The sequence below is a fragment of the Centruroides vittatus genome, unplaced genomic scaffold (assembly GCF_030686945.1).
Source record: "Centruroides vittatus isolate TY-2023 unplaced genomic scaffold, ASM3068694v2 contig_389, whole genome shotgun sequence".
Lineage (NCBI taxonomy): Eukaryota > Metazoa > Arthropoda > Arachnida > Scorpiones > Buthidae > Centruroides > Centruroides vittatus.
In genome coordinates, this window is record NW_027122205.1 from 39,009 (window position 1) to 107,124 (window position 68,116).

At 36.5% G+C, this 68,116-nt stretch overlaps 5 protein-coding genes across 5 annotated transcripts; all 5 read left to right on the forward strand.

Annotated features, from left to right (window-relative positions):
* The first annotated feature begins 2,633 nt into the window (after positions 1-2,633).
* Positions 2,634-3,527, forward strand: LOC136975835 (E3 ubiquitin-protein ligase Siah1-like). The gene has a single exon (XM_067270978.1). It carries the CDS (start codon positions 2,634-2,636, stop codon positions 3,525-3,527), a length of 894 nt encoding a protein of 297 aa, XP_067127079.1.
* Positions 3,528-7,915: 4,388 nt separating this feature from the next.
* On the forward strand, positions 7,916-8,676 carry LOC136975836 (E3 ubiquitin-protein ligase Siah1-like). Its single transcript, XM_067270979.1, has 2 exons — positions 7,916-7,962; positions 8,013-8,676. Exons 1-2 carry the CDS (start codon positions 7,916-7,918, stop codon positions 8,674-8,676), a joined length of 711 nt encoding a protein of 236 aa, XP_067127080.1.
* Positions 8,677-20,087: 11,411 nt separating this feature from the next.
* Positions 20,088-21,355, forward strand: LOC136975837 (uncharacterized). Its single transcript, XM_067270980.1, has one exon. The coding sequence runs from the start codon at positions 20,088-20,090 to the stop codon at positions 21,282-21,284; it is 1,197 nt and encodes a 398-aa protein (XP_067127081.1). The 3' UTR covers positions 21,285-21,355.
* Positions 21,356-28,654: 7,299 nt separating this feature from the next.
* Positions 28,655-31,293, forward strand: LOC136975834 (general transcription factor II-I repeat domain-containing protein 2-like). The gene is made up of 2 exons (XM_067270976.1): positions 28,655-29,011; positions 29,386-31,293. The coding sequence occupies exon 2, from the start codon at positions 29,578-29,580 to the stop codon at positions 31,168-31,170; it is 1,593 nt and encodes a 530-aa protein (XP_067127077.1). The 5' UTR covers positions 28,655-29,011; positions 29,386-29,577; the 3' UTR covers positions 31,171-31,293.
* A 24,671-nt stretch (positions 31,294-55,964) lies between these two features.
* LOC136975838 (general transcription factor II-I repeat domain-containing protein 2B-like) lies at positions 55,965-57,779 on the forward strand. The gene has a single exon (XM_067270981.1). It carries the CDS (start codon positions 55,965-55,967, stop codon positions 57,777-57,779), a length of 1,815 nt encoding a protein of 604 aa, XP_067127082.1.
* The last annotated feature ends 10,337 nt before the right edge of the window (positions 57,780-68,116 follow it).

A 68,116-nucleotide genomic window follows, 5' to 3' on the forward strand; every position in this document is an offset into this window, starting at 1 on the left:
AAACAAACGCGCAAGACATAAATTTGTCACCCCAAATCGTAGCCCAACCACAGATAGAACCAGTCGACCCCTGGGATGAGATTATCTTCGAATCATTGCAGCAGAGACAGACAAATATCGCGAGCTCCACCGGAGAAGCAGAGGCTGATCAGCCCCCGACCCTGTCGCAACCTGCACACCACTACGCACTCCGAAGTCATGGACCAGTGAGTGATTATCCCTGGGTCCTCCCTAAATCATCGGGAATTGTCCAGCCGAAAGTGACGATGGTGCAAGACGCGAACGTTTCCGAAACGCTACGGCATGAAAGTCTCCCGCGCTTGCCACCTAACACTCCAATCGGATTATTTACCAGTTGTAAATGGTAGCTTCTCTTTCTTATGAAAGAAAGGATATCATCGTCCAGATGGAGAGAGGTCCAATGTCAATACGCGTACGCAATTAGACAAATTGTCGCGAAAACGGAACTTTAGTAATGTGAACCTTTTTTTAATAGATAATGAAAGTGAAACCAGTAAATATTTATCTGTGCTTGTTGATAACATGCATTGTAAACCAGGTTTCGACGATTGTGTCCGCATTGACGAAAGGAATTATATTTCTACCTCAGGGAAATTTTCTCATGACCACGAGTCAATGGACAATGGTCATCGAAATATCGTTCGAAGAATACGACAACTACCTCCACGATCTACACCGTCATCTAACGTCTTTAACCCCTGTTGTTAGAAGAGGGAAACAGAGACAGGATGACCCCATGCAACCACTGTGGACTTTAGCCGATGCAGAATTAACAAGTTTACGACAATCTCTCGCCGAATTCGAGGCGGAATATAAAGAACTTAAGGCCACGGTGACTATAAGTAAACCACCCCGAAGGAAAAGAGGATTGATTGATGTCGGCGGAAAAATCTTGAAATTTCTCTTTGGAACGGCCACTTCGCAAGAAGTAGAAGCCATGAATGGTCAGATAAGTAAAATATCATGAAACCAACAAAAAATAGTGCACGTCTTGGAATCCCAGATAACCGTTATGAACCAAACCCTTCAAGCGGTCAAGGACAACCGGAAGTACATCGACATGATGATTCGTCGACAGAATTATTTGGATAAGGAACTCCAAATGTTCAGTTACACGTTCGTCGTTAGTACGGCCCTTCGCTACGCAGAAAATGCGGTAATGGAATTTCGAATCGGCGTTACCAATTTACGACAAGCTGTTGAGATGCTGGAGAACGATCGACTCAGCTCTTATTTCTTACCGAGGTCACAGTTGCTAACAACCCTCGAAGACATAAACAAGCACTTACCCGCAGGGATTTCGCTAATTGAAACGTTGAATGAGGATAATGTCTTCAAGTATTACCAGTGGATCACCACCACGGCGATAGCACTTCCGTCAATGCTGAGAATTTTCGCGAAATTTCCGTTGATTACACCGGAAGGATACTTTGATCTATATGAAGTCGTAAAATTCCCCGCGTATTTTCCCGTTCCAAGGGCTTTTGCCCATTATCAAGTCGATTACCCTTACATAGCCTTGTCAAGAGATCGGCAACTCTATATGCTGTTAGAAGCTCACGACCTCCAAAAATGCAAGTTCGGATTAACACCTATCTGCGCTCCGGAAGTCGCAGTTTGGAAACTCCCATATCAAGCTTGTGAATATGCATTGTTCATGGCGGACGAGCCGACGGTGAACAGACTCTGTAAGAGAAAAGTTTCTATTTATCCTAAACCGATGTTTCGTCGCATCGACGACGAGGGAACTTGGATATATTCTACCCCCTCACCTTTAAATTTGGTTATCGAATGTAGTCAGATGGGCAACATCCAACAACCACCAGTCAAAATGATTAAACTGAACAACACGGGAATCTTTCAATTGCCGATGACTTGCGTCGGTCACGTGCCGGGTGTGCGTCTGACGTCACATTTCCAGTCCCGGACGTCATTTAAGATAGCGCTTAAAGACCATTATGTAATTCCAGCAATAACGGATGTTCTCAATCTTACAGAGACGAAGATTTTGCGAGGTTACATCCAGGAAAACGCTACACCGAGCATCCTCCGAACCAATGAACACGATTGGTCATTGGAAATTTCAGGACGGATGTTACGAGATATAAGCCAAGAAATAAACTCCGTTAAAACAGAGATCCTATCACCAACTCCGGAGGTACCCGACTATACATTCTCAGTGTGGAACCTGACTTTCATCATCCCCATCGTTGTTTTAGTTATAGTATTTTCGATGGTGTGGAAATGCCGTAGGCGGTCGGGTTGTCAGAAAAACCAGAGACCAATGATTACGTATCCATCTTTTCCACGAGAAGAGAAAATGGAAACAAGACCCGCGGAAATGATCGAATTGATTCCGTTGGCGATGAAAGCAGAGCCATCCTTAAACACTCCAAAAGCAATAGAGTCCGAACGAAAGGACGAAACCGTACCTGATCGGGTAGCATCTGTGACATTTCCTATCGGGTTCGAAACGATTCCCCCTCAAATGAGACGGTTATAAAACCGCGAGGAGAAGTCGTACCTCCTAAGACGGTAGCGACTTTTAATATTATGGTTAGAGAATCTAGACTCAACCAGAATTTTTTTCCTTTTTATATAGACTTATAATTATGGAAGAGAATCAACTTGCGGCGACGTCCCTAGGAGTTCTCCGGCAAGGGCAAGACTCATCCAGAAATCCAGGTCCAGACCCAGCCTTATTAGCCTTATTGGAGTGCCCCGTTTGTTACAGCTACATGTCTCCACCTACCTTCCAATGCCCAGCCGGGCATACCGTATGCTCTCGCTGCAAGGCGCGAGTGAGACAATGCCCTGTCTGCAGAGGGGAAATGAAAAACTACCGTAATTTAACCTTAGAAAAACTCTCAGAGATAATAGCTCTGCCCTGCGCTTATCGAGATAACGGATGTCCAGAAATTCGTCTCTCAAAGGATAGAAAAAGCCACGAACACTTTTGCCCGTTCCGAACGTGTGCTTGTCCCTCTTTAGACGACTCTTGCCAGTGGGAAGGTGTTTGTCAACAGGTGGTCCCACACCTAACTGAAAACCATCCCCGGATAAAACATCTAAACCACGACGCTGTCAGGTTGGCCCTCGTGGGGTTGGAAGAGACCCGGCCTCTCACTTGGGTGGCCCGCCTACGTTGTTATCAGAGAGATTTTCTCATTCAGATAATTAAAACGGAAAAGGTTGACGAAAACTCTCCCCTCCATATTATCATCCGGAACGTAGGAAGTCGTCGGGAGTCAGGATATTTCCGAGGAAGAATTGAAATAAAAGGGCGAGGGAAACACATGTCGTGGGAATCCATAACCAGGAGTATCTCTGGAGACCTGAAATTTTTGGTGCGAATGAGAGATTGTATGACTTTGAGCATACAAATGCTAGAACGTATGCTAGAGAACCAAGTCCTAACTGTAATCATAACGATCTTACCCACAAGAAACCGACAGACGGTGGAAACGCCCGAAGCAGTCTCAGAAGAAGCGGTACAGGTCGAATAAAAAGGGGAAAATAAGGAGAATGGCGCCCCCTTTTTGAAAATTCCCGATGAACCCCTAAGACAGGGCGAGGCCGAAGTTGTATCCTTTCCGTTCAAAAAAAAAAGAAAAAAAATTTTTTGTGTAAAGCACAAGTGTTGAAAAGGAACTCGGATATACTGTCAGACGTTAAACCCCTTTCCTTTTGTGTTCACAGACAGCCATGGCAGAGGCATCGGGATGGTGGGAACCCGAGGAAATAGATTTCGACCGCGTTCTTACTCTCTTCCAACGTTCAGAAGAGGAAAGGCGTATGGTAGATCCTACTCCTGTTCGACGTGCCATTCAGAAAATCTTGGAATCCCCCGACCTAAAATATCCAGAACTGCTCGTCCTGCCCCAGGAAATGGACATTCCTACAGACCTGGAGCGAGAGATAGAAGAAGCCATAAACTTCGCTACGGAAAAGGCTCAGAGCCTTCAAGGATCGAGAGATTCGTTACTACCCGTACCGGATGTTCAAGACCATGAGGAATCTAGACCGTCCGATTCGGTGGCCCAGAGGGCTTTCCCACCTCGAACCCGCCGAGGGAGGGGACGAGGTCAAGAATTGTGGGAAAGGTCACAAAGAATTCTGCAGGAGCAGGAACAACGGTATCGTGCGGCGGGAAGAGCGAGAAGCCGACATCCGCCGCGCCAATAGACAGATCAGGGGTCTCCCTGTTAGAAGGGCACCCCCCAAAAAACAAACAAAAAAAAAGGAAAAAGGAAAATTCTTTTTTGTTATATTTGCATAAAGACTTACGTTTGTAAACTCTTTTTATTTCGTATAATATGATATATTTGATATTAAATCTTTTTGACTTAACCCAATTCGTTTTATTTAACAAACAACATGTAAACCAAATAGGCGTGAACGAAAAGCCTGAGACGTGAGACCAGACACACGCGAAAGAACAATAAAACTGTAGACCATTGTTGACGTTATGTCATTTCCGGAAAGACGGAAGCGTGGACTGACAGCTTCTAGAGCCGCCAGGAAAAATGTCGCTAGCCTCGAAGCCACATTTTTAAATGGCGGGGAGCCCTGTGAAGTCCCAAAAACGGGTTAACATTAATTATTTATATTAGAAGATTGTTAAAACGAATGTAGAAAATCATCCATTGTTACAAGGGACAAAAACCGATCCAAGATCGGATTTGACGCGTTAGTCATTTGAAACCGCGACGCATGAAAAAAAAGGAGAAAGATGTCGAAAGACAAAAAGGCCTAATGTAAAATAAAACGCAATAATTGTAATGAGTAATGATTGTAGACGAATGTCCTCCAGTATAGATGGACCTTTGACAAGTCGCTCGTATACGAAATTTAGATCAATTAATATTCGAAAAAGGGAAAAGTTTTCAATAAAAAGGAACTTCATATCAAAGCATTGAATTTCAAAAATCTCTCAGACTAGACGACAATAGGGAAAATATGAGCGCAAGTTTCAAAGTTCCATCAATTCTTTCCATCCTGAGTAAACGGAGGGTGTCAAGTAGATTTGTATAGGCGGTTCTTTCTCGTGACTCGAACAGGGGTCGTTTTTCGCTTGGAAACAAGCGAGGGACCAATCGAGAAGAGAGAAAGGAAGGACGTGGAGCCAATCAACATGAACAATACGAAAAAGAGAGATTGAAGTAATCGCCGAATTGGAAGGACAAGAGACTTTTCCGAGAGGTTTCAAGGGAGACAAGAGGTGTTCCAAGGTGTCCATCGAAAGGTCCGCCGACGCCAACCGACGAGTTGCTGCACCAGCCGCTGCCCCGGGGCCTTCTATCGAGCGACGATAGGAAACACATCGGCACAAAAACGTTCGAACGTTTACCTTTGTAACGATCTGTGCATAGTGTGAGTTGTTTTATATTTAAATAAACGGGTTTCTTTGTGAGACACTTATTGTCTGTGTCATCCTCCCTCACACCCACACGCGAACGACCCTAGACCATCCTGTCGCGGGATTAACGATTCCCCCCCTAAAGGTCGGCGAACTTACAGGAACACCAGATCAGACTCACAATGGTATTTCTATTTTACTCTTTTCGTCCGTTAAAATCTAGAAAGCCATGTTTCAGTATGGCTAAGTTTAGAATGGGGCGGCTGATGGGCAGGAGTTGAACCCGAAGTACTCGGGAAGACTACGCTCTAAACTTTTTCTGTTATTTAATTTTTTTTTTTTTTTTGTAACAGCCACGATTTAAATTCCGCTCACCGAAATGGTAGACTGACACGTCAACTGCCTCGGAAATTTTGCAGACCAACTGCGTTTTAGCCAATAATGTATTAAAACTTGAAAGAGAAAAAGTAAAAAAATAAACTGGTATTTGGACAAATATTTAAAAATATTTTAAGTAACGCTGTATCAGCGTGTAGTCGGAACGAAGCTGCTCGCACCTTTATTTTCTAGATTATGAGGAAAAAGAGAAACAAAGAATCATTCGTTTTCAACAGTATATTTGATTTCTATTGGATTTAAAGGTACAAATATAAGGTCAGAATAAGCCATTAATTAATTGCTATGCCAACGTTTCATGAAATTCTGGCTATGACTATTGGCCTTGGACTTACAGATTGACTCGTAGAAACTTACTTTATTTACATGTTTTTTTTTAGAATGACTTGTTATCGTGGTTACACCAACTTTTACTGTTTATATAAAATACTTTTATATATTAAATATGTTTATGCTACTCTCTGTGTATTTAATTACTAATTTTACCAACATTGATCTTTTAGAGAACCTCGTCGGTATTCTATTAAATAGTCGTTTTGACATTTGGATAGACGAAATAACGACTAATTATGAGTCACATCCCAAGAAATCTAAATGATGTGTCTCTAATGCACGAAATAGTTCTACAAATCAATTAAACACCCCCAGTAATTTTTGTTGTTTCTGTGATTTTTTCAAAACAAAAATACATTGATTATAAAAAGTTAACGAACACCTAAATTTTGTATAATTTTCAATCACTTGTTGTATATAAAATAAAGTTAATTTAATGTTTCGAAATTGTAACATAAGTTTACCTTCACATTTTATTGGTATAATTGTAAGACGACGAGTATTTGAGTCAAGAAAAAGCTGCACATCTGAAATAATAATAATAATAAACATTATAAACTCTGTCGAAAATTTCAGTAAAAGTAAATATAAATATAAAATTCGTTACGTTGCAAAATTGAACAGATTAAAAGTTCAATAAGTTTTCAATATTTGCTTTTAGAATCTTAATATTAAAATATTAAATCTTAATATTAAATGCAGTGGGTGATCGGTTAACGAACATAATTCTTTTCAAAGACTTTGTTCGCTATTCGAATTGTTCGTTAACCGACTATCGATTTACTATAGGTTTTTATAAGAATTTGTTTAATTCTTCCCGAAGACGCCAAATGACTTGGATATACTCCACCCCACCACCTTTAAATTTGGTTATCGAGTGAAATCTGGAGAGAGATCAGCAACGCTCACCAGTCAAGATGATTAAACTGAACAACACGGGAATATTTAGACTGCCGATGACTTGCACCGGCCATGTGCCTGGCATGCGACTCACAGCACACTTCCAATCGAGAACCTCCTTTAGAATTGCACTCCGAATCATTACATGATACCCGCGGAATCGGACGTTCTAAATCATACGGAAATAAAAATTTTGCGGGAATACATCGAAGGAAACATCACCCCAAATGTCCTCCAACCACAAAGACAGGAGTGGTGCCCGGAATTATCAAAACGAAGACTACAAGAAATAGATCAAGAGATCAAATCAGTAAAAACGGATATCCCTTCGTCGACACCAGGTGTGTCAGAACAACCATTCTCAATGTGGAATCTAAGTCTTGTGGTCCCCGCTGTTATTATGGCGATCCTTCTGATGGTTTGAAAATGCCACAAGCGGCCACACTGTGTGGAAAGACAAAGATCAACGAGTCCTTATCCGTCCTTCCAAAGGGAAGAACGAATAGAACCAGTCATCTTGGAAATGACGGAACGGTTACGGAGGACCATGAAAACGAAACCACTTCCTAACATTCCTAAGGAAAGAGAGGACAAGCGAGAGAAATTAACCGAACCGAAACGAGAAGAAGCCGTAACACTTCCAGTCGGCTTGGAAACGATTCCGACACAAATGAGATGGTTATATAAAAAAAAACAGCACGAGAAAAATTAGACCTCGTGTCGCAATAAAATTTTGTATTAAGCCGTTAGATAGAAAACCAAGACTCAATCAGTTTTTCTTTTCCTTTTGTATAGAAACGAAAAAAATGGAGGAAGACCGAGCAGTGGCTATCCCTGAACAGGCATCACCCTGAGACCCCCTTCCGGATCCTGCCCTGGTGGCCTTGTTCGAGTGTCCTGTCTGCTATGAACACATGGCACCCCCTACCTTCCAATGTCTGTCGGGCCACACAGTCAGTGCCCGATGCAAAACACATGTCTGACAATGCCCTGTCTGCCGCAGAGAATTGAGAAATATTAGAAATCTGACCCTGGAAAAGTTAGGCGAAATCATAGCTCTGCCGTGTGCCTATAAAGACAACGGGTGTCCGGAGAGAAGACCTCTCAAGGACAGAAGAGTGCACGAGCAATACTGCCCCTTCCGGACGTGTTCTTGCCCCTCCTTGGATGATGCTTGCACCTGGGAAGAAGTATACCAACAAGTAATACCGCACCTAACCGAGCACCACTCTTACATACATCATCTGAACCATAACTCAGTACCGATGTCCATCGTAGGATTAGATGCGTCCATACCGCTCACCTGGATATCCTGTCTCCATTGTCACCAAAAGGATTTCATTATCCAAATCATTAAGACAGAAACAATCGACGAGAACTCCCCCTTTTACATCATAGCTCAAAATGTAGAAAGCTGCAGAGAATCAGGGCGCTTCCGAGTAAGAATTGAAGTTCGCGGAAGAGGCAAGACATTGCAATGGGAATCTATTCCCAGGACCGTGACCGGAGACTTAAAGTTCGTCATACGAATGACAGATTGCATGACCTTAAGCATAAAAATGTTAGAGCGGATGCTCGAGAGTCGCGTTCTAAATGTGCTGGTGACTATCTTCCCCGTAAGAAATCGAGGGACTGTCGAGGAACCGGAACCGGATAGTGAGGACTGAAAGGGCCCCTGTTTGGCATCAAATGAGGTTCCCCTCCTCGGCTTATAACGATACACATATGCATACATATTCGGGAAAGATCGAGAACGAAAATCGCTCTTCCGTAGAAAAAGAGGGGACCAGCCGGCATATTAAAGCTAAACGCGCTTTCATCATTTAACCATTTTTTCCTTTTATATTTAACAGAAAAGAGAATCATGACGGATACAGCCTGGAATGCAAACAAAGGCAGCGTCGATGGAGCAACGGGCCACTCAGTATGGCCAGAGAACAAATTTACAGTGAACCCCGACACAGTGAGAGGCGCCCTTTGGCGGCGACTCAAAACCCCCCGACCGGAAAATCCAGAAATTATCCTCTTGCCGCAACGGGCCGAAATAGATCCCGATCTGCGGAGGGAAGTTGAAAAGGCGGTGTCTGCTGCCATAAGTAAGGCAAATTGCATCCCAAAGAGAAACGGATCCCCGCAGGCGGGAGGAGCCCGATTGCCGCAGACGGGAATCCACGACACTTTTCCTCCTCGGCCCCGACAGGGGGTGGGAAGAGGCCAAGCGATATTGGAGCAAATGAGAAATATCATCCAGTGTCAAGATCGGGAAAGACAGGCTTTACGAGAAAGAGAAGAAATGTTCCTGGTGGCGGGGAGAGCCAGAAGTTGGCGCTCCCAACAATAAAAACAAAAAAAATCATAAAAGGGAAGAAGGGGAAGAGGAAGAATACGGAAACTCCATCGCAATAACGGACACTCCCTGTTTAGGGCCTTTGTATCTCTATAATACTTATTATACCCCTTCGCTTTATAATTATCAATATTAATCATAATGTACCAAATATAGTAGATATAGCAATTTGAATTTTACATATGTATAACCCATATTAAACCTTTTATATTAATTACTTTGTTTGAGTATAAAAGTGAGTATGTACGTGACGCTTTTATTGCAAGATTGTTATTGCCTCATATACGACAGCGCCTTTTGGAAAGCCATACTTTAAAACTCGTAGATGCCTTATCGCAAGCCCGTGCTTTAGAATCTGCTTGTGTTAAGTCTGAAAGTTTTGTCTCTAATACTAGTACAGTAAGCGCTATCCATATCTCCAATGAAAAGGAGTTGGTGGAAGAGAATTTAAATAATACCGAAGTTAATGCTTTACTCTCACATGTGCTGGCTGCTACTGAACGTAGGTGTCCTCATTGTGGCTACATGAAGAATCTTCACAACAGATGCCCTGCTAGAAACGAAGATTGCAACAAATGCTAAAAAAGGGGACACTTTTCTAGAGTTTGTAAAAGCAAAGGGAGCAAAAGCCAACTACAACTGCTGTAACCTTGGCAACTGTTGCTCACAGCGATTTGTCTAGAGTTACGGTTAATATACAGCTAAACATCTTAGCTCGGGCCCTGGTGGATACTGGCAGTTCCAAAAGTTTCATAGATTATACTTTTGCATTGTGTCATCGCCTCCGAATTATTCCACATTCTGCTCAAGTTTCTATGGCTACGACTGCTTTAAGTTCGACTATGAGGGGTCGATGCATAGTTTTTAACTTAAAGGACTTTACGTATCCAAAGGTTTCGCTATCAGTTTTATCTGGTCTATGTGATGATGTAATATTAGGGCACGATTTCCTAGTTTTGCATACTGTATACTTCAAATTTGGTGGTGCTCATAAATCATTGTTGATCTGTTCTGCAGTGTTCGCAAACGTGCCACCGGCCCATCTCTTCAAACATTTGTCTAAAGAAACAAGGCCTATCGCTCTAAACCAGATGAGGATTTCATTGATGCAGAAATTAAGAGATTTACGGCTGAGGGTATAATTGAAGAAGGCAATTCACCATAGAGGGTTTAGGTGGTGATTATACTCCAGTCCCGACCAAAATTCTTGTCTATCAGTCGATCGATAGCGCAGCTCCGGAAATTGATTACTTGATACGCCATGACGTTCTACCTGTTAGCAAAGGCGTTTCAGGTGGACTGATTCGATTTACGCCGTAACAGGGGTAAGGAAATCGAGCCGGAAAGACTAATCGTGGAGTAAAGCGTGCTGTAGGTTGTCATTACTAATCGATCATCGCTTGCCTAGCACCAGGATCGTGGCCTTGGTCGTTTGTTTTTTTTTAATTGTAAATTTCTGCCACTGATTATCAAAAATAATGATTTTATCTGTTATTTTTATACCTTTCTTTCTTTATAACATTTTATTTACGTTTTATTTCCCTGTAAGTAGAGACGTACAGCTTTAAAATAAACAGATCAGGGTTTCACTTGCCAATAGACTATCTCAACTTTCACCGATTGTCGTCGGTTTCTTTGTAATCGGAGAGGAATAGATCATGTGTCAATGTCCAGTTTTAAGTGTTTATTGCTTTTGCGGTAATCTGAGTAGAGTGGGAGAAGTCAATTCATTTCTATGATAAACCGCCAAGTGTTTTATTACTGTTTAAGCAACTGCTCCCTACTTGTTATTTTAATAATCGGAGAGTGTAGATCGTGTGTCAATGTCAGTAAAAGTTTATCTCATTCACAACAGGGTGGCATGTGAGCTGCCCCCAATCCCCACCCTTAATGACAACAAGGCGCGAAGTGTCATATTACTCTATAAACAAAAACTTCCCTGTTGGAAATGCGTCAGATGTCAAGGTTACTGTTTGATTGTATTGAACAGAATGTTTTCCTTGCTATTTAACAATCATTTTATCAGAACTGTTTACTTTTAATACCTTATAATTTATTTCTGATTCGTTAATAAAATTGTTTTTATCATGTTTTAAATCCGCGCGTTTTATAATACACTTGTATAAAGTTACGAATTAAAATTGCAATGCACATTTCGTTGTTTAATAAAATATTTATTGATTATACAGAGTTCATGTTTGTAAAAATGTTATCATATCTCTTCGTCATTATATATATATATATATATAATATATATATATATATATATATATATAAACACAATATATTGCAATTTTATAAACAGATCTTATTGTTTTCAATTTGTTTTATTACATTGTATTTATATTCATATTAGATTCGAATTGACCTTTTATATTTTGTAAATATGCACGTATCACATTATATGAAGCGTGCAATGCCATAAGGTTGTAAATGCCATTTTTCTTAAAATACGTTTTATTGAAGAAATAAATTTTAAATGCAATGTTTTTTCCTACAAAAAAATATTGTGGCGATAGTGGCACTCTAAGTGGCTATATTTTGAAGATGAATTTATGTGCAAGCCATAACGGCTTGCACATAAATTCATCTTCAAAATATAGCCACTTAAGATCTTCATCTTAATATATTCATCTTAATAAATTCATCTTAATATAGCCACTTAGTTTTAAGTGCCAAAGTGCAAGCCACGTGACTTTTGGCGCGTAAAATGTTACGGTTTACATTTACATCATTTTGTTATTCCAATTTGTAACAAAGTGAGTTTTTTACGCAGAACCAAATAACTGAATCCCAGTTTATTAATAGTTAACCCAGTGGTTTCCAACCTGTGGGACGCGCCCCCCTAGGGAGGCGCGAGACTGTTGCAAGGAGGGCATGCAGCTGTTTCCAAAATACCGTTTTCGAATACAAACCAAAAAAGTCGAATAGGTGTCAAAAAAATGAATCAGCAAAATAGGTATACGTAATCCACAATCCTCGCCGCGAATTTTTCGGGTACAAATGCTAAAACATTCATCCATACTCTTGCTGGAACGAGAACATCTCGCATTCGCGTTTGGAGCCGAGCGCGCTTTGAGTATTTATGAAATTAGATTGTTAGAAAAATTAAGGGGGCGCAACAATTTTTTTAAAGGGGGACGCAGGTACAAAAAGGTTGGAAACCACTGAGTTAACCTGTATCCCCTTATTATTTGATATTTCAAAATGATATTTGGACTTCCATTAATCTTTCAAATTTGAAGTTTTTAAATACATTTTAACTTTTATTACACTAAAGTAATACCTTATTGTTTATATTTTCTTTTATTTATCATAATTATATTACAATTCATAAAGATTACAGCCCACTTTATGTACCAAAACTGTGGGCCTGACATTGTTGAAGCCAGGAAGCAGTCACTAATAGATTATTGCCAGTTTTTAATGTTAAAATTGATATTGAATTTGTAAATTGTGTTTAATAATTTAAATGTAAGTTTTGGTATTCAAAACTGTTTTTCAGCTGTAGAAATATTAATTTTATGATTGCAATTGTTTTTGGCATTTACAACTTTATGCAGTTGCACAATTTTGGCATTTACAACGTTATGGCTCTAACCCTGTTTTTAAACTTTTTTGTTTCCTTACCATCATACTTAGGTGTTTGAAATTAATCCCAATGTTTTATTCCAAAGTGTAAATTGTTAAAATAATTTTTATAGCATTTGATTAAAGTTTGTTCATTAGAAAAAGTGTTTTTCTCTCTCCTGAAAAGTTTGTTTTTTGGCATTTACAACATTATGGCATTGCACCCTTCATATGTCATTTTTTCATTCTGTAATTATGTAAAACTATTTTTATATCATTAAATTTTTTTCCTTTTATGTTTTGTCATGTTTAATGTTTTTAATTATTTTTTAAAGCTAATGTGACATAATCTACGAATGGCAGCTTCCCACGCATCACATAGAATTTCTACAGGAAAGCCATCATTACAGGCGTAAAGTTGCCTCTGTAAAGTTGTTTGTCCGGGAAAGATGCCATTCAGGAACCATTTTCGACATATTAAAACAAAATAAATATACACGTTTTAAAATTTCTAATGAATATTTATTTCAATAATCAAAAGCTATACATTTTTCCACATCTACGTTTCTCTCCTCAACACTTTTGATTTCCCTTCCCCTTTTCGCAAACTCACCACTTTATTATTTACTGATTACGTTTTGCAAGTTCAGAGACAAAACACGAAGTATATTAGTTTGTTATTATCCAATAAAACATTGGGAAATTTCCTTTTCCTTAAACATTATTTGTTAAAACGTGTTAGCCACACCCTGTTCTACTTGCTTAATTGGGCATTCGTGTTGGTCACACCCTGAATACAGCGTATTGGCCGTGAATCGTCTCCGAAATATATCAGAATCGCGAATAAAAAAAACAAATGTTCGGGGGGTTTCGTTTCTTTCTGGGTTAGATTTTATGTTCGAGTTATGAATGATTCTGGAAGATTCAGCTTATTTTTCGAATTTAGTAAACCTGAAGAACCCAGAAGAGTTACGAAAACGTTTATTATTTATCACTTAGTGGTACTACGCACGGTTAGTGGTTGCAGCGAGTCTTGCTTATCGTTATCCCGGTGTGGTAAGCAGATACTTAAAAATTCTCTAATTAGTCTCGGAAAGGGGGTCTATCAATAATTCTTGGACTCGGTGAAAACGGGCAAGATCGGCTATAATCCAATAATCTTAATCTTCGCTATTGTTACTTTTTGTCCGGGCTCATCTGCTAGTTACTATTTATATGTGCTAATGACACATTTCTGCTTTACACACGGATATTCACTTTTATACGTAGTCAAGTTTGCTTCTTTAATATTTACAGATGTTTCGCTTTTGTAATTTTAGCTGATTGTGCGTAACATGTTTTTCATGAATATATTTTAAATTTCTGTTTTCTCGAAGTATTTAATCTTCTGTCTTTTAAAACAGATAGATACATTTAATAAATATAAAAAATATAAATACGACGTTACAAAGTTGAGACTTTGTCTTTTGTCTTTCCTTCCGCCGTTCACAACCATCAGCAGTCCTTAAGGCTTCACAGTCCCTCGGAGACAACCTTTCGTTTGAGGCTACTGCCTCCGTAAAAGAATGCAAAACAGGCAAAGCGTCCTCTGGTGTTATCGCCACCAGAGGACGCTTTGCCTGTTTTGCATTCTTTTACGGAGGCAGTAGCCTCAAAAGAAAGGTCGTCTCCGAGGGACTGTGAAGCCTTAAGGACTGCTGATGGTTGTGAATGGCGGAAGGAAAGACAAAAGACAAAGTCTCAACTTTGTAACGTCGTATTTATATTTTTTATATTTATTAAATGTAATAACGCCGGCAACGTTTCTTGTAATTAAGTTTTACTTCAGATAGATACAGTTTATCTGTTTTAAATAAAGTTTTTAAATTTTATTTAAAACAAATAAACAACTAATCTTTTAATTAAAGTTTAATTGTTTTTCTGTTTTAACAAGAAAATGCAATTTAATTAAAATGCAAAAAGTTAATTAACTTTTATTGATTTTATTAAATTGCATGCATGCTTCTTCAATCACAAATGCTTTTCATGTTTTCGAAAACAATTATTTAAAAAATTTATTTCAATAATGAAAATAGTCTTTTAAATTTTCTTTTCGTTCTGTAATAATCAATGAAATAAATAATTTTGCGTGTTTCACTAACTGAGGGCTTGATGAACAGCGTTTTACATAAACAGCGTTTTACATATTTAATTAGGAACGTTGAAAATTTTTATGGCTATTGTGAGATAAGCAGAAGGTCAGGGGGAAAACCTCGCTGACCACTTACGCTGCACAGGTTGGTAAAACCCGACCTCGTTGTCGTTGGATGGCTAGGAGGGCAAAAAGTGAGTGGGGAGATGCGTCAGTAAGTCGACAGGCGTCCTTACTTTGACAGGAGACAGGTTTGACAAAAACAATAAAGGTTTATTAACTAACAAAAGCGCACATACAATAAAATACACATAAAATAAAGGTATACAGATAATTACTGCTAAAATGCGGATAAAATATCCCTATCGCTAATCGTGCTCTAACCAATAAATTCTAGTGGGAGAGAGTTTACAAAGTCGATATACCTTGATAGGTGGTCCGATGACGGTAGGCGAAGACCTCCTGGACTATGGAAGCTGCAATCAGTCTTATGTCCGGGACTGGAGACACTGGATTCAGACCTTCCTGGATGATCGCCCTCTTTCCCGAGTCGATCAGGTTTTTATACAATCGTTGAGCCAGTCTATTATTAAATGTTCGATGACTAATTGGCTGATTCGTGATGACTGTGACTTTTGTTTTCTCTTTCTTATCTGATCGCGATGCTTTGGATTTTTGGTTTCTCTTTCTGATCGGATCGGATCTTTCTGCGGGCTCACATCACTCTCGGTTTTCTTTAAAATTATACGTCTCTTTGGACAGTATAATTTTAACATTTGGCTTTACACTCTCTCCAGACCGACAGGGGTATTCTATTCTTACGACTAGAATACAAAAGAATTCCCAATGACATTGGTAAAATCTGGATTGACAACATATCACGTGACGATCTCATCAACTCAACGCGTAACATCGAAATCCATACCTTTCCGATAGCACGTCTCAGAGTGTCCTGGAAACGTTCATTGATCTACTGTCACAGTTCTTAGCGACAGAGGTGTCTGTTGTGAGTTGATGGTTGCTATGTCAATCCCTCGGATGTCCAACGTCAATCACCTGGACGTTGACCTTGTCCTAACGTCGGTGATAACTCGCTACGGCTGGTTCCTGCCGAATTGCCCAAGGTTGGATACTGGACTTGCAGTGTTGACTTGCCTTGTGTAGCTTCCCTTCCACATGAGTTTCCAGTCACAGAATAATCACACAATAATAAAGAACTAAGTTACAAAATTGGTTATAATGAATTCTCTCTTACAAATAAAAAGTTGATAATATCCTGAAGCTAAGCCTATGCTAGAGCATGTGCTTTCCTAATTTCGTTGCCCAAATTTTGGATTTGCGGCAAGTCCCAAAGGAATGGTGCTTAGCTTGCGGCATTGGTGTCGCAGGATGGATCGGAAGTGGGATATAACTTTGTCGTCGTTGTGTGTTCCTTTCGGTTATTTTTACTGTTCGTGCTGTGTTGTCTTCCACAGACTGGCTTCGTCCGCTGAGGAGACCAAAGTAAATCATTAAAAGTCGAAGCACTTGCATAAATTTTTCTAAACTTGGTCGAAATTCTGTCTCTGGAGAAGTTTCTGGTTCTGATCTGGTATTGTTGCTCTGTAGATCTTCTGACCCAACTTCTCTGGTCTTGATGTTGATTCGTCGGGTTTCGGATTTAGTTATCTTTCCTTGGTCATACCTTCTATTCACTGGAGGAGGTGTTGCACGTATTATTCGGATCCGATTCGGCTCCTTGACTTTCGCTTCCGTAACTTGAGCGGGATCTAACTGTTGCTGGCCGCTTCGAGGGGCTGATTGCATGAAGCGGAGTACCGATGTTTCGTCTGCTCGGTTGGTCAAATTTGTTCTACCTCTTGTCTTCTTGGAGTTTTTCCACGAACAAAAGTGGACTACCTTTCCGTTGGGCAAAAGAATTCGTTCGTTGTCCCTGTCGATCGTCAAATTTTCCTCCTTGAGGAGGTCCTTTCCGATTACCCCCTCACATAGTAATGCTATTTCGGGTTTTACAATCTTACATGGTATGGAAAACTTGTGTCCCCTTAATTGGAAAGTAGGTACTACCAGACCAATGGTTTGAATTACCTTTCCGTTCAACCCTTTTGTCTTCCCTTTTGATCCGAAGTGGACTGGAGCTTTAGTCATAAGTCTATTGGCTACTTCCTTAGACAACAGCGTCTCGTTTACGTTAGGATTAACGATAAATTTGACTGGTACATTATTGACATACCCTAAAATGAAGGGTTCCCGCTTCGCTTGGGTTTTTGCGGTTCGAATGACGCCTTTCCACCTGATTATTTAAAACAGATAAACTGTATCTGTTTTAAATAAAGTTTTTAAATTTTATTTAAAACAAATAAACAACTAAACTTTTAATTAAAGTTTAGTTGTTTTTCTGTTTTAACAAGAAAATGCAATTTAATTAAAATGCAAAAAGTTAATTAACTTTTATTGATTTTATTAAATTGCATGCATGCTTCTTCAATCACAAATGCTTTTCATGTTTCCGAAAACAATTATTTAAAAAATTTATTTCAATAATGAAAATACTCTTTTAAATTTTCTTTTCGTTCTGTAATAATCAATGAAATAAATAATTTTGCGTGTTTCACTGAGTGAGGGCTTGATAAACAGCGTTTTACATATTTAATTAGGAACGTTGAAAATTTTTATGGCTATTAATGTACAGTACATGCTACATTTCTAAGACTCCGACATAACGAAAATCTCTACACTATTACATATATAACCGTGACGTTTGCGTGTTTAATAAATTAAAATGAATAAAATCTGCAAAATCACCGTTCACCCCAAATCCTCTCAAGTGTGTAGTGATGAAGGATATCAAGATTCCTGGGAACTGTTACTAAACTCAATGAAATACACTGGTTTAAATTGTAAGTCTAGCAAAACAACTTTATTCGATATAATTATGATTACTGCAACTATTGTTTGTCAGATTTATATAACTTATTACGTTTATATACTACTGAGAGAAGCATCGCTTGTAATAATACTGTTAACAATTGTATTTCTGGAATATCAGATAATAAGCTGTTTGATATCGAAAGTGTACTTTCTTGCCAAGAAAAGTAAAGTGGTAGAACTGATCACTACACTAAATTCTGTCGAAAACGTTCATGAAGGTAGTCGAGTAAATCGAAGAAGTCTAAAAATTAAAGTGGCATTCCCTTGGTTATGCTTAATTACTTACTGCATTTTGTCAGTTATAACAGCTACTCGAGAACAAACAACGATTTTATGTTTTGGCTATAAAATTAGAAAACCAGCAGACATTTTCATAACCATTATGGATGCCGGATCTAGATATATTTTGTTTATAATGCCGATGATATTCTCATTTCTGTACTTCGTCACTATTTGTGAGAAATTAGAAAGTGCTTTCGACGCTTTGGTAAAGGATGTAGAAACTGGGAAAAATATTTATTCACGATTATTATCTATAATCAAACGTTATAAATCGATTGTGGAAATTTCAAATAAACTAGACGATATTTATTCACCTATGTTATTTCTATGGAGCTTGTACACCGTTGGATTTTCAATAGTTAACCTCCATTCTTCAGTAATCTTTCCCAAGTTCATGATATTTAGTGTGATAAATAATTTCATTATGCTTTCAGTAATTCCTTTTATCTATTTCGCTGATTTATGTGTATCAACTTCCAGATTATTAAAAGCTGCAAAAGCAGTAAGTAAAGCTGTGTACACAGTTTCTCTGTCTGCTGAAAATAATACAATTCGCTCTTCAGAATATTTTCTTCAAGTCAAATGTCTAAAAGAGTTGCCTCAATTTACGGCTTATGAAATGTTTTCTATCAACAAAAGTTTGATTATGACCATTCTAAGTGTATTTATGACCTACTTTGTTATAATGAATCAGATGTAAATATATTCATTTTGATACAGAAACTGTAAACACGTTTCTGGTTGCTTTTTCAAACATTTGTCTTCATGATGCAATTATTGCCACTACCCATTTAAGCCGATGCGATGAGAAAATAAGTTTAACGTAAACATCGTATCACGTATAATAACCCAAATTCGACACAAGTAAATGGTAATAATAATAACATAATTGCCATTTACTTCCATATATCTGCGATACATAAAACTTAGTGTAATTATTTTTTAATGCAGCATTTTCAAAACTAATCTCGAATATATAAATTTCCAGCAGTTTGTGACATTTTGTTGTTGTGTAGTGCAAATACAACAACAACGTTTATTACAATTGCTGGCTGACTTTTATTTTATGTTTTCTATGGTGGAAAAAAATAACTTATGGATATAAGGATTGAAATCAGCAAGTACCAAGTTGTAAACTGTAAAGTGTTAAACGTTTCTGTTTATGCTGAGAACTTTACACACAAGAAATCATAGGCTAAATTATTGATTTCAGGATAGGTAAGATCAGAGCTACGTCAATTTTCTTGAAAACTATCCATTAATTCTATCACTTTCTTTGCATCGATGATAAAACGGAATAACTTTTCCCTTAGAAATTTTAAAATAAGTGTTAATTTGGAAATGTAGTTATAGATAATCCCCTCGATGTGGGTTCCTGTCCGTGGTGAGGGGACCTCCCAGAGATGGTTTAGTATCTCTTCTTTACCATCCCTGGGATCTGAACGCCCACCCACGTGTTTGCCGTGCGTGGTGTCCCGTATGCCGGAAAGGGGGATCCTGGTAGTTGAGGGGCAACATAACGTCCCCAACACACTGCTTTGGCCCCTGCTTCGGATAAACGGGAGGCTCAAATCAGGCTCCGTTTGAGTCAATCGGCTGGTCGTTGAGTCATTGTTGACCTCGGCTTGGAGTCAACTGATCGATGCAGATTGGGCGGACATGTCAGACAAGATGTGCTCTACTTGACTGCATTGTGAGGGTATAGCTCCTGGGAAACCCTGGTGTGACGGTCTATGGGATCCTCTCATGTGACGGCATCCCCTTGTTGGGCCCCATGGTGGGTGGGGTCACTAGGAGCTGAATATATATTTTTAAATATGGATCATAAAATCACAAAACAAGTGACCAAAGACCAGACCTCCAGCCACCCTGCTTACTTAATAGTGCATGCGACTGGAGAAAAACCTCTATCTAAAGCATCTCCATTCTTGATTCAAAAATTGTTTGAATCAACTATTGGACAATTGAAAAAAATACAAAAATTAAGATCGGGAGATTTACTGGTGGAAACAGCTTCCCCACAACAATCGGCAAAACTTTTGCAAACAAAGACTCTGGGAGAAATGGAAGTCACTGTCACACCACACGGAAGCCTAAACTCATCACGTGGTGTGATATCTGAAATTGATCTGATGTCTGAAGATGAATCAGACATTCAGATCGGTCTTTCAGATCAAGGTGTCGTTGCTGTTCGGCGCATTTCCATTCGTAGAGATGGCAAGTTGATACCAACCAAACACTTGATACTTACTTTCAACAAGCCAACATTGCCATCCTTCATTACAGCAGGATACCTACGTTGCTCAGTTCGTCCATATATCCCAAACCCGCTGCGTTGTTTCAAATGCCAGCGGTTTGGACACTCACAAACATCCTGTCGCGGGAAAAGCGTATGTGCACAGTGTGGGACTGAAGGTCACGAGAGTACCGAATGTAAAACTACCCCATGCTGTGTAAACTGCAAGGATGCGCATCCTGCCTACTCCCGAAAATGCCCTGCATGGCAGAGAGAGAAAGAGATCCAGCGAGTGAAAACAGTTAACAACCTACCATACCCAGAGGCTCGCCGCATGGTCACTTCTAGTGCACCACTGAAGCAGAAGACCTATGCTGCTGTCTTGAAATCCACAAACACTTGTGCGGTTCAAACAGATATCTCTGTCTCTCCAAGTGAATCCTTTACCCGCCATGCGAAATGTTTAATACTGCCATCTACCCAAACACCAGAAAAGGAGAGCAAGAAGACCAAGACACCCCTACCTAAAACAGGGGTAATAACAAGAAATGTGGGTTCAAAAAAGGCCAATAAAAACCCACTTAACAAGCAAAAAGTAAAAGTTGCCCTCTCTAAATCAGCTAAAAAGTCGGAGACTCAGTCTATGAGTGAGTTCTCTGACTTTTCTGATGAAGAGACTAATTCGGAGGTTACAAAACCAAAGTCACCTCCAAAAGAGAGACCCCCTGTTAAATTAAAGAGGGATACCCTCGCAAAGAATGCTACCTCAAACACATAATGGATTATAAAATAATCCAATGGAACTGTCGTGGTTTCCGCAACAACTTCTCTGACGTTAAACACCTGACATACTCTACCTCATCTCTCTGCGTGGCACTCCAGGAAACACATCTAAAACCTGGAGAAAGAATTTCTTTAAAAGGATTCGATCTTTACCGAAAAGATGACGACAGCCACACCCGCGCCAGTGGAGGTGTAACTGTACTGGTTTCAAACCGCATTTCGTCTTTTCCGGTACAAATAACAACAGAGCTGCAAGCTGTGGCAGTCAGAATATCTATGGGTGTTACTGTCACAGTTTGTTCCATATACTTGCCACCAGATGTCAGAGTCAATGACGATGAATTGGATTCATTGGTTGAACAGCTGCCAACTCCTTTCATTTTACTTGGTGATTTCAATGGTCACAATCTAATGTGGGGCAGTCACGATATCAACCGTCGAGGCAGAGCCATTGAAAGATTCATAGGCAATCACCAACTATATTTATTTAATACTGGAGAAGTGACATACTTCCACGCCCCAACAAGAACATTCACTGCCATTGATCTATCATTAGCAACCCCGAATCTGTTTTCAGCGTTTACATGGGAGGTTGGATCTAATCCACTCTCCAGTGACCACTTCCCAATATTTTTAAAATATAGAGGCAGAGAAAGCTGTGAAACAGCCCGTCCACCACGCTGGAAACTTGAAACGGCAGATTGGCCTGCATTTTCCTCTTTGGCTAACGTCACTGAGGAAATGGTCAATACTGCTGATATCAATGATGCAGTAGAAGTTGTCACTTCCAGTATTATTCAGGCAGCTGAAAAAACAATGGGGAAAACGTCAACCAGATATCCAAAACATCCGAAACCATGGTGGGATGAGAATTGCGAGGCAGCATTTAAAAAGCAAAAGAAAGCATGGGGGATTTTCAGAAGATACCCCACTGCTAACAATTTGGTTGCTTTTAAGAAAGCAAAGGCTAATGCCAGAAAAATAAGAAGGCAAAGCCAAAGGGATTCTTGGAGGAAGTATGTTTCTAGCATAACATCTTCCACCAGCTCAAAAGCAGTCTGGGATAAAATCCATAAAATCAATGGAAAATATGCTTCTCACTCTCTGTCCATGCTGGAAAGTAATGGCACAATAATCAGTGACATAAAAGGTATTGCTGATTTGTTGGGTGAAACATTTTCGTCTTCATCCAGCAATATTATGTATACAAGGGATTTTCAGGCTTATAAAGTCCAAACTGAAAAACAATATCTAAACTTCCACTCCCCATCTAATGAGGATTATAATGTGCCATTCAGCAGAATAGAACTATGTACAGCAATCTCTCGCTCGGGGAATACTGCTGTAGGTCCGGATAAAATCCACTACAGCATGATAAAAAATCTGTCAAACAATTCCCTTAGTAACCTTCTGAATCTATTTAACAGAATATGGACAGAACATATTTTTCCTGACTCTTGGAGGCTATCAATTATTATTCCCATACCCAAACCAGGTAAAGACCGCAAGAATCCCTCTAATTACAGACCAATTTCTTTGACTAGTTGTCTGTGCAAACTTTTCGAGAGAATGGTAAACAGACGCCTGATGTTCCTCCTAGAGGAAAAGAACTACTTTTCACCACATCATAGTGGATTTCGTAGGAACAGAAGTACCACAGAGTATCTAGTAAACCTTGAAACGTCTATACGCGAAGCGTTTGTAAGACGACAGCAATTAGTGTCTGTGTTTTTCGATATAGAGAAGGCTTATGATCGCTGCTGGCGATATGGAATACTCCGTGATCTGCATGAATTTGGACTGCGGGGTAATCTGCCAATTTTTATAAAAAACTTCTTGCAAAATCGAAGATTTCAAGTTAGGATGGGCAACACTTTGTCTAGGCCTTTCACACAAGAAGAGGGTGTTCCTCAAGGTTCTATTCTGAGTGTGACTCTGTTCCTAATCAAAATTAATAGCATAGCTAAGTGTCTTCCTTCCAGTGTTAAACACTCATTGTATGTGGATGACTTTCAGATCTCCTGTCAGTCTACTAACATGAGTTTTATTGAAAGACAACTGCAAACCTCCCTAAATCGCATAGACAATTGGTCGAAGATCAATGGTTTTACTTTTAATGCAGAGAAGACCTCGTGCATCCACTTTTGCCGAAGGCGTGGTTTGCACCTGGAACCTGAAATTCACCTAAATGGGGTTAAAATCCCAATGGTCAATGAAGCAAAATTTTTGGGTGTTGGGTTCGACCATAAATTGACGTTCTTGCCACACTTGCGCAATTTGAAGAGTAGATGTTTAAAATCTCTCAACCTTTTAAAGGTATTATGCTGCTCATCCTGGGGAGCAGACAAATGTTCGATGCTCAGGATATATAGAGCCCTCGTTCGCTCTAAGCTGGATTATGGATGTGTTGTTTATGGCTCTGCGCGAGAATCTACTCTTCGGATGCTGGATCCAATCCACCATCAAGCATTGCGTTTGTGCACTGGTGCATTTCGAACTTCCCCTATTCAAAGTTTGTACGTGGATGCTTATGAGCCTCCACTATCTCTCAGGAGAGAGCAGTTGTCTTTGTTCTATTACATTAAACAGAAATCTCTGGCTAAGCCTTCAGTTGATTGTAGAGTATCAGATACTCAGCTGAAAAGATTATTTACAGCTCGCCCAAGTTGTGTCCCTACATTTGACATTAGAATGGAGAATGTAAGCAGCACGATTGACCTGGACACAAGCAACATTTCACAGGTCGAGGTCGATAATATATCACCTTGGTCAACTCCTGTGATTAATGTTGACTTTAGCTTAAAGCAGTTTCCTAAGGAATCCACCCCAGACTACATCTATAGGCAGCACTTTGCAGAAATTCAACATTGTGACAGGAATTTAATTCCTATTTATACTGATGGATCGAAATCGGTTGATTACGTTGGCTCAGCCTTTGTCTGCCAGGATGAGATCGTGGCAGAACAAATCGCATCGAATTCTTCCATCTTTACTGCAGAGTTGCAGGCTATTTACCTAGCCTTAAAATATATAATTAGTAAAGGTCATCGTCGCTGTGTTATTTACACTGACTCAGTTAGTGCACTTCAGGCTTTGATCTCACATGAACCTAGTTCTCACTCTATAGTGATTAAAATTCGCAAACTGTTTTGCCATCTTATTGCAAGTAATATTTTTGTAAAATTTTGTTGGGTCCCAGGCCATGTAGGTATAAAAGGGAATGAAGCAGCTGATGCAGCTGCAAAGTCAGCAAGTCCTTCTCAGCATACAATGTTCATTGAAGGAGGTGACTTGAAGCTGGTTGTTAAAAAACGACTAGCAGAGAGATGGCAAAATGTGTGGAACGAACAAGTCCACAATAAACTTTACGAGATCAAACCTATAATAGAAAATTGGACACACAAGAAACAGTATGATAGGAGATCTGAAGTCATTCTTACTCGTCTGAGGATTGGACATACTCGGCTTACTCATCAATACCTTTTAAAGGGTGATGACCAGCCAGTATGCCAGTACTGCATTTGTATTTTAAGTGTCAAACACATACTTTGCAACTGTGCTGCTTTTGACCAGAGTCGCAGACAGTATTTCGGAAATGCAAGTTTTAAAGAGATTTTGGGCCAGAGGCCAAATGTTGATAAATTACTGAACTTTCTAAAAGTTGCAAATATTTATAAACAGATTTAGTTGTTTGTTTATTTTATATTTACATATTGTTACTATATACATTTTAATTGTTATTTATTTTTGTTATCGGTTCTATGTTTATTGTTTTTATCTGTTGTTTTGTTCTATTTTATTCTATTTAATTTTGTTATTTATTTATGTATTTATTTACACCATGTGTTGTGGCGCAGCTTGGCCTGTGTTGCCTTTGTGCCAAAAAACTATTACCAACCAACCAACCAACCAGTTATAGATAATTCTGTTACGAAATTGTAGAGGAAAGAATTTTATAAAAGTTGAAATATTTTAAATGCTGCGAAATTCAATTCTATATGCGATAGTATAGAAGCACTCGTCACAATGTATGGAAGATTTTCTGCAAGAGATGCGGCATATGTAACCAAGCAATGACAAAGCAACACCTTTAGATCTGACACCGATAAAGCTTCTATGAAATAATCTGCACTGAATAGAAGATTAAAACAACAAAGAACTTTCCTTCAGAGTAGCAGATTTTCATGATTTGCAAAAATTATTGTTCTTTGTTTACCAATATCAAAGACTGTGTCCAATTTAAACAAAAATCAGATAGGTGTTAAAACTTTTATTGTACTTTCTGATACTATACTCCGACTTACCTGGCTTAGACTAGTGCTTCATTGCTCGGAATGTACTGTTTAATTTTTACAATTCGTAAAATTATAATTATTTTGTTGGTTTGGAACCATAAGCCACAAGATGTAGTATCGTAATTTTCAGATCACTCAATTTGAGAAGCGGGTTAACCAAAAATAGGAAATTCTTGGTGGGCCAGGAAATGTTTTTGTTTTACATAATCCTTCGGAATTTAACATATCTGCGTATGGTCCCAATTACGATGCGGTGTGTATAAAATTAATACTGTACTCCATTATTTATCGACCAGAAAATTTAAGTTAGCCTACATATTCATATATCAATTGTCTTTTCTGGATTGTCTGTGTTAGTGGATAGTAATATTTAAATGTTAAAAGAAAACGTTGGAGTTGTAAAACGATGGTAGATTGGTTAGTAGGTTGGGCTGTGTTGGTAGATTAAATTGAAAAAATTTATAAAGGCGGGCAAAGGAATAACGGATAAATATTAGTAGTGGATAGTAGCTTGAGTATAGTTACAAAGTGTATGCTTAATAAAGGAAGACAGTTGTAAAAAAGTTATTTTACGACTGGCTATTTACTTGTTGCGAGGTTTAATTGTTGAATAGACATTGGCTTGTATATGAGAAGTCTGTGGTTGGTGATTTCAACCAAATGTCTAATTGATTACTTAGAGATACAGTTCATGGCTCTAAACCCAAGATTTATTAATTACGACATATATATATCTCGAATATGATATTACGTATTTCTCTCACAAATTTTCAAAATTTTCACTTTAATTTTTTCAATGCACACAAAGTAGCTCACGTGCAGTAAGTATAGAAGATTACTGCCCTGTCTGAAATTCTGAATGAAGAAGGGTGACAAAGCTAGAAACCCGTGGATCCATTGTTTGCCACAGAGAATCAATACCAGTGGTTTCCAAAGTGGAAACCATTGATTTATTATCCAGTAAATCTTGGAAACGAAAAGAAGCAATGGGCGGAAGGCAACACTGGAAGCAGGATCCTGACTGAATGGTGATATAAAGGAGGGTTCGGGTCACTCAAAATGTTTCTCTTTTTTGCGATAAATCGGGTAAGAAAAAACATTGCATTTAATAGTTTCCGTATATTGAGTACCATCTATGATAAATCTGCAAAGTGAGGGGTTCCGTTTTCTTTTAAAGTATTTAATTAAATATGCTCAGTTTAAAATTTCTTTCGGAGAAAATTGATCGAAAGGCGTAATATATTCAGGCAATTACGCTGAAAATTCATTTAATATAATTTTGATTTGTTCTATAAGTTATAAGTTATAAACGATATACCATTATTGAAATTATGTAATTATAACTTTTATTATTTTACTGCAAATGGCACTGTGAGAAAAATTTTTAACAAGTGTTATAAACTGTAATAATGTATATTTATGCAGATAAAATTAAATTGAATACAGGCTAAAATACGTACGTAAAAAAGACAGCAGCAGATCAAAACATATTTTATTTAGATAAACTTTATTATAAATGTTACAGCATACGTAAGTATTTTCAGAATTTTCTTAAAAACACATATTTTAGAATTGACGCTTATATTACTTGTATAATTTACTAATAACAATAAATTCTCTCTTGTAATGGCACATTGTTTTTTGCTTTTTTACTACAGTATTTTCTTAAAAAGATAATAAAATGCGAAAATGAGATAATACAAATATTGTTAGCGACGTTAACTTCCATTACATTGTTTTAGTTAATAAAGCGACGGAAACTCCTGGAAACTTGAGTCATCTTCTAAATAAACTTACTTTTCAAGTTAAACAACTGAACAGAAAAATCAATTGTATAATAAATTTAGATGTGTATGAATCCTGTTGAATTATAATAAGAATGTGAGAATCGGCGGTGCTGAGAGTACCTTTCAAGTCACCTTTCTGCGAAATCAAACTCGAAAAGTCCGCTCATCTTGTCAGTGGACGGTTTTTAAGTTATCTTTACGTGAAGAAGACGGACAGATTGCAAGATCTACGTCTTCTATCAGGATTTCCCGATACCAGATAAATTTAACGCATTTAGTCCGCAATTCCTCTGGAGATGTATAGTTCGAGTGTGGAGGGATCGCGGAGTCGCCGATAGAGCGGCCGACTTTCAGTGATTCCATTCAAAGTCATTTAACTACACAAAAAAATTTAATGATATAGCGAAAAAGGAAGTACGAAATAAAAGTAAATCAATGAAATAAGATTAACATCTTCATCCCGCACACAAATGGGAAAATTCTAATATGTCTAACATATCTATGCTATTATCGAATCTGAATAATTACACCTGTAAGAGAGAGAGAGTTTACAAAAAATGACATAATACCTCGTAACCGTAATTCGAAGGTTTCTGTTGTTGATTCCTTTTTTCCTTTCGTCGATGGTAAAGGTGGGGAGGAGCGAGAATCTTGTTATCTCGGATTTTCCCAAATTTCCCCAATCAGGAGTCAATTCGCTTGTGACAGTAAATATAGGTGGCGTATGAGTCGATTAAAATGGCTGCCACAAAGGGTATAGCGTGCTTGACAACGTACGAGAGTTACTTGTGTGTTGTCTTTTTAATAACTTTTCTCTCTGTAGTCAAAACGTTTTATTCGCATTTGTATCGCATTTTAATCCTAGTTGATTTCGTAGTTGTTTAAGTCACTATGATTACACTTTGTGACATTTTAGAATATGTGGCTGATCGAAAAAGATGTCTTACAGAAGGAGAGGAAATACTAAAACTGATAACTTCACATCTATCCAGCTCTTTCTCAGCAAACAATTCACTTCAGTTTCACCACAGCTAATTTTGCTAAGCTTAAAATTCTTTTATACAAATGTTTTCACTCTATCTAATATAGGCCATCGTCGGGTTTAATATTATAAATATTCCAAAATGAAACGTACCGTTTTCGAATATTTTACATATTTAAAATTCAATAAAATAATTTAACTTTAAAATAAATTGAAAGAAGTGTGTATATTAAATAAATAAATAAACAAATAAAACATAGAAAATGAAGCTAAGTAGAAAGAAATGGATTTAAGTAAGCATGGATGCACAGACCGCGGCCCGCCGGTCGAATACTGGTGGCCCGTCGACAGCAAAAATAATACTCTCGTACATTCGAAGAATATTTAATTCTATTCCAGAATAAAACCAAAAAAATCTAAAAACTTTATATAAAGTTCAAAATAGTAGAGAAATCAAGAATTTTCTAGCGCGGTGTGAGCAAGCGAGATAGCAATAGTCCCGAATTCCCGATTGCTCGCGTAGGTACGAGTAGATACACGAAGCGTAGGAGAATAAGTGCAGTTTAATAGTGTTTTGGGGAGGCAATAGTTCTAGTGTAGATTTTAACTCGACTAGCCGGTGTCATATATTTTGATCCACATTCAACGTAGATTTCCTGTTAACCCGTCAAGTGCCGTGTATAATTGTGTTGTGAAATCGTAAGTAAAACTCTGTTATTAATAAGTGTTTCCCTACCTATTTAATCAATTTTAATCAAATTTAGCTTTAATGTTGGCCAAATATTAAAATAAAACAAAGAAATTACTATTTTTATCAGAATTTCTCTAACTGTAATAATTACGTCATTATTTCAGATATAAAATCTGTATAAAAATCTTAAAATTTCTGAGGAATTTAATCAATTATTTTTGATAATTTAAAAAAGAATGGGTAATTTAAGTAGGTACTGTAATTGTTTTTAGGTGCTGTGTTAATCCTAGCCAGGATTAGAACGCAACATGGAGAAGCCAGGACCTAGTAAAAAACGTAAGGTTAAAGATGAAAATCGGCAGTTTCAAGAAATTTGGACTGAGAAATACTTTTTTGTATGGTCGCATAACAAAGTCGTTTGTTTAATTTGCAAGAATTCTGTTGCGATTGCAAAGGAATATAATGTAAAAAGGCATTATGAAACGCAGCATCCTTCTTTTACCAAGTTTACAGGCGAATTAAGAAAGCAAAAAATGTTGTCTTTAAAACGGGAGATTATTGGTCAGCAAGCTATGTTTACAAAACCCATTCAAGATTCAGAAACAGCTACAGAAGTTAGTTATGAAATTTCTCGAATGATAGCAAAGCGAAGTCGCCCCTTCAATGATGGCGATTTTGTAAAAGAATGCATAGAAATTGCCGCTAAGAAAATGTGTCCAGAAGCAGCAAAAAAGTTTGAGAAAATTCAACTGAATCGTATGACTATCCAAAGACGAATTATGTCTTTGTCAGGTAATATTGCGGAACAATTAATTGAAAAAACTAAGATCATTGAATTTTTTTCATTAGCACTCGACGAATCCACTGATATTAGTTCCACAGCTCAACTTCTCATATTCATACGAGGTGTTACTCAAGATTTTGAAGTCTTAGAAGAGTTATTCGGAATGTGTTCATTGAAAGGTCAAACCAAAGGAGTTGATATACTCAATGTACTTTTGGATGAGTGTTCAAAAACTGATTTGGACTTATCAAAATTATCGGGAGTTGCGACTGACGGTGCTCCTTCGATGATTGGTGTCAATTCCGGGCTAGTTACTTTGCTGAAAAAGCATCTGCAAGGAAAAAACATAAACGCTGAAGATCTCATGCAGTTTCACTGCATTATACACCAAGAAACCCTCTGTTCTAAAAAAATTGAATTTCAAAATGTCATGAAAGTGGTAGTTTCGACTGTAAATTTCATAAAATCACGAGGACTCAATCACAGACAATTCAAACAATTCCTTGATGACATCGAAAGCGAATATGGAGATTTACTGTATTATACAGAAGTAAGGTGGCTAAGCCGTGGATTGACACTGGAACGATTTCTAAATTTAATAGAAGAAATTGGAATATTTCTGGCGGAAAAGCAAAGGGATGTCCCGGAACTTAAAAATCCTGATTGGTTGTGTGATTTGGCTTTTTTAGTTGACATTACAAATCATTTGAATGTCTTGAACACACGGCTTCAAGGCAAAAATCAACTGATATCCCAGCTCTACGCTCATGTATCATCCTTTCAATGCAAGCTGACACTTTTCAGATCACAATTGAATTCTGGAAATTACAATCATTTTCCGAATTATAAGAAAATGGCTGAAAAATTCAACAAAACTGCGATTAATTTCAGTTATGTAGAAAAGCTAGATATTTTGATTCAATCTTTTCAAGACAGATTTTCGGATTTTAAAAAAGTGAAACCTCTGTTGGACATATTCAGCAATCCTTTCACGATTTCAGTTGAAAATGCGCCAGAGTCAATGCAGTTAGAAATTATCGACATTCAAAACGATCAAGATTTACGCAACAAATTCAACGAAGGAGACTTGCTGAACTTTTACCGCTGCATTGATAAAAATATGTACGAAAAGTTGCGCATAAACGCTCTGAAATGTGCCAGCTTATTTGGTTCTACCTATATATGTGAACAAACTTTTTCAATACTAAATAATAATAAAACAAAAAATCGAAACCGCCTTGCAAATGAAAGTTTGGAAGCAGTTTTACGTGTTGCTACAAGTAAATTTGAGCCAAATATAAAAAAGATTGTAAGCACTATGCAGTGCCACGCTTCAAATTAATAAATTCTTTTTGAATTTTAATAAATTATTATCAATTCTTTATTGTCTTTAATTACCTATACTTCTGGCGGCCGGCCCGCCATCAGTTCATGATTTGCCCGAGTGGCCCCTAGTCTTCATAAGTCTGTGCAACCATGATTTAAAGGTTTTCAAGTGCCATTCTTTTTTCGATTACAGTGGTGCCTCGTATAACGTACGCCTCGAATAACGGACGCTGCGAACAACGGACTTTCTGTTTGGCCGTTACGTGACTCGAGCAACGGACTGGCTGCGAACAACGGACTTTCCGGCATAATTGGTGACTGCTCCATGGGTGCGTTTTTTAATAGCGGTCGCTCTGCGTCTCCGCTACTACGCTGCTGTTTGTAGGCATTTAGGAACGACGGTGAAAGAAAGAAAGATGGCGGCGCCCGCCCTATCGATAGTATTGTGATGGAGGAATTTATAATTTCTAAATATGAGCTTCGAAAGGCAAAAGAAGGGTCCCAATTGTAAAATTTAACCATAAAATGGATTATTTGTTGAAAAAGAATTCAAAATAGCCTCGAAAAAAATTCGTAAAGACACTTACAGCACCTCGTGCGCTAACTCGCGCTTTCACAATTTCTAAATTCTCATTCATAAAACCACATAACGGACCCGGAAACGAAACTCTCTGAACCATGGAGGACGCCATGTTGCTTTCCACCGTAAACTACTGCTACAAGCGGCCGTTTTTGCCGTTCGAGGGCGTGCACTCCCATCGGAATTTAAGAACGCGTTCCGCAGGAATTTTTAAACGGATGTCGCTCGCGCAGAGTTATGCGGAGGAATAAAAGAACTCACCCCATGTTCATTTTTTTATGATACAGTACGGTTATTTTATACTGCGGAACGAATTATCTGTTTTAACATGTATTTCTATGCGAAAATGCGTTTCGTATAACGGACGTTTCATTTAACGGACGTGCACCTGGAACGGATTAAGTACGTTATATGAGGCACCACTGTATATGTTTCCACGCTGTTGGAAGCGCATTAGCATCTGTAGCATTTAGGCAACGGTTTTTCATTTTACTTTTATAAATTTCCACCTTTTCCATCTCCAACGCAATGGATGGAGAGTGCACCGTTTAAATGACTTTAGCCTCTTCCCATTTTACAATCGTTCCTTCAGTCTGTGCCGTAATTGCTAATAGTGTCGTGTGCTTTGTCAAAATTGTATGTGTGTTCTCGTAGACGTACCCCAGGTTTCTTCTAGTCACACCCACATAATCTTTTTCGATTCCTAACTGTGGTTTTCAAATGGAATTTTATATACTCCAGCTTTACCTTCCTTTTTTACCTGTCTTTATCGTTCCGTAGCAAGCTATAGATATTAGGTGCTCTTTTATAGATCATTCTCGATTTTTATAAGAAAAAGAGCATTTGATACAACGTTGATAAACGACACAACAACACAATATTATCAATTATAGCACAGACTGAAGGAACGATTGTAAAATGGAAAGAGGCTAAAGTCATTTAAACGGTGCACTCTCCATCTATTGCGTTGGAGATGGAAAAGGTGGAAATTTATAAAAGTAAAATGAAAAACCGTTGCCTAAATGCTACAGATGCTAATGCGCTTCCAACAGCGTGGAAACATATAATCGAAAAAAGAATGGCACTTGAAAACCTTTAAATCATTTCTTTCTACTTAGCTTCATTTTCTATGTTTTATTTGTTTATTTATTTATTTAATATACACACTTCTTTCAATTTATTTTAAAGTTAAATTATTTTATTGAATTTTAAATATGTAAAATATTCGAAAACGGTACGTTCCATTTTGGAACATTTATAATATTAAACCTGACGATGGCCTATATTAGATTGTTAGAATAGAAAGTGTTCACTCTAACTACTTTATACCCATAGCAGCCGCCATTATGTAGTTTGCGCTAATACCGCTAGGTGACAGATCTATCGTTGGCACAAGCGAATTTGTTACTCTCCTGATAGGATTTAACAAAATGAGTCGCACTCCTGGTGTATCGTCAACACGGGAGATAAGATCTATCCTCAGGAAAGTGATACATAGCGAGGAAGTTCTACATCCCTCTTCTCTCCGATTTCGAAAGTAAATGAAAAATTTTATCAATTAAATAATGTGTATTTTCGTTAAATAATTTTAAAACAAATTTTAAATAACTCCAAAAATTCTTTGGATTAGCTTTCCAGATCCTCACAAGAACACAGTAGATATTTCAATTCATAACTACCGTATTAAAAACGTGACAGTATTCCTTGACGTTTGTTTCCAGAGATCTTCCACAACATTATAATTCCATAATAATACATCGACTATACAGAATTTCGAACAGTTTTCTCGTAGTTTCGTCGAATCACATAATATTGAGTGTAAAACTTCGATTATTCATTCATCTGATAAATATAAACAAAACAGTTTTATTCCTTTATTTTTGACGTGTTTAAATGTGTAGAATCTTGCAAACCACACGGAGAAAGTATAGAAGAGTAAACTCGCCGAATCTTTAAGGTTATCTATGAAATTCATTGCGATCAGACGTCTGTAACGCTTCGATAGTCAGCAACAAGTTAATAGGTGTGTATTCAACCCTGGTAATACGTGTTCGTGGTATTTTCCTCTTTTATTCGGTAATGCCGGGATGAATTACAAAGCCACTTAAAAAACGGGCAATATCTTACTAAGCACAATTTCTTGATCTCTGCCTTACTGTGGCTGAAAGAACGGTTACATCGTCGGGTTTACATTGTCTTTCATATACGTTCTTGTATGGGATTAACGTGCTATGTTGCTTTCATTTTAGGTGCATGCATATATCCGCTCTAGAAAGTGTGATTTACTTTGTAATACGGAAGTTCTCTGATTAACTGATGTTTTTAGAAAAAGATTTCCTATTATTGGTAGCCTTCTAAAACTTAATTACCACTTTACATCTAAAGTAATTATTTGTAAGTTCATCCGTGTACTCAAGCGTCTTATTGTACTTCGGGACAACGGTAAAAGGAACTGACTCTTTATGTAGAAAATTTCTTGGGTCTGGCTACATAGAACCAAATTCTTCCACCGAAACTTGTTTAGTTAAAAAGAAATCAACCAGATAAATGTAGAGACGAAAAAAACTACATATGCACGGTATATATATATATATATATATATATATATATATATTTATGTGTATTTTTATATTAATTAAATAATCAGAATTTTCTCAATAGCTTTATTAATTTAAAACATTGACAAATAAATACTTTTCAATTTACATTTTTAACTCACAAGAGAAAGAATTCTCACATACGTTACTAATAATTTTCCTATCGTGAATCGTTTCTTGAAATTAATAAATATAACTTGCAGGAAATTTATCGTTTCCAGGTTTATTCTTCGAGGATAAATCACCAGTGGCGTGCAGTGACATTCGATGATAGGAAGCTGTGTTTCTGTAAGAGGCCGACTTCCAGGGGCAATCAGTTAATTGCAGGTCAGTGATGGCCTAGGGTTCATTCGTACGTGCGTGGTGGCCAAAGAGACGTATCCGACAAAAAACAAACATAAAATAAACATATACTATGTACAAAATAGTTTGCTTTAGGACAATCAGCCGTTTGGACATCGTGAACGTCGATGCGGTTTTTTGATGGTCGATCGAAGGTGGTCCCGGGACAGTGGCGTTTACGAGTCTGTAGGGCGTCGGGGACACGGTCTAAGTCCGAAGTGGTACAGGTTACGAGTTGGCACAATAGACAAGAAATTGTTTTTTTTTTTTTGTTTTTTTTTGCGCGCGTTGACACACGGCGTTTTGGTTATTCGAAACGTTAACCGAGTGCCAGGTGTCCTCGCTTTTCCTTGGTCGTGTCGCGACTGTGTATATGTGCTGGATTTTGTGCTCCGTGTTTCTACGGCGATAACTTTGGATATTTTGAGTTTTTAGTTTAAAGTGATACATCGTTGGATAGAGCTAATCGAGAGGATCCCGTAAGTGTCTAACTTATTTTTATCCGTTGAGTAGTTTTTTGGCTACGTGTGTTCGAACTTTTCCGCATTGTGCGGGCCCCATCGGGCTTCACGGGCTCCATCGATTAATTTTATCGACGGTAATCGACAGCTATCTCTACCATCTACGGCAGGTATAATTTTTGCTCAGCTGTCTCTAACGGTGATAGAGATTTCAACGTTAAAAGTTTTCATTGAGAACAAAGAACTGCTACGCGCCACGTTGTAGTAAGCCATTCAGCGTGTAATCAGCCGAACGGCGTTCCTTCTCAACCAATCGGCGTTTCCGTGTTTCGATCATTCTGTTCTACTGTCATGGGTGATAACTCCAAGAATAGTACTGTAGTTATTCCGAGCAATAATGCTAGTGCTGACAACATCGATAAAGGGAAAGAGTCTTTCCTCAGAGAGGCTCATCAGGCGGTAGACGAAGTTAAGGGTTACTTCGCCTCTAACCCCAATGGGAAACTACAAACAAAAGAGCATCTCAGGTATGTAATGGACAGGTTTGATAAGGTGATCAGTCTAGCTGTAACTGCCTTAGATAATCATAACATCTCCACTAAGTTGGATAATAAGCTGCGATCTGTCCCTACTAAAGAGTATGTAAAAAAGATAGTCACTGAGAACTGCGAGCATATGATTGACTATATAACTGAGGTGAGAGAAGAGGTTAACATTCTTCGGAATGAACTTGAGAATGCGAATCAGAAATTGGGAGAGAACACTTCCCCCTCTTATAGTGAAACCCTAAAACAGGGTATCCCTTCTACTCAGTCCCCGCTTCCCACCCCTCCATCTGAGCACACCGTTGTTGGTTTATAGCAGAGAGGATAAGATCACTTCTGAAAAGACAAGGGAAATACTAACTTCCAAGATAAAGCCGCACAAATTGGGAATTGGGGTCAGGCGTATTAGAAAAATTGGCGAGGGCGGCATTGAGGTGGACTGCCCTAGCCTGGAAGACGCTAACAAGCTCGATGTTGCCATCGCAGAGCTCAAAGAGATAAACGCAAGAGTTGCAGAGAAGAGACCCCCACTCATGAAGGTTGCCTCTGTCCCAAAGAACATCGACAGTGAAAAACTAACTAGTATAATTTACAAACAAAACAGCTGTCTTCAAGCGCACTATACGAGGAAAGAATTTTGTGAAAGAGCCACCATAAAATTCCCTTTGAGGCAAAGAGACAAGGAATTCGAGTCGTGGATTATGGAACTGAACACCGATATCAGAAATATTCTTCTGAGAGAGAAACGAGTGAATATACTGTGGAACAGAGGCCCAATTTATGACTTCTTGCCTGTTATACAATGTTTTAGGTGCCTGGCATTCGGGCATAGAGCCAGTACATGCAGTGAAAAAGAGAGCACTTGCAGCCACTGTGGCGGGCAACACCTACAAAAAGATTGCAGCATGTGAGGATCCTAAAATGGCGCCGATAATTCGGTTGTTTTCAATATCGCTACCTCGGGAAAGTTCGGAAAGTCAATCGGAGCAAGAACGCGCATCGGGCTATAAACCAGACATCTGTAAAGCATTTCTTCTAAAACAAACACAACGCGGTAATAAACGACGAGGGAAATGTTGCAGTGCTCGTATACAAGAGTCGAGATATAAACAATTAACAAAAAAGGGGAGAAAGGAGAGAGACAGATGGTCACGGACACCTGCTAAACCATATGAGCCCGGGATCGTCGCGAAGGGGGGGCAGCCACAGAACGTTTGGCGGACATCGGTTCAGCCCGATGTCCGCGAGAGGGGGGGCAAACTGTGTAAATTATGTGAGTAGCTGTCAACGCCCGGGCGCCGTCCCCGGCCGAATTTGGTTTTCGTCTTGCTTAGAAACAGTAGACTGACCAATCGAAAAAAGGAAAAAGGGACTCAAGACCAATCAAGAGGGGAAGATAGGAGGGAAAATCGTATAAAAACCCCCGAATCAAGGTCAGAGGAGGGAACGACGGAGCTTTCTACCAGGAAGTGGACGACGGTACTCCAACCAGCTACCTACTCCTTCGCCGACGTCCGTCACTGACCCCATCGGACTCTCCTACCCGACTGCCTCGGGGCTTTACCGACGACTCCGACAGCATTCTCCGATCGCCGTCATCCGGAGCGCTTTCTGCCGCAGACGATCTAGATCACATCTTGTATTGTGGGCCTACTTTGTAAGTTTGTTTTGATGTTAAAATAAACGGTTATTGTAAGACACTTGTCATCTTTGCCTCTGCCGCCACCACCCACATACGATCGGTCCCTAGGTTTTCCCTGGCGTGCAATTAACTAATTGCCCCCATATGTCGGCAGCTTACAAGCAGGAAAAAAGATACGCCAAACTGTGTAAACTGCAAGAGACAAAAGCAGCCGCATCACAACCACAACTGCATGAGCAGGGACTGTCCAACTCTAAAGCATGTCCGTGCAGAAATGACAAAGAGGTTTGACTACTTGCCCTCTATGTAAGCACGGACCTTGGTGCTTGCCCCGTTGTTCCAGCTATTTGTTTATAGTATATTCTCCTTATCGTATACAACTTTTATTACTGTTGTATCAGCATTTATTACTGTATGTTCTGCTATGTGACTAAGCTGTTCTTCCGCAACATTGTTTAGCCAATTTCATGTACGGTTTTGTCTTACAACTTCAGCATCAATATATGTAACGGTCCTGCGTGTTTGTTTTATAGCACTGTTTCGTCGCTATTTTTACAACTGTAAACCTAAATGTTATCTCTGTTTTCAATATTTTATGTAATTTCGGTTATCTTTTGTAATATGTGTGTACTAATTGTCGCGCGTTCATATTGTTTTGTTTTCGTCACTATTTCTATAATTGCAATTCTAAATGTTTCGTCTGCTTTCGATACTATATGTAATTTCAGATTTCTATTGTAATATGCTTACTAATTGTCGCGCCTTTCTTTTATTTGTATGGTTACTGTTTGTTTTACTGTTTCTATGTTTACATTTTGTACTTATTGTTTGTCATTTAATTAATAAATGCGATGCTGGGCGCCCATGGGTCCCATGACCCTCTGGTTCTACTTTCCTATCTATCCTATCACTCTTTACTCGCCCTTCATTCTAATCTCTTGTTTTACTACTTTTATCTTCTTTCAACTTCGTCTAGAACGGGCTATACCTCTGAGTGAGGCCCTTATACTTTAACTTCACTGCCAGGTGTCCTCGATTGTCGGAGATTATATCAATCTCCGTTCTTTCTTTCATCCATTTTGATTGATCGTTGTCCCTCAATCACGCTTCCCGAGTGGTTGGTCCCTGGTTACTAAGCGTAACGAGACTCTTACCTGGAGCACGAGAAAAGTCAAAATCGAAGACGAATTCGATCTTCCACCGATCGTAGGACGACTTCCTTCCGCGATTTATAGTTTCTGCAGGGCAGTTTGATATAAACAATGGGTGTCCGACTACAAACGACTTTTACCTATGTCTTTTTAAACTAATAAATTTTTCTCTAAATTAACTGTTTTTTCGCTTCTTTCGCGACGGGTCAGACCTGTCTGGTATATCACATTTCCATAAAAATTTTAAACAAATACTGGAAATGACAAAAATAAACAATTTATGTATTTTAGTTCTAGAATACAATTAATACGTACATAAATACAAATTGATACGAAACAATGACAGAATTTTTTTAAAATTTTTTATAAACTAATTCTATTCGGCCATTTTTTCTGCAAAGTCGTTAGTCGTTAATTACTTTATCATAAAAGTCGCTGGTCGTCGACTCCATCAACGTATTTGAAAGCTTTTTTACTATCGAAAGCAACGCTAGCGACAATTTTTCCTCCAACCGAGTGTTCCTGGCCAATGTATGAATTTGCTTCGTGGTCGAAAAACTACGCTCAGCAGACCCACCGGTAAATGGTGACGTAAATATTAATGATATTCAATCATATAATTCTTTTAGTACGTCTTTGTTCGGATCGACATTAATTATAATATGTTTTATGTCTAATAGTTACTTGTCAATATAGTCTGGACACGAATATAAATATTGCGATTCACTGCGTAATTTAGATAAACCAAAAAATTTGTTTAATTTAAAGAATTAAAACAAGCTTGGAAAAATTGTTTTTCGTAATATTAAAATTATTAACATCTAAAAGTGAAAAAAATTCTAAAGTTTTTGTCTGAAAATCTGTCAATATAATTACAGTATAATTAAAAGAAAATTATAATCAAATATAACTTTGCAAAAAAACGTACATAAAAATAACATTGAATACTCTTTACTTTTTAAATCTTAAACAATTCACTTAGTCAGATAGCTCCCTACCCTGTGGCTAAGGGATAGAATCGTTGGAAGCGTTAGGGCTGTTTCACACTATGACCGACTGGACTGACCGGTCCGACTTCAGGTCGTGTTGCCATGGCAAGAGCAGTCGGCCGACTGACTGGTCGTTCCGGTCGGACAAATTTAAAAAGTTAAATATTTGTAGTCGGATCGGAGCAGCCGGTGAGCTACAGCCAATGAGAGCTTCGAAGCTATAACTGATCGGAGTTTAGATTTATCCGAAGTTAGAAAATGGCGGAAGGTACAGTTTTCTCGGAAGCTTTAATAAACGAAGTCAGAAAATATCCGTGGCTTTATGATATTCGGCGATCCGATTATAAAGGCAACATTAAAAAAAATAATTCTTGGATCGATTTCCAAGAAACTAAACGTTGAAGGTACGTGATTGACTATAAAACATTCCAATAGATATTTTTGCCAAAGATAGGGCCTGACGATAAATTATAACATATTCAGAACTAGAATTTCTGGATATTAATGAAATATTTTTTAAAACAATTCCAAATACAGATCGCTTTCTATAACGGCCATGTTTTCTGTGTAAATTGAAAAACTTACCATGATTGGCTAGTGTTCTGACCTGTAACACGCGTTCCGATTGGTCCTTGCGAGTCGTCCACCGACATAATGGTACTCAGTGTGAATGCTTTTACTACTAATCGGTCAGATTGTAGGATCGGTCGGTCGAGTCGGTCATAGTGTGAAACAGCCCTTTCAAGTGTGTAGCTTCCACCAGCTAAACCGGCTGAGCTTGGTGCTCTGTAAAACGCATGCGCCAATACCCTCTGGCTGCTTTACACCATTCAGTTATTTTCGCCATGGAAACTGTCTCGTAAGCGCTTCCATTACGCCACTGATATTCCATTATACGATAGCAAGAAAAAATCTTATCGTTTTTTTCACATGTAATAAAAAATTTGTAATAAGATACATAATGCAGTTATAATATAATATTAATTTTAATTAATTCAAAGTACGTTAAAATATAAAAATTTAGATTTTAGAAACTACAAGGAAAGGTCATTGAAAGGTGGAAGCGCCGCTTCCACCGCTTCCACCGCAGGCACGCCACTGTAAATTACCCATTCAATGGTTGTCCGAATAAAGTAACACAACACATGTTAGCCAGCATCAATAATTTCAATGGCGTGTGAAATATTCCGAAAATATAATTAAAAATTACATAATTGTAATATGTCATAGTAAAGTATTAATTCTATTTATTCACTTTTGCTTTTTCTGCATATATTTTCTTTATATTTCTTTCGTTATCTGTTCAGTAGTTTTATATTTTAACAGAATAAATGCAATAATGGCGACTCATAATGAAAGGCGTACTTTGTTTTTCTTAAAACGTATTGTCTGAGTTAGTTAATTAATCGAGAGATCGAATATTTTGAAAGTGTTTAAGACGATTAAATTTGATTAAGAATAGATACATTCAATACATTATGAACAGATGTTATGTGTCTTTCTTAGTTTATCACGATTAACCGATTTTTTGGCTACCTTCACTTTAATAAAAATGCTATGTCCGTAACAATAGCATCACTATATGTTTGCTTGCCGGATAAAATGCGAAAACTGCATTCGTTAGTTTGAGAAAGAAAACAAAACATGAAAAATTAGCCATCAGGTGTTCTAAATAAATCATTTTTATTATTTTTCAGAGAATCTGTATGAAGTTAGTCATACTGATGACTAAAAGAAAAGAGGTGTATTTCCTAAGATAATAATATATAATAAAAGTTTCATCACGTGATACGTCATCGAGTGTCTTCCTCGAGCGGATTCTTTATACGCATTTTTGAGAACGCTTATACAATATTTGTTCATGATTTCTACTCCATATTTAGTAGAGTTGACCGTTGGTCGTAAGTAAATAAGTAGTTTCAACTACAAATTAATTTTTGAAAACAGCAGATGAAGCACCTTCCCCGCTTCTCATTCGCAGTTTAATGGCAAATGTCATCGAGCAAAAAGTAAACACGGAAAATATAGCTAAACATGTTTTTAAACGCTGTGTTTCATTCTTTACACGTACTGTCGACTTTTAAAGCATCCCATAGCACTAAACACAAACAAGAACATTAAAGTGGCTATTCATTTGCAAGTAATCTTTCGTGTTTTACAAAAAGGTTACAGATTGTATTTTAACAGAAATCTATTTATAAGTGTTTGTTTTTTTCTCTGAGGGTGTTTGAGTATGTTTTTGCGTACATATGGGTTCGTATTTTCACGTCTACTTCAGTTATTTGAATATAGAAAAATACGATTCTAGTTTCGAATGGTGTTCATTTCAAATTTAAGTAACGATAAATAATACACATCAAGTTCTTTTTGTTTTCAGCGAAAAAAAAACATTCAATTAAAACTTTGCCCAGATAGGCCTAAACAATTCTCAAATTCATACGATGAAATAAAGATAATTTGTGTGTACTTGTGTTTCATAAAGCTTTATTCAAATAAATGGAGAGTAAGCCGAATATACTTTACAAACTTAATTGTAATGGTACTGGAGTATGTTAATATTTTAATAATTTCAGACATAAATGAATGCAGGTGTTATGTTCCAAAATAGAATTTTTTAAGTAAATTCATATTCAAGATTTTATTACGTTGTTTTGTTGGTTTAAACATAACCACAAAATAGCACATTGCAAAGTGTATTGCGTTGTCGTTAAATTTCCAAAATCTTTCATCGTCGTATGCGAGAGACGGATACAATTTCATACGTAATAAAATGAAATTATCAATGATTATAACAGCTTCATTCACTCCTGTTGATAATTCTTTGCGTAGTTTGAATGGAACACTTTCTCTGAGAGATTTTTTGTGAACAAAGAATTGCTGTGTTTATGGGATTAATATATTCTATCACACCAGATTTTGTAGTTTCACTCTATTGCAGATATATCAATTACAAACAATATCTGGCATTTGACGTACAGAGTTAATTCACATTACAATGAGTTAAATAATCTGATCAACGAAATATCGAATAAATTCATATTTGCGTGGTAAAGAAAGTACAGATCACACGTAGAGAAAGAATTATTTAAATTTTGTTTTGCTGTGGGTAATATAATTGTAGTGAAGATCGCTAAAAAATATTTTAAAAAATTCAATCAGGTTTGTTTCTTATTTACACTTAATTACTTCGAAATTTCTCCGCGATTTCGAGCACTTAGAGCGAAATAATGTTATTAATTGTTAACATATTCGTCAAATGCCCAAACTCGAACGGATAAAATGAATCTTTGCAAAATTTCTTTGTATAATTCGAGAACGACATTAATTACACGTAAAAATGATGTGTTCGTTTAGGTTTTCTCTGTTTTGTGTAGTTGTCTAGGTTATGGCAAGAAATCTTGTTAAATAGCTTAATTTAACCACTCGGTTATGGGTTTGAGCTTCTGAACAACATGGAGACGTTAACACAACGATTGTAAGTAATAACGGGCAGTCCATAAATTACGTCCGAATTTTTCTTCAATGTTTTACTCCCCTACCCCCATTGTCCTAGTTTGTCTAATTTTCGTAACCTCCTTCTTCGGACGTCGAACAAAACAACATCCTGATTACCTTTATCACTATGAATAATAAAATGTATATAATAAAACGGTCGTCCAATGAAGTTTAAATTACAGTAAAGATTCTCTAATAATACTGTATTTTCAAGCCATCTCACACAAGAAAAAAATGTGTTAGGAGGCATTGAGGTACGAATAGGAAATGTTAAATATAAGTTTATGTGAACCAAATGTATGGGAATCACCGCTAAACATTATTTTACACTAAATAAAATGAGTAATTATTCTATTATCTCGTTGATAATTACAAATAATTTCCACGGAACACGTTTTTTGAGAATAATGATCTTTGTATTAAATTTCTTAAACTTAAAATCGTCTCGTAATTAAGTAATCGAAAAATATATTACACCCTAAAATAAGTCTACAATTATAATTTTAAATTATGAAGAATTCAAATTTTATGACTATTCAAGGTTTGAAAAATGGACTAAGGTTAATGGTTTAATTTCAAATTCACAATTTGCTTTTGTGAAGAAGAGTGGGACGGAAGTGGCAATATTTTTATTGCTTTCGACCATACAAATTCATCTTGTTAAAAAAAGACGTAAGGTATATATGGCCTTTTTGGATATAGAGAAAGTATTTGATTCTATTTCAGTGAATAAATTATGTGTGAAATTGGAAGATAATGGAGCAGACTCAACATTTACAAGCGTAATAAAGTCTCTGTTTGGTCAGTACTCTATTACAATTAAAAGTGGTCTAATTACTTACCCTTCGTTCGAAATAAGTGGCGGATTACTGCAGGGTGATCCGTTATCACCCTATTTATTCAATTTTATGATATATGACTTAGATAACCAATTTATGAAGGAGGAGGATGGTATTATTATTAAGGATACTATGATAGTACATTCGATACAATATGCCGATGATGTGGTACTGATTTCACCGACAAAAATAGGGCTTCAAAGAAAATTAAATTTAACTCAGAGATACTTTTCGAAAATGGGATTGAAGATCAACCCGAATAAGACCCATATTGTAGTGTTTCGAAAGGGAGGTAAGCTGGCGAGGAAAGACCATGACTTTTATTTGATGAGTGAAAAATTGAAAGTAACTGAGGAAGTATTATATCTGGGGGTCCTTATCACTTCAACGTTGTCTTTCGGAAAACAGTTTCAACGGATGAAGGTTAAAGCATATAGAATAATTAATAGTTTAATTGGTTTATTTGTTAAAATGAAAACAAATTCGATTCAAATGCAGTTTCGTCTGTTTTCAGCGTTGGTTATCAATTCTATTTGTTATGCTCTACCATTATGGGGACTAAACTGGTTATCTTACTTTGAAAAAATTCAATTACATTTTATAAGAAAAATTTATGGATTAGACAAAGCAGTGCCAGGGTATGCGATTCGTCATGATACAAATCGGATGTTATTAGAGCCGTACTTGATAATTAGGATCATGAAATTTCTGAAGAGACTGTTAACTAGTGAGAATATTCAAGTTAATACGATATTAAAAGTTTTAAAAATCTTGGCAGAGAACAAAAAGAACTATCAAAATAATTGGTATAACAAACTTAGGATCAAATTGGCAAATTATGGTTTGTCCTATTTATTATTTAACGGTTCAGAAACAGACTGGAATTATGGAATTTCTTTATTGGTGGAGAATATGTACAACGAGTCAATTGTTCGTGAGATTAAAAATCTACAGGAGTCAAAATTTCATCCATGGTATATAGTTAATCTAAATTTTTCGCCAGCAAGTAATTATATTCATTATAAAATACCATTCGGGATGAAAAGATTTTATATGCAGATCAGATTAAACAGTTTTTATATCACAGTTGAAGGAAATTTTGTGGCCATTAAGAATAAACAATGTAAGCTATGTAATGACCAAATTTCGGTATACCATATAATTAGTTTATGTAAAGGTTGTTCCAAACTTAGGGAACAATCGGGAATTTTGACTTTGTCAGCTATCAAGTCTATGCAAGAATTCTATCAAAAAATATTTCAGATGGGTTCAACTATGATTATCAGAATTTATCAGTTTATTATTAAATATCTTAAAACGATGGAGAGCCTAAATGAATGATACATATATTTGGCTTTGGTTGTTGTTCTAATTTTTTGTTTAATATTGTAATAGACTGACTACATTTTAGAATAGAAAATAACTTACATAACAATTATTTATTGTCGGAGGTTATAATATATTTATTAATATTTGTAACCTAATGCACCCCTTGTAACTGGAATTTTTCCAAATTACGTTAATAAATTTGAATTGAATTGAATTAAATTGAATTTTATGACTATTCATCTGAAAAAAGTTCATGAAATTCAAGACATTCTACCTCATATCTGAATTTTTATAACTGAAGTAATTTTATTTCTGCATGGAAGAGAAAGATAAGAGTGAATTTTACCTGGAGTATGCTGTGGAGATCTTGGATAGGAGCCACAATTGTATTTGATTTTTACTCTCTCTGCTCTGTAAGAATTGAAAGTACATTCTTCACGTCTATTACCAGTTCGACTGGGCTTAGAATGGGCAGCGGATCAGGAAGAAATGGTATTGATATATTCGCATAGGGCACCGGCTAAAAACTTTTTTGTTCGGTATATAATACAAATTAAATAGTATTTTAATTAATAGTAAATGGAAAACGAATGCGATAATTAAAATTCATCATGCCATTAAGCCTACTTTCGGAGTATTTGATCACTGCAAAATATCTCTCATTCTCTTTAAAACTTACTGTATAACCAACAGATTGCAGATATTACACATAGAATTTTTAAAAAGTAATTTATCGAAGTACTCCATAAAAATGAATAGAATTTTTGATATTTTAATTTTACATGCCTAGCCCCAATAAAAATATTTGCTTTATTAGCTCCTGTTAATATTATGGAGAAATTCTACATTAACTTACAAACCATTAGCTTCAAATCGATTAGTATAATGTTAGAATATAAAATTATAATGCATTAATGGAAGGCGGTTTTGAAATTCTTTCTTAATGAACATATTCATTAAGAAAAAATTCCAAAACCTCCTTCCATTATCCTTTGACTGTTGTCTGCAGACTAACGCGATCTTTTAATACATTCATGATTGCTAAAAAAAGTTCTATACCATACACACGAAGGAAAATAGATGAATGGTCTTGATAACTTTTACAGTATGAATAACAGTGAAATAGACCCAGATATTGTATTTTCACAAACACGTATATTATTCAAAATACTTGCAATCGATATTTATAACAGCAACGAAAATTGGCGATCATTTAAGAAATTCTACAAAGTGTGTCTTAAGACATTCTTCTTCCTTCAGACAGTCAAGTATGTGATCATATTATTGACGAAGGATGAAGAATTAGCATTGAATCTATGCGACATTTGCAAGGCATTTGGAAAAGATGTCTTTCTTCTCAGAGTGACGACGGTACTATTGACATTATTTATGCTAAAAACGTTGATAATTTGGAACTCACAAAAATATTTTCGGCTCTACGAAAGAAGTCGAAAATTGTGGTTTGAAATTATGAACGAATCAACGTTTGTCGCTTTTCATTTGAAAAAGTTCATAAAACTTCAAGATTTGTTAACTCGTATTTGGATTATTATAATTGCGATAATCGGACTGAATATTGGTGTGATGTATCGTTACGTATTTTTGCCTTACATCAATTACAAATGGTCTATAACATTAGCCGTTTGTATGATTTCAAATACATTCCATTTGTTCGTGCCATTGTATAACTTTGCTCAGATAATTTTTCTGATTCTCTTATGCGAATTACAAAAGATGCAATTCTCTACAATAATTCACTTGGCAGAAAAAAGGAATCGAGCTTTATCAAAACTTATTTGGCGATGTTTGCAGAATAGCAAAGACAGTTTTAAATTTTGTAATGTTATTCAAAATCACTACTCCATTGATTTAGCTCTTTTAGTAATTCTTCTTGAATTTTCATTGGGGTCTCTTGCGATTAATTCTGATGAAGTATTTGTAAAATATACTTTAGGAATAATGTTATTACTAGCAACAATCGCAGTTTTACTATACTTGTATTATTTATCGAGCATTTCGACACATGTAAGTATATAATTAAATTTTAATTTACATTAAACGTAACAATATATATTCTAGAAATTAATTACATTTCTTATAAAATATTTGCCGTTAAACTGTATAATTTTTCTTCCACTAATATAATTACTAATCATGGCTATTAATCACGACTTATAATGTCAATATCATTCGTATATCTGCATTTGAAAAATATGTAGATTTTTAAATCAGCACTGTTCAACTATTGGTGCACGTACTACAGCTGTAGACAAGAAAGATGCATTAGTAATACATATCTAAACACAAGAGGCTGAGGTAATACGCTAATAGATTAAAGTAGGAGATATTAACTTTACTTACAATTATAAACTTAAAATTTTTCTGTAAATAATTTCCTTTTTTCAAATAAAGTATAATTTTACTAAAATTAAAAAAAATTGCAGTACATACTGTATACGTATCTGTAAAACGATAAATAATATAATTACACTAGACGTCTATATCCGACCATCTTCTATACCAGTGATGGGCAAAGTACGGCCCGCGAAAGTATTTAATCCGGCCAGCCGAGGGTCCATCGACATGGATAGTATATGGCCCGCTATAATTACGTTTTGACGGTCGAGAAGTATAAAGTAGATTCTACTTAGTAGAATAATAGATGCATAACCTATAGGTGAAGCTAAACTAGCCGCGTAGTTCATGTGTTGCGTAATACGGGGCGCAAAGCGTGGTGAAATGAGAGGCGCGGGCGGCAGGGCGAGTGAACTCAGTCGCCACTCGCCACTCGCCACTCGCCAGCTATCACTGACCGAGCCGCACGTTTTACGTTAATTTAATAATTATAAATAATTAATTTTTAATTCAGACATTTAATGACCAATTCAAAATTTATTTTTAGAAATTTAATACGAGATGGCAGCGTAACTCCCTTCCTCAAGTCAAATTAATTGATTTCTAATATTTAATTATAGCCTTTACATAGCTCAAGAATTTGGCATGTTTATCTGCGCTTTTGGGATAATGGCGTATAAAAAACGAAAAGTCGATTCCGAGTGTCGTCTGTTTAAATACCGCCACTGCTTCATTACAAATAAGACATACTGGCTTACCGTTGTATTCCGTAAAAAAGTATTTCCAAGCCCACTCTTCTTTAAAGATTTTAACCTTGCTCGTCATTTCAACACCAAACATTCAAAAACCAAATACTCTTTGATGAATGACGCAGAAAAAAGATAAATGCGGAAAACCTAATAAAGACAATATCTGCTCAACGGAATGTGTTTATAAAGCAAAACACTGCTCAAAAGGCTTCTACACTGGCTGGATATGTTGTGGCTTATAAAATAGCTAAAAATAACAAACCATACTCGGAAGGAGAATTTGTAAAAGATTGTATGGTGAGTATGAGTAAAATTTTATGTCCAGAAAAAATTAGAGTTTGAGTCTGTCAGCTTATCGCGAAAAACAGTAACAACGCGAATTGATGCCATTGCATCAAACTTGTCGACTCAATTTAGGCAGCGTATAGAAAACTTTAAATATTTTTCCGTGACGATGGATGAAAGTACGGATCAAAGTGACACTGCTCAATTATTAATCTTTATTAGAGGCGTTGACGACGAATTTAATATTACTGAAAAGCTAGCTTGTTTGCAATTGATAAAAGGAAAAACGATGGGGCAAACAATTTATAACGAATTTTCCGAAGGTCTTCAAAATTTAAATGCGCCTATTTCAAAATTATGCAATATAACTACAGATGGAGCCCCAAATATGGTTGGAAAAACGCGGGATTTTCAGGTATTTTTCGGAACCAGAATCCTAATCACGAAATTGTATTTTTACATTTTATAATTCACCAGGACATCCTTTGTAAAGCTGCAATAGCTATTACCCATGTACTTAATGTGGTTTTAAAACTAATTAATACGATTCGATCTCGGGGCTTGGTACACCGACAATTCCAAGAATTTCTGATTGAAGTCGACGCAGATTATTCTGACCTTCTTTACCACACGAAAGTAAGATGGTTAAGTTGTGGATATGCATTTGAACGGGTTTGGAATTTAAAAGAAGAAATACAAGATTTTTTAAAGAATAAAACAGAGAAATGGTCTGATTTCCAAATCTTCGAAGACAAAGATTGGCGTACCGATTTTGCATTTTTTACCGATTTGCTCGAACACTATAACAAATTAAATAAAAAATTGCAAGGAAAAAACCAATTTATAGATGAGACTTGGGGTTGTCTGAAATCATTTAAAACTCAGCTTTTTCTGTTTTATAACTGCATGGCGAAGAACGATTTAACTCACTTTCTGCGTTTAAAATCCATGTCACCAGTGAGTGAGAACAAACTAAAAGAATTCAGTCAGGCGTTGAAAAAACTTCACACAGAATTTGAAACTAGGTTTCAAGATTTTAAGAACATTCAATCATCGCTAAATGTTTTCTCGATGCCGTTTAATGTAGATCCGGAAAATGTATCTGCAGAATTGCAGTTGGAAATTATTGAAATGCAGTGCAGTACCCATTTAAAGCAATTGTTCTTCAATTCCACAAAACTAGATTTTTATAGAGCACTGCGGAAAGCTGAATTCCCAAAGATGATTGCTCACGCCCAGAAAATTATGGCGATGTTTGCGTCGTCATATGTGTCCAAACAGACTTTTTCGACCATAAAATTGCGGAAAAACTCAATCAGAAACCGATTGACTGATGAACACCTTTTCGCACTGCTGAAAGTTGCTTCGTCACAGCTGGAACCTGCTTTCGAAAATATTATGGAAAATCAAAAACAATTCCATATGTCTCACACGCCTACCATGGCAGGGCCTTCGAATAAAAGTTACATTAATTATTATTTAAGGTAAAAGGTAATTTGTAACATTTGTGTGTAATGCTGTAATGTTTTTATAATATTATGATTAAAAGCTTTAACACAAAATGCATTTTTTCTATAATTCTGGCCCTCCTCTAGAATTTCTTAAACTTTGTGGTCCCCCATTAAAAAAGTTTGCCCACCACTGTTCTATACGAACTTTCCCTTATCCGGACTAATCATAAGCAACCAACATTTTCGAAAATATTTTACGCAAGTTCGAATGGAACTCTTCCTTACTGCGGTATGTAGGCCTATGTACATTAACAATTGTATTTTTTTTATTAAGATTGCTTTGAAGTTTGGAGAATAGCACAATCCATCAATTATTACTGAGGTGGATATAATAAACCATTGGCTTGGTATAGCAGCCTGTCAGAAAACCGAACGACAAAACAAACCACTGTAATAAAATATTTTTAAAACTAACTGTAAGTGTAATTGTAAAAATAAAAGTCAAATCCAAAATACACATTATTCATATACACAATGCACATATAAGTTACAGTCTAATTCTGACACGTTCCTTTCTCGGGACATTTCTAGTATTCGGACCACATTCGTTAGTTCGGAGACGGGAAAGTCTACTGTATCTAATTTTATTTACAACAATACCTACAAACATTTTATAAATAAAATTTTTATCTCACTATTCTAAACTACTACTTTTCATTAACTTCGTTTTATTTAAAATACATTTTCCAATTTTCATTTCTAGTATTTAACATACTAGGAGTGAAAATAGATAATATATGTCATAATAAGTTGATAATAAAATATGTACATTTTTATACATAACACATTTTCTTAACATATATTACATTTTAGAACGTCGAAACAACGTCATTAAATTTCTGTTTTCTTGTAAACCGAAATAAAGAATTATTGCTGTTGACCTCAGTTTCTTTTTCTTACAAAATTCCAATTATAAAATGTTTACCTTATCAATTTTATTTTTGCTTGTAAAATTTATAAGTATATATGAAATTTATGTGTTTTCTATACCTAGATGCGTAATCTATATTCGAAAATCTACAGCCATTGCATTCATTATGACCGATTAGACGAAGCATATTTGGTAATTTAAACAGATTAACGAAAGTTTCTGAACATATTTAATTAGCAATAGAATTTTATTGTAATTACTAAAATCGAAATTATGTATTACAGGCAAACAGCGCATTGATCCAGTGTAATGAAACCGAATTAACGTTGTCATTTTTTGGATGTTATCCCGTAACAAAAGTAAATATCTTAAAGGTGGGTTTGGCGAATTTAACGAAACACGTGTAACATTTTATTTCCATTTATACATTTTCTTAACATTTTTATGAAACTTTACGAAAATTAATTTTTACTCTAACGCTGTTAAGAGCAAAAACCGCTAAGAAGTAAATTTTTAGTATTAAGATTCTCGTAGGCGAAAATTTTATAATCGTTGTAAGTTGTAATATACACGTGTTTAATTTTTTGAGGTTATAAATATAAAATTTTTTGTGGACGTTCTTCAGTACACATGAATAATATTTTTTAAATTATTAATACTATAAAAAGGACATATTACCTCCTCGGATATGTTCTAAATATATTTCGATTAAACTACAAATATGATTTTAAAATGTTGAAGATAAATTTTAAAATTTACCTTAGTTTTATTTTGAAAATATCATTCACTTCTACTGAAATTTTCAATAGCATTTTGATTTTGCAGATGTGCAGCTTTTTCCTTACTCAATTACTTGTCGTTTCACAACTTTTCTTTACTTATAAATTATAAAGGTGAGTTTGTGCTGTAGTTTCGAGACATTTAATTAATTTAAATTGATATATGACGAGTGATGACGATAAATTATAGGAAATTCATGGGCTTGTTACATTTTTGTGAAAACAATTTTAAACAGCAAAAATTACTGACATGTTTAATAAGTTGCTGCAACTATTTAATTCGTTGAAAATGGCATCTTTTAAATATTTTGAGTTGTGACCCACAGTTCATCTGTGTTTCGTTCTGCCGTTTGTAAAAGTTATCACTGAGTAAAATACCGATAGTGTGTTCTACACAATATAACTCCATCCAATATTCGAGAAATTACTAATGGATGCTATAAAAATATTCAAGGTATAAAAGCATTTCATATATATTTTAATAAATGTTTTTTTCGGTTTACCACATAAATGAAATAAATGAAAATAAAAGCTTAGAAATAATACATATAATATAAAATACGAAGGGGAAGTCTACCAATGAGTTGCGTAACTTTCGCGGCTATTATGAGATTTTATTTAATGAATAACTTTTATATTATTAATCATAATAAATATATAAAATGTTATGTGAAACTTTCTGTTACGAAATTTTGTCATGAAACTTTGTGTTTTTAATTGTTATAAACTGACAATAGACTTTATTTTTAGGGCAGACCTGAGTTTCATAAAACACTGAAAATAGAAAGAACAAGTAAAATCTTCATTAAGCGTAACCAAGCTAATGTCACTTTAATCTTTAAAAGTTTTCGATTTCCACGATGAAAGTTTTCGATAGAGAATAATGCAGAGATTTTGTTGCGCTACTTCACCTTTCTTGGCACGAAAGTAAACTTTCGATATCAAACGGCTTATTATCTGATATTTAAAAAGTACAACTGTTAAAAGTATTATTACAGTATACGTAATGATAAAACGTAATAAGTGAAACAAATTTGACAAAAAAAACTTTCGATAATTATAATTATATCGAATACAGTTGATGTGCTAAACTTACAGTTTAAACCAGTGCATTTGATACAGTTTAGTAACAGTTCCCACAAATCTTGATATCATTCTTCATCGCTAGTCATTTGAAATGATGTGGGGTTTTGAGGAATTTTGCGAATCTTATTCTTTTTCATCGAATTGAACACACAAATGTCATCGTTATACAATGTAACAGTGTAAAGATTTTTGTTGTGTTCGAGCCTTAAACATATAGAATGCACTCTGCATTACATGTGTTGTTTACCATAAAAATTTCATATTGATATTAAAAATGCAACATCCTGTTTGTCAAGCTGTCAAACAGTAAAACACGCAAAATTATTTATTTCATTGATTAATACAGAACGTGAAAGGAATTTTAATAGCCTACTGTTTTTTCATTATTAGATTAAAATTTTTAAAATAATTGTTTTGAATAATAGAAAAGATTTCGTGACCGAAGTAACATGCATGAAATTTAGAAAATCAATAAAAGTTAATTAAATGTTTACATATTTAATTAAATTGAATTTGCGCATTAAACAGATTAAAATAATTCAATTTTATTTATCCGTTTTAAAAATTACAATATTAAGAATATCGATTGAAGAGAAATTCAAAATACATCCATTAAATAATCAATAAACCAGCAACCAATTGATCAACTTTCCTGGGCCCTTAGTCTCGAGTTTTTCGTGTTGTACTCGAAATGACGTCATTCAACTCACTCGTGTTACTATGACTCACATAATCGGTAGTCTCGAGTTAGACCCGTCGAGCGAACTCGAAAAGCGAGAGGAAATACGTCATACTCACTTGGTTACGTATGTCGTTAAGCATGATGGGATTATTTACAATGCATCTGCGTTTGCGACTATAATAATTCGACCAATCAATTTAACTGTAGCAAGTTGTAAATAAATCCACGTGAATAAGTTTGCACATGTTGCAGTTACCAGCGTTGCCATATTTGGCTACTTTGAGCCAAATTGGTCTACTTATTTTTCAGTTTGGCGTTAAAAAAAGCATCTGGCGCACTGGCTACTTTTTGGGCTACAAAAATTTGACTTGGCTACATTTTGGGCTGGTTACACAAATTATTTCATCCTTTGTTTTGCGCCTAGAACGGTGTTCTGTCTATTCGTTTTGTTTTTATACATAAATTATAAAACTTATATAAATTATACTATTTATTATTGATATTAAAATGGGTAAATGGACAAAGTATTCTCGGTCCTTTCGGAAAGAATGGCTTCAAGATAAAAATCTTACAGGTAAGCGGGAAATTTTCCTCATTAAGTTGCATTTTTAAATATTTTGGCAAATGGCGTAATTTTAAATTGATTTAATTAAATTTAAACTTTAAGAAAAGATAGCTCCAGTGAGTATTCAGTCATGCTTGACAGGAAAATTTTTAGTTTATAATAGCTTATTTTTTAAAGAAAATTTAATATAAATTCCAGTTAAATGATATCCTAGAAAGAAAGAAATAAAAAAAAATTGCATCTATATTGCATGATTTAATATCATTAGTTTTTATGGTATCATCTACCGGTGGGTCTACTGAACGTGGGTGCAACGTTTTAAATACGTTGATGGAGTCGACGACCACCGGCTAAATGACTAATGGCAAATGCTATGCTATACGGAATGGTACCAAACATGGTTACTAGACCCTAATTTTTATAAATTTTAATTGTTTTTGATAGAATTAGTAACAAATAACGTTACGCTAATTGTAACTGCTTGCCAACGTCAGCTTCTTGTAAATGTTTTATATATATAATAAAATAGTGATTTCTTTACAAGAAGCTGTTTAAATGGACTGGCGTGGTCTCATTAACAGACAAGTACTCAAATAAAACTGAGATACTGTAATTAAAATATAAAACAATATACACAAAAATATAGTAAACAAAACAAAGTCTCTTCAACATATTTACAATATGCATGTAATTTCAGATGAGGAAACTTTCATAAATTATAATGATATATAGACGTTCGAATTATGAGCAATTTATTTGCCTAATTGATTAACTCCAAAAAACAAAAAAAGAAATTGATAAAATAATATAGGCCTACTTTCTTTTTTTAAAATTTAAATTTAAATAAACATTTAGTAGTGTTAAGCCTAATTATTAAAAAATTAATTTTAAATATAAAAAGTTAAGCATCATTCAAATAGATTGGCACTAAAATTTAAAAGATTCAAAAAGTGAAGTTAATCGATTTCGACTGTCAACGGCTCATATGAAGGTCCCACTGTATTTCACTAGCTTCATTCAAAGACGAGAGGATCCCATTTTCATCAATTAAATGAAATTTGTCTTTCAGATTGGATTTCAGAAGATCCAAAGGCAGAGGACCAGGTTTTCTGTAAATATTGCAAATGTAGTGTACGTGCACATTATTCTGATTTAATGAAGCATGCTGCTACAAAGAAACATAAATCTAATGAAGTTCAGTTTGGTAAGTTTCAGCCTTTGAATGTACTTGCAGTACCTAGAGTACTGCCATTAGCAAAAATTCACAAAGAGGCTCGAATTGCTCTGTTTGCTGCAATGAACACATCTATGAACTGTGTTGATACTCTTGGAGAAATTCTAAATGATGAGTTTAAAGATGTAAGCAATGGCAAAGAAACATTTCATATGCATTGAACGAAATGCTCTGCTCTAATAAAAAATGTTTTGGGACCTTATCTACATAAGAAGCATCTAGAGCAGGGGTGGGCAAAAGCCGGCCCGCGGGCCGGATCCGGCCCTTTTGCTAATTTTATCCGGCCCGTTGAAAAATTCCGCACGCAAATTTTTTTAAACTCTTTTATGAGATTTTGTTGACATCAACATTATTAGTGTGCGTACTGTATATATAATAGGCGTAATAAAATGGGCGGTCGGCTGACTACACTAGTGTGGACGATGTCGCGACGATCGCTCTCAGGGCGGTTTTTTCGTCGAACACAAAGGAGATCGCGCTAGGTTCGAAATGCATGTGTGGACGGCATATGCTGCACTCCTCTCACTTTTCGAGGGACGACAGGTCGCACCACGCGTATTGTTAATTTTGATTTAGCACTGATCGCATACTCTTTTTTGTTCGAGTCTAATATTAGTTTGCAAATATAAAATTGAAAAAGTGGACTTTTTGTAAGTAAAATTTTAAAACATTGGTTTTATTTTATTGTATTAATTAAATTATTTATTTGTAGACCTTTGTAAAATGAGTCAATCTAAAAAAAGAAAAGTTGATTTGGAATGCAGAAACTTCAATGAAGCTTGGACGGTAAAATATCTTTTTACAAACATTAATAAGAAAGCAATTTGTTTAGTTTGTCAGGAAACAATTGCTGTTTTCAAAGAATACAATTTAAACAGGCACTTTACAACAAAACATCCAAAATATGCATCACTTTCTTTAAAAGAACTTCAAACTGTAGCAGAAAACTTAGCAAAAAACTTGAATAAGAAACAAAATATTTTTACCAAACAAAGTAATATAGAGAAATCTACCACAAAAGCAAGTTATGTTGTCGCACACAAAATTGCTAAGTTCTGTAAGCCGTTTTCTGAAGCAGAATTTGTTAAACAATGCATGGTACAAGTGTCGGAGATATGTTGTCCTGAAAAGAAACATATTTTTGAAAATGTAAGCCTTTCGAGAAGAACAATAGTACGACGGATTGAAAATATTTCAGGAAACTTACTTGACCAGCTAAGAACAAAAATTGCTGATTTTACCTATTGTTCTCTGGCTTTAGATGAGTCCTGCGATATTACTGATACAAGTCAATTATTAATATTTATTCGCGGCATTAACAAGAAATGTGAAATTAGCGAGGAACTTCTTAGTGTGCATCCAATGAAAGATACAACTACTGGTGAAGACTTCTTTCTCGCTGTTGAAGAGTGTTTAGTTAAAGTAAGTTTAACTTGGAATAAAATAGTAAGCGTCACTACGGATGGTTGTCCTAGTTTAACAGGGAAAAATGTAGGCTTACTTAAACGAATTCGCGACAAAGTAAAAGAGTTACAACCAGAACACGATATATTATTTTTGCACTGCATTATTCATCAAGAAGTGCTATGCAGAAAAGTTTTGAAATTGAATCACGTCGTTACTGTTGTGACCAAAGTTGTGAATTTTATCCGAGGACGTGCCGTAAATCATCGACAGTTTGTTGAATTTTTGAAAGAAATTGAAAGTGACTTCTACGAAATTCCTTATTACACTGAAGTGAGATGGCTTAGCATTGGTAAAGTTTTGGACAGATTTCAATATTTGCTTGATGAAATAGTATCCTTCTTGTCGATAAAAGAAAAACTACATGATTTTCCTGAATTGCAAAATAAGGCTTGGCTAAACGATTTCTCGTTTTCAGTAGATATCGTAAAATATTTGAATGAACTAAATATAAATCTACAAGGGAAAAACCAATTCGCTTTCAATATGCACTCAAACGTCAAAGCATTTATGACAAAACTCAATTTATTTGCTGAAAACTTTAATAATAAATTATTAAATCATTTCCCCTCATTGCAAGCACGGCGAGAATCATTGAAAAATACAGATTTTTTTAAATATAGTGCAATAACACAAGACCTGCATTCTGAATTCCAAAGAAGATTTCAAGATTTCAAAGCTATTGAAAAACCTTTATCATTAATTAGCCAACCTTTCAATTTCGATGTGCAAGAAGCTCCTGTTGAAATTCAACTAGAACTAATTGACTTACAATCAAATAATTTACTAAAAGAAAATTTTCACTCAAACGAATTGAGTGCTTTCTATGGCGCTTTGAATAACGAACATTTCAAACATTTTTTGAACTATGTTCAAAAATACCTTGTTTTATTTGGTTCGACATATATTTGTGAAAGAACTTTTTCTTTAATGGTTTCCACGAAAAATAAATATCGATCACAAATTACTGACGAAAATCTACACTCGGTATTAAGGATTGCTACAAGTGATTTGGAACCCAATTTTGAAGAAATAATGTCAGATGAACATTCGAGATTTCACGTTTCGCATTAACTTTAAATATTTATTTTAACGTTTGATGTTTTTCTTTTCTTTTTTGAATTCTATTTACTATTATATTTACGAAATGCAATATAAATGTTAAATTGTAATAACTATGTGTCAATATAAAATAATTTGTATCGTTAAGACATAAATAAGTAACAAAATAAAATCTTTCATTGACTGGTTTATCTAATAGCCATTTATTTATAATAATATTTCTTTAAAAATTACGTGACATATTTTATTCAAATTGAAATGATACTTAGTGTTTTTGTCAAAAAAAAAAAAAAAATTGGGCAGGGAAAAAACTCCATCCAAAACATCCGCTTGTGCAAAGCATACGCGGTATAGTCCTCCGGCCCGGGAGACATTTTGAAAATTTCATTTTGGCCCGCGCTTTAAAGTATTTGCCCACCCCTGATCTAGAGGATTTGAAAACGGCAACAAAATTCTCTCTTATGATAGATGAGTCAACTGATGTATCCGATTCAAAGCTCCTTGCTCTCTGCTCCAAACATTGTAGCAGAGAATTGGGAAGGATGATCACTTGCTTCCTTGATCTGATTGAAATTCAAGATGGATTTGCAACAACTATGCACAATGCAGTTGTGAATAAAATGCAAGAGCTGGGTCTAGACAAAAATAAATTGATTGGAATTGCAACTGATGGCACTTCTGTGTGTGGAAATGTGTATAAAGAAACAACTCTCTTTATACACATTTGAGAGACTTCTGTGGGCATGATCTGATACATATTAAATGCATCTGCCACTCTTTGGATTTGGTGGCATCTGCAGCGAAAGATGAACTGCCAAGTAATATCAGCTTTATGCTACAGGAAACAAACATTTTTCTCATAGTACACTGCGTAAGAACACCTACAAACATCTATTTCATGTGATGAATGATACTATTGATGAAGTTTCAGCTTACCCATTTAAGTTAACAACCCCAAGCAAGACACGATGGCTATCTATCTCTCTTTGTGTAGAAAGAATTCTTAATCAGTATGAAAACCTAAAGTTATATTTTTCAGTTTATCCTGCAAAGGACTACAAGATACGTCTTCTTAGTGAAATGTACGGAAATGCTAGAAATAAAGCATGTTTGCTTTTTCTGGATCCCATTTTTTCGGAACTCCGGAGAGTCAACTTACTTTTTCAAAGTGAGAGTATAGATACTTTTGCAGCTATTAATGAATTACAGTCACTGTTTATGTCATTTGCTAAAAGAATTATAAAACCTTCAGTCGTAAATAACCATTCTGTAGAACAGTTCTTGACCATAGATTTGATGAATTTAAAATCAGTGTAATTGTATATACCTGACTGTGACTTGGGTACAAATTTTCACAATGTTCTTGAAACTTCATCATTTTCAGTTCATTCAGAATTTGAGATTAAGGAAAGATGCTTTAATTTTTTAAAAACAACAATTCATCAATTACAAATTTGGCTACCAAATTCAATACAGTGGTCAAATCTGGCGGAAAGTGTGCGACCTGCAAAACTTTTACAGATTTACGAAATTGAGTCAATCATAAAAAACATTTGCAAAAATACCAAAATCCATATGCGATTTTAACAGCGTGGAATTAGAGATGATGATACGTTGTGTCCAAAACATTCCAGGAATTACTCCAGACACAAGAGGAGAACATTTTTGGAAAAGTTATTGAATATAAGGATGCTGCAGGTAACAATCCTGCAACACGACTTGCTGAAGCAGCATTGAATATACTTACACTACCGATATCAAATGCTTCAGTAGAAAGAGCTTTTTCTGCTGTTAACTATTTAAAAAGTGACACACGGAACAGAATGGGGTTGCAACTTTTACGTGCACTCCTTCACATCCGATTTTATTTATTCTCCAGAGACATACGTGTGAGTGAATACAAACTACCTGATGAATTACTAAGAAGTATTAATAGTTCTATGTATGATTAAGGTATATTATAAATTATAACAATAAATATGCAGGCTATAAAAATATAACCTGTATATTTATTATGTTATAATTTATAGTTTGAGAGTTCTCTGCTGCTTGCACATTGTACTGTACATTGGAAGTTTTACAATAATAGATAACTGAAATAAAGGCTGCTAAATATGTGTCGCATTTATTCCATTACTTCTAAAGACAGAATAATTACTTAATAAGAATAGACTACTTACAAACTGATGTTAGTGCTTTAAATTTTAAAGACTGCACTTATTGAATCTAATACTTTACACATGTTGACTATGGCATTTGGCTCGAGAAAAGAATTGTTCCAAGTCTTTCTAAAAATGGTAGTAAAAAGAGTACTAGATAACAAAAAATGGTACTAAGTTTTCTTTAAAAAAACCGACCAGTAATGTGCGATAATATTTTTCTAAAAATTGATATTAATATCGATAATACGACATACGTGCAGGATCAATACATTAAGTCGAAATGATCTATTTACTAATGCAATCATTACTTAGACTGTAAACTGCTGAATGTATGTAGGCTATATATTATTTAAACATATACTTATAAATAATATATAAATTTATAATTTATCAAATTTCTATTTATTAAAATACAGTATACATAGTGTTACATGTAACATAAAAAATTCATACAGGCTAAATTCATATATTGCAAGAATGCTATTATTCCTCAACAACAATCAAATGAACAAAATGTTGAAAGAAAAGTAATGAACACGAAGTACTAAACTTTAATATTATCACATTGAAAAATCACTGGTAAGATCATCATCATCAGAATCTTTTTCACGAGAATGTTTTTGTATGGCTGAAGCAGATGATGGTTTCCAAGTTTAACATTTATCGTTGTTGCTTTTAAGTAACTCCTTTGCTAATAACAGTGCTTCAAGGAATTGGTAAGAACTCGATTCGGTAGTTTAGTTTTCATTAAATTTAATTGCAACAAAATGCGTTCAACTGCTGCACTTAAATGAGGAAGCAATAAAAAATCTTTGTGTATTTTGATGTAAAAGGAGTAATTGGGCATGTAAATTATTGTTAAAAATCGATTTTCGACAGTTAGGGTTAAATCAAACACAGAAACAAAAAAACGGAAAAACACCGACAAATTTTCTCGTAAAAATTAATCATAAACTATCGTTCCCACGGTAATACTTCCTTGTAGAAGATGAGTTAACTGTTGAAAAATAATTATATCATGTAATTCACCATTGGTCAAAAGGGACTTCCACCCTTGACGTACTTCACAAAATCTCGAACCCAAGATCCCGAAATAAAAGGAAAAACGAACGAAGATGACGCAGAGAGAGGAGAGATAGAAAGAGTTTCGACAACTGTCAAGTGTGTGTGTGCCGTGGATTATCATCTCCCGCCGTTGAAGCCGTCCATTTCATCTATCTACAGTCCATTGACTCTTATTTTCAAGCGAACTCTCGTTCCTCGGACTTTGTGCAAATCTCAGGATCACAAATCTCCGGATCACTAAGGTATTTATCCTGCTCGCGATGTTTTGTAAACTCTCTCTCTCCGTTCACTCGAGACGCGGTTTAATAATTCGATTCGATGATATAAATACTTCCAAATATGTTAATTGATGTATTCCCTATTAATCTCAAAATAAACGGGTATTTTTGTTTAATATTAGAAGAGTGTGCGTTTCTTCCTCCATTACCCTCATCATCGGCATCTTATGCTTCCGAAAAACGCGTATCTATCCGCGAGAAGTTTGATAGATTGGTGTCAGTTCCTGACGTAAACCGGATCTTACGATCCCAAATCCGTAACTAATCATTGACCGCTCGAGCCTTAATCATCCTTTCGACAACCGAGGTCGGACCTCAAGGTCTTGTGCCGTTAAGAGGTAGAGAAGATAGGAATCATCCTCCATCTCCTACCCTCGGTTAACCTCACACTGGTCGGTCAGAAGTGGGATCTGTTTCGATTCGTTCCGACATCTCACCCCCATACATCTTTTCCGGCGATTCTAAGAATCGAGAATGGAGACAACTGGAGACGGTAATCCAGGAGGAAGCGCATTCTCCGGAATGTCGGGAATGATTCCCCTAACTCCCACATTTTCAGGAGACACATCAGGGTTGCGTATAAGGGACTTCTTTGACTCGCTAGATGAAATAGCAAAACTGACAGGATGGACAAAAGCGCAATGTCTCGGAGTTGCGAAGCTAAAACTGACAGGCATAGCAAGAGATTTCGCGTGGAAAGATGAGCGAATGCGAGCGATCGACACGTATGATGAGTTCAAACAGCAGATGACGCGGAGATTTGAAAAGGAGCCATATGCACTTAGACTGCAAAAATTCTATGCATGTATACAAAAACGCGATGAGGATGTACAAACATACGCGGTTCGGCTGCAAAGCCTAGTTTCAGAAACGATACTCGAACAGACAGGGGCCGACGCGCGGGAAACGGAAATAATCAAGCGATGTCAGGCTAAAGAACGAGACGAGAGACTACTCGTCCAATTTGTAAACGGTCTTAATGACAAAATAAAACGTACCGTAATGTCTAAAAATCCTGAAACATTTCAAAATGCAGTCAAAGCGGCCATTTGGGAAGAGACGGTGCTCCAATTAACAGAAACCCCTCGAGGAATAATTAGAACGATTAATAATCCGGAACACACAAATAGCAATCTAACCGCAACGATAGCGCATTTACAAAAACAATTGAATGATCTAAAATACAAGGAGGAAAATCGGCGGCGGAGAGGAATACAATCGGCGAATAGAGGGAGACAACATTACTCGTCCCCATCAGAAGGACGCGGTTATGTTCGACCCAAATTTTATGGTGGAGGTACGCGAGGCGGAAGGCAACAAACCCGACGGGAAGACCACAATAGCTCAAGCGAACAAACAACCCAATTTCAGTCACGACAGACTCCATCTCAATCTCGACCCCTACCGCAAGGGAGAATTAACAAAATGAGCTGGCGAAGAAATGGCGGAAACTGCAGGAATGTTGGACAAGGTTCCTCATTCTCCTCCCGGACGAATTCACAAACTACAAACAGCAACGGTAGGCACAGAGAATGTAAACCTCGAGTAGGAGTAGGAATAGTGGCCAAAAACTTTGAACCTAGCTTATGTTGTTCTATCAATGACTACCCGGCTCGACTGGCCATAGATACAGGTTCCACGGTAACCCTTTTATCTCGATCCTTCGCTCAACGAGCGACTAAACACAAATTCGAACAGAGGGAAAGAAAGGTATTATTTCAAAGCGTCACAGGACACGGAATCAGAACATATGGAGCCATGGAATTCCGCTTCTTAATAGGACCCTTGCATTTTTCGTACTTATGTTACGTGGTAGAAGATCAAATACCTTATCCGTTCGATGGCCTGTTGGGACGAGACATAATCAAAGCTCAAGGCCTCACTATAGATTTGGCACGGAAAAAACTATTATTTCGAGGAGGAGAGGAAATCGATTTCCGGAAGGCAGGAGTAGAAAGGATAACGCCAAACCGGAAACGCGAAAAACGAAATCGCAGAGGTAAACCAATCCAAGTTGTTTCTACATCACCCACACAAAATGAGAAAACAACACCTCTCGTTTCAACGAACCCCATCAAGGAGGGACTAATCCGACAAGTATTATTATTGACAGATTGTAATATTCCTCCCAGATCAGAGATTTTTGTCACAGCAAGGATCTCCGGAATAAAACGGAAGGGTGAAATAGGAATTATAGAAACAGAAATAAACAATCGAGAAGATGTAGTGGGAGTCGATTCTGTAGTTAAAACGACAAGGGACGGTCAAGTCCCAGTTCGAATAGCGAACTTATCTACTCAACCAAAAAAATTATCAAAAGGGGACTGCATTGGAACTTTCCATGAGGCAGTAGAAGAAACAGAACCTCCGAACATCAACCCAATCACTAACGCCCAACCCTCTACCTCAATTCTAAACAAGCAAGAATTTGGACAGTTATTCGATTGGTCCAACATAGGAAAGGACAAAAAGAAACCTTTATTAGACTTATTATATAAATATAAACATGTATTTGCCGTCAACGACTATGATTTGGGATACTGCCCGATCGTGGAACACGAAATACGCACCGGAGACGCTACACCCATATATCAGCCACCTTATCGAATCCCTTATGCTCAACGGGAACAAATGAATAAAATCATCGACGGACTTTTAGACCAAGGTATCATTGAACATTCGAAATCACCTTGGTCTGCTCCCGCTCTCCTGGTGAAAAAACGTGATCAAACATGGCGTCTCGTTGTAGACTATAGGAAATTAAATAAAATAACAAAGACAGATCCTTATCCCTTACCACTCGTGCAAGAAGCACTTAGCCTAATCGGGCAAGCGAAATACTTTTCTACCATGGATACCCTGTCTGGTTTCTGGCAGTTGGGGTTACGAGACAAGGAAAAATCCGCATTCTCAACACCGGACGGTCATTACCAATGGAATCGTATGGCAATGGGACTTTCCGGAGCCCCCGCGTCTTGGCAACGGGCTGCCGATTTTATACTACACGGTCTGAAAGGAAAAATTTGTCTGGTCTATATGGATGACATACTGACCTTCAGTCCAGACTTCCAAACTCACTTGATTCGTCTAGAACAGATTTTCCAAAGACTCGCAGATGCAGGACTAAAACTAAAACCAAAAAAATGTCACTTCCTTCAGCGACAGATAAAATTCCTCGGACACGACGTCTCGGAGGAAGGGATCAGACCAGATCCAGATAAAATCAAATGCGTTTTACAGTTTCCCCGGCCAACAAATGTACACGACATTAAGTCTTTCCTAGGATTAACGGGATATTATAGACGACATATCGATTCATACGCTAAAATAGCAAAACCACTGACTGATCTACTGAAGAAGGATACCAAGTTTCAATGGGGAGAAGAACAGGAACGTAGTTTCGAAAGGCTAAAGGAAATAGTCACTTCAGCTCCGCTTTTAAAATCTCCTGATTTTGCGACTCCATTTATACTTTCGACAGATGCTTCGAACGAAGCGATAGGAGCAGTTTTATCCCAGGAGGATGAAAATGGAGAAAAACCTATAGCCTATATTAGTAGGATACTCCGAAAACCCGAAAAGAATTACAGCACAACTGAGAAAGAGTGCTTAGCTGTAGTTTGGGCTACAAAATACTTCAAACCATACCTATATGGGAGAAAGTTCACAATAATTACAGATCATCGACCATTGAGATGGTTAATTAGCAACAAGGACTCTTCAACAAACTCGCGAATAGCCCGATGGATCATTTTCTTACAAGAATTTAATTTCGATATTAAACATAAGGCAGGAAGTTGTCATAAAAACGCAGACGCGTTAAGCAGAATCCCTGTCCGACATATTTCTACAGTCAACGATGTTGACCCCATTTATTCAAAATCACAAATCGGGGAATTCCAAAGACGAGAGGAGAAATGGAAACTTATTATTCAACGTCTAGAAGACGGAGATGACGCAAAAGACATACAACGCTATTTCCTCGACGAAGAAGGAGTGTTATATCATGAATTTCCTTCCCCACAAGGAAGATTCGTAAATCAATTAGTTATCCCATCTATACTGATCCCTTACATTCTACGTATCCATCACGATACACCTATAGGAGGTCATTTAGGATCTCAGAAGATGCAACAAAAACTCCAGTCATTGTTTTACTGGCCTACTATGAAACAAGATATCAAAATTTATTGTCAAAGCTGTCAACGTTGCGCTATACAAAAAAGAAAGGACAAGCGACAAGAGGCGGAATTACAATTATTTCCTCCTTTAACACGATTATTTGAACGAACTGCTATGGATATCATAGGTCCTTTACCTATTACTACCAAAGGGAACAAATATATACTCGTCTTTATAGACCATTTCAGCCGTTATGCCGAAGCTATACCTTTAGCAGATACTCGAAGCCAGACTATAGCCAAGGCTTTCGTTACTCATATCGTCTTAAGACACTCAACTCCCGTTCAACTACTTACTGATCGAGCACCTAATTTGATATCTAAAATGTTTAAAGAGGTGTGCGAATTGTTACAAATCAAACGACTTCTTACTACAGCATATCACCCTGCATGCAATGGAGTAGTAGAAAGATTCAATAAAACCTTAATCGACATCCTCGCCCATTACGTCGCTAAGGATCAGCGAAACTGGGATGAATGGATCCCCTATGCCCTTTTTGCCTATAACACAACCATTCATGCATCTACCAACGACAGTCCTTTTTTTTTATTATATGGGAGAGATCCAACCTATCCCTTTGACCTTGTAACCAGCCCCACTCGAACGAAATATGACGTCACCGACAACTACGCATCAGAACTTAGATGCCGAATGGCTGAAGCTCATCAGGTAGCACAGAAACATGCCGAGCAAGCTGCTCAAGAAAGACAAATACACCATCGACAAACTCACAAAATACCCACATATCATGTAGGCGACCGAGTATTTCTCGACGAGGTTACCATACCTATTGGATTAAAACGTAAATTAGCACCTAGGTGGTCAGGACCATTTCGAATTGTAACTGAATTGAGTCCCGTCAATTTTATCATCGAAAATATAGATACAAAGAAACAAATTCAAGTGCACGCCAATCGTCTCAAACATGTTATTGCTCGACAAGAATTCGACCAGAAAGAACTTGTAAACCAACCTTCGACTACCACGACTATCCAACAACCTTCCCTTTCGGAAGAACCCCCTTCCACCATTGATCCATGGGACGAATTTATCTTTGCAGAAATGGCACAATCTCAACTCGAGTCTTCATCTGAATCCGAATCTGAGGAAGAACAAGAAACAGAGATTACACCCTCTATCGAGGAACAACCAACTACATCTTACGCCTTGAGGAGTCGAGGCCCAGTAGAGGATCGACCTTGGGTCCTCCCACTTCCTAAACGAAGTCGAATTCCTAAACGAAAGGCCAGCCCAATTAAAGAAGGAAATAATGGCCAACTTCCCAAAATCACAAAAAGAGGATCCCAAGAAACCGAAGAGGGAACGCAATAATGAACTCAATAAATTTAACTTTACCCAATAACCTTGTTTAATTTTGAAAATTTTGCATAATAATAAACTATATTTTACCGCTTTAAATCGTAATTTCTTACAAACAAATATCACGCTAAGCGCGTCACTAAACATGTCAAAAACGTGTTATAAAAAAAAAAGAGAAATTAAATGTGTTAAATTAAATAAAGAAATTAAATAAAGTGTTATTAAATAAAGAGAAAAAGAGAGAGAGAGTAATTAACAACGAATTGTCAACAACGTTATCGCGACGTGTCAATAACTTCCGACACAACGGGAAATAATACTGTAACGCGGTACAATATATATAAAAAGAGAGAGAGAGAGCCGGAACAACTTCGTTAACTCATCCGTTTCATAAAAATCCAGCTTGCTCGTCAGGAGTAAGCTTGATTTTAGAAAGTCCGCGGTGATGTGAAGGTCCGAATATAAGAATAACGAATTTTTATTTTATTTGCCAACCGATTTTCGACAGTTAGGGTTAAATCAAACACAGAAACAAAAAAACGGAAAAACACCGACAAATTTTCTCGTAAAAATTAATCATAAACTATCGTTCCCACGGTAATACTTCCTTGTAGAAGATGAGTTAACTGTTGAAAAATAATTATATCATGTAATTCACCATTGGTCAAAAGGGACTTCCACCCTTGACGTACTTCACAAAATCTCGAACCCAAGATCCCGAAATAAAAGGAAAAACGAACGAAGATGACGAGAGAGGGAGAGAGAGAAAGAGTTTCGACAACTGTCAAGTGTGTGTGTGCCGTGGATTATCATCTCCCGCCGTTGAAGCCGTCCATTTCATCTATCTACAGTCCATTGACTCTTATTTTCAAGCGAACTCTCGTTCCTCGGACTTTGTGCAAATCTCAGGATCACAAATCTCCGGATCACTAAGGTATTTATCCTGCTCGCGATGTTTTGTAAACTCTCTCTCTCCGTTCACTCGAGACGCGGTTTAATAATTCGATTCGATGATATAAATACTTCCAAATATGTTAATTGATGTATTCCCTATCTCAAAATAAACGGGTATTTTTGTTTAATATTAGAAGAGTGTGCGTTTCTTCCTCCATTACCCTCATCATCGGCATCTTATGCTTCCGAAAAACGCGTATCTATCCGCGAGAAGTTTGATAGATTGGTGTCAGTTCCTGACGTAAACCGGATCTTACGATCCCAAATCCGTAACTAATCATTGACCGCTCGAGCCTTAATCATCCTTTCGACAACCGAGGTCGGACCTCAAGGTCTTGTGCCGTTAAGAGGTAGAGAAGATAGGAATCATCCTCCATCTCCTACCCTC

Coding starts and splice junctions, on each gene's coding strand:
- LOC136975835 (XM_067270978.1), top strand. CDS start 2,634: ATGGAAGAGAATCAACTTGCGGCGACGTCCCTAGGAGTTCTCCGGCAA.
- LOC136975836 (XM_067270979.1), top strand. CDS start 7,916: ATGAACACATGGCACCCCCTACCTTCCAATGTCTGTCGGGCCACACA. Junction 7,963..8,012: donor AATGTCTGTCGGGCCACACA/GTCAGTGCCCGA, acceptor TGTCTGCCGCAG/AGAATTGAGAAATATTAGAA.
- LOC136975837 (XM_067270980.1), top strand. CDS start 20,088: ATGGATCATAAAATCACAAAACAAGTGACCAAAGACCAGACCTCCAGC.
- LOC136975834 (XM_067270976.1), top strand. CDS start 29,578: ATGTTGTCTTTAAAACGGGAGATTATTGGTCAGCAAGCTATGTTTACA.
- LOC136975838 (XM_067270981.1), top strand. CDS start 55,965: ATGAGTCAATCTAAAAAAAGAAAAGTTGATTTGGAATGCAGAAACTTC.